This window comes from Lagopus muta, chromosome 9 (genome assembly GCF_023343835.1).
Source record: "Lagopus muta isolate bLagMut1 chromosome 9, bLagMut1 primary, whole genome shotgun sequence".
Taxonomy (NCBI): Eukaryota; Metazoa; Chordata; class Aves; order Galliformes; family Phasianidae; genus Lagopus; species Lagopus muta.
In genome coordinates, this window is record NC_064441.1 from 2,518,255 (window position 1) to 2,590,343 (window position 72,089).

Genomic DNA, 72,089 nt, shown 5'->3' on the forward strand with positions numbered 1-72,089 from the left:
TTCCATTCAGGACACCTGAAATACTTCTTTGGAAGGTTGGAAAGTTTAAATTTTCATTTCTGTTCTCTAAAATCCTGTTCAAGTTCTGTCATATAAGCTTGCTTATACGAGCTATAATATCTTGAAGGAAATAACGTCTTTTCATTGACATGGTAGACCTTTGAGTTTGGCTGGTAAAGAAGTTTTAAATTATACCACCTTTTCTTCTGAAGAATCCCAGAGTTTGATAAGCAGTAGTTAGGAAGAACCACTCCATTGTACCTGAAAGCTGAAGCCAATGATTTTTCTTTAGAAGAGGCTACTGAATGAAAAGAGAGGACTCAGGGCAAATGCCTGCTCCTCCCAAAAAGATGAGTGATCACATTAATATGAACCAGCTTATGACTTAATAACAGATGCAGCTTTTTATTTTTTTTTCCCTTAGTCTCCTAGAATATGTCCTCATCCAATACTTTCTCCAAAAATTCTTGGTAGAGTTTTGCTTCTCATTGCTGATTATGCTATTTTGGATTTGTCTTTTGCACCACAATGGTGTAGGCAGAGTACTTTGGGATTTAGATGAGCTGCCAAATAATATCAATGAACATTAAAAGCAAATTGCTGAGACACCATGGGGCACAGGCTGGAGGTGATCCCCATAAACAAGTCAGAAAATATTTTCAAAAAAGTAATGCATTTGGTTAACTGAGGTTCAGTTGATGGAAGTCTGAGTGATTTTAGAGAGAAACAACCATATCCATCAACTTGTTTTGAATGAGTGATTTATCTGTTTGGATTTGGAAGCACAGCCCTTTGCATGTGAGCAACTCGCTTCTTATGATGAAAACTGATTTAAAAAGGCAACCTTCAAAAAAACCATGGTATTAAAATGGTACGTGTTCAGTGCCTTCATCTCTTTGTGAGCTTTTAATCCAGCATGTCTGAGCAGTGCTCCCACCACTACCACATTGCATGCCTTTATTTTAAGGTGCTGCTCTGAGCTCCCCACTGACTACATGAAGCTCACACCTCAGCAGTCAGTCCCTTACAGCAACACCAGGTAATGTCTTTTAGTTTGACTTCTGGGAAACATCCTTGCCTGGTGATGTCATATTTAGGGGGAGAATCTCTGGGTTCAGAAATGATCTGCAATTGAGCACTGCTGGGTGAAAGTGGTTTCTAGATGAAATTAATCTCTTATTGAATGTGGGGAATATTCAAAACTATTATTGCTTAAATGGATTATTGCAGCATGATGCTGAACTTCAGTGGGGGGAAAGGCAGTAATGAGAACTATCTTAGGTTTCCCTGTGCCTGCCTTTGAGAGGGAGCAGCTATCTAGGGCACCTTGGAAAGCAATAAAAGCAAATTAGTTGATGAAATTGTTCTCTGCTGTGTGCAATACAATTTTTTCTTCAGTAGTGAGTCTATATATGGGAGGAACAAATGCCTGAAAATAATGTTAGTCCCTCTCATATCAGCATAGGAGAGGTTTTTCCAGGCGATGTTTTTAAGGCTGTCTTCTGGAAGAGATCTTCATCTGGCGGGTTGCAGCATGCACTGATGAGTGCAACAGGGCTAGCTGAGGGCTGAACTTTTGTTCTACAGGAATTGCCAAGACCTGGGGCTAAAGCCTTTGCAGCAGCAGAGATCAATTAGAGGCAATGATCTCTTCTAAACCCTCTTTAAAATCAGTAGTCTGGAGGAGGACAAGAGGTTAATTGCTGCAAACAAGCAATAACAGAGTAATAAATGCTGACAGTGAGTAAGTGTGTACTTCCCCACCCGTGCTTAACTTAGTGTAGTCCCTGCAGACAATGTCACATTGTCTTTTGGTACTTTTGGTACTGCATCTGTCCTACAAAGCCCTCCACTGGCATGGTTAAAATGCTTGATCGTAACTTGGAGGCGGGTGATGATGGGTAAGGAAGATGGGAGGAGCTCAGTTCTTCACTGAAAGAAGAGATTATGTAGAAAGAAAGGCCCTGGTTTTGTGGACAGCCAACCTGAGACCAGTTGAGTGTTGTTATAAAGCTGGTTGATCTCACCTAGAATTGGATTTAGAAGGCTATCAATGTCAAATGTGGTGTGTAACATCTAGTGAATTAGAGATTAAGACTGTTCTGATGCACATATTTCTTCCAGTGCATAAGAAATCAAAGTAAAGTTGGCTGTTTTTTCTTGTTATTGTTCTATAATATAACTGTAAAGACATATTTCCATTACAAGTGTAGCTTTCTTCTGGGCTGGAAGGGAAATAAAGGATACGACTTGCAGAACTTTCCATTTTTTTCTTGAGGATACATAGAAAATTGAGCTACGCTGAAATGTGATGTAGTATTTTGTTTTACAATTTTTTACGTTGGTATGCTTGGATACTACAGGTGAAGATCATCAACTTTCATTAAATTGGACTTCTTCAAATTTTTACTCCTGAGAAACTACTTTTCATTAAAAAATATGGAATTGTCTCTGAAAAAAAATACAGAAGATATCAGTAACCCTCATTTATAGATCTAAAAGCTTTTTTCTTCAAAGAAAATATGCCTGTGTTAGTAGACTTCTGTTAATTTTAAGTATGAAGGAAGGGAGACAGGCTACAATGAATTTCAGAAAATTTGTTTCTGGTCATGTACCAAATACAGTCCTCAGAAGTCATTATTGCACAGCAAGGTCCTCTCACTTTACAAATTTTTAATATGAGAATCAGTTCAGAAATGTGAAATGAAACCTTTTCATTTTTTCCTACCATATTGTCAGTAGGGTGAGACTGAAACATTTGTGTGAGAGCCTCCTTTGAGGCAAAGAAAGTCAATATGAAGACTTCCCAGCCTTCAATGCATTGAAAGAGTTGAAGAGGCAGCACAAAATGTAAAAGTTTTCTTCCAGGCATGTCTGGCGGTAATGGCTGTGCAATACTTAACAATTTGATTATGCTTCTCACAAAACTCTGTTTTTAAGGAGTTTTCTGTAGTGGCTTTCAGAAGTCTGATCTGTGCATTGCCCTTATACTGAGAACGCTTTTCGTGGGTGTACTTACAGTTGATTTCCTGATACTATGGATTAAGAACAAACAAGATTTCTTGCTGCTAAACCATCTTTAATTACATGGAATGCTTTTCACAGCCATGCATAATTTTAAAAAACTGCTTCATTTTGGGAACTGGCATTTTACAGAAGCAAGCTTTCAGAGTGGATGGCAATTTAATACAAAGTATATAAGTATTTAAAAGAAAGTATAGGAATAGGAATTCTGGCACCTCAGCTATTTCTCTTATGCATCTCTTCAGAAAAATTCTTGTCTGTTGATGCCCAACTCCAGACACTTCATAGTTTCCATGTTTCATGCTCCATACAGAACAGTGAATTATGTCTATTTATTCCATGTTATTTATTTTGTGCTTTGGTAGGAAATGATTAAAAGAAATTTTGCCGCAGCCTTGTGAAGAAGCATAGAAATTGGATTATGACACAGAGGGATTTTTAGACATGTTTGGCACGTGCAGGAGACTTATTATTTAGATTTTCAGATATGAACAAAAAAGTCTGAAATTCTGGTCAGTGAAGTTCTTAAAGCCTAGGACAAGAGATATGGGAGTTTGTAGTGAGAAATGTCCCTGAGAGCTGTGTTCTGAACGGATTCTGAACTGATACCAAAATTAGACCTCTCCATTTTTGTGACAATCAAAAGACTATATGTATATACAAATATATATACATATAAAAATTCAGCTACGTAGATGAAGGAAGGGAAAATGTGTTACGTCTGTGGCTCAAAGGGAGAATGAACGTATGATGGAGTCATGGCCTGTTGAGCTTAACTTCTCCAGGTGACAGAGCACAGAACGACGAAATGTAATCACTGAGGAGTTGTGCGAGTCCTGATTTTCTCGTTCCTCTGTGGAGTTTTTGGATGAATATAACACTACTGTCCTTTCTGGAAGAATGCCTTGTTTCTAAAAGCACTGTAGGAAGGTTTTTGTGCTGATCAAATTGTTCACAAGGAAAGCCACCTCCTTTGCTATTAAGAAAAGTTATAATTGTGCACCTTTTGAAGATCTTCAAATTATTTTCTTCAGCAAATAAAAGCTACTTTTAATATTTTAATACATTACAAAAGAATACAAGGAGAGTAACTGAGAGTTGTACCTGTTGATGCTAATCAAGTTTTATTGCCTTTGTGATTTCAATACATTTAATGATCTAAAAACCAACACTGAAATTATTCTTGGGTGGCCAGATGGCCAGCTAGTGTGTGGCTGTGCTCTCTCCTACAGATCTTGTGTAGTTCTGTTTCTGTCTTGGTTGTGTTTGCTTCTGTTGCATGGAAGCCAAAGTTGTATGTAGAAAAACAAAGCAAACAAAGCTTTTTAATTTCTTACTCTATGAGGCCAGAAGCTCCCTCTTCCAGCAACTGCAGACTATGCCTCATCAGGTGTTTCATCATCTCTGCCTATTGCTTTCATTTGCTATCATCTGAAGAGAAAAAAAAAAAGATTGCATGTCTCTCTGTATAATACATATAAAATACAATTATCATGAAATATTCCATTCATTAGCAATGAGTATTTTAGTGTTGGCTTCCTATGCAGGGCTGCAGAATCTAGGTCTGGGCATGAGAGGTTTGCCCAGTGTGAAAAGTAAAGGAAAAGCTCTGTGAACTTGTGGCTTTACAGTCTTTTCCTTGCAGCATAAGTTTACAAATGCTACCATCAGGAAACCAGCTCCAGCTTCAGCTAAACCAATTAGGCCAGTAAAGCAGGCCAGTTTGTAACAGGCAGTCCCAGAGTAAACTGGAATTAGGATTAAAAAAGGATATCCCAAAGAGGATTAGACCTAAGTGAATATGGCTTTCACATTCTTAGGGTGGCTTAGGGTGTTACAGTGTAACAGTGTCGTTTAAGTCCAAATTGCCAGGTTTCATTTTGTGGTGCAAAGTAATGTAAGTCCCAAGGAGAAAACTGGGCAAAACGAGGTTCTTCTGGAGCAGGAGGGATTGTCTTATTTCATGTCTCTTCCCATTCTAGCCAGCGGACCAATACCTTGGTATGCTATTTTTAGGGACTTTCCCTTCTTATTGTGATGTAGCGAAATAATTACACCATATTCTTTATTTTATTTCCCATTCTGTCAGCAACAAAAGATGCTGCAGAGCAGATTGTAAAATACGCCTTGAGGGGTCACTTCTTTAGCTTTGCCCTGCAGGGTGTGGAGCAATGTTACAGAGGAGGGCAAGGAGAAGGAAATAAATGTGCTCATCAATGGCTTAGATCTGCTATGTTCTGTATCAAACGTAGTTTTAATATATGAGAGCAATTCTGTCCTCTTTTGCAAACGCTCTGCAAAGTGTAGGGCTTTTAAAAATGTGAATATATGTCTAAAGGAAAGACCTGAAGTGGCAGTAAAGCTTGATGGCAATGTCTGAGATGATCACAGTAATGGCTCAATTTTTACCTCTGGTCACCACTCCAAATCCAATCCAGGTCGTTAATGATGCAAAGTCACTGCCATCTTGTCAGTGTCATCAACTGACACTCAAAATGTTAAGTATCCTGTTCTACAATCAATACATGAAAAATCTTTGCATCAATTTTCTCTATGATGAGTGAATAGCTCATTGTATCATTCCTCACTCATAACCTCTAATTTTATCACCTCTCATGAAAATCATCACCTGTCAAGGATATGTCAATATCTCATAGCTAACCAGTCTTCATCATTTGAAAGCTCATGGTCTGTAGGATGAGCCAAATAATTTATTTGTCTTGAGTCCTATATAAATATTACTTCTTGTTGTTGTCTTATGTTAACAGGAAATGCATTTTCCCTTACTTCAATGTAATCCCATAATTTCTTAATGGGATTATTCTCTCAACCCTTAGCTTTCCAGATTCTTTCCCTCTTGGCACCATTTCTCCAAAGACTTGTGGTTAGAGTGATTGCCTTTACAGAACTCGAGCTTTTCCCATCCGAAGTGCAAGCCAGGCTGAAAATGGAGAGCTCATAAAAACATTGTTCCAAATTCAGGTTGTGAACTGGATGTCAGCTGTTGGAACTAAAGGGCATTTGAGGTGAGTACTTCCATTGTCATATAGAACAAAGCCATTTTTAAAGTAGAGGGCAAGATCTCTGTGCAAAGTAGTGCTTGGGAAATCGTTTATGAGTTCAGTTGTGCATGCAAAACAAGGTTAATATCTGTGCACTTTGATAACTAGGCCTCTAGGTAACAATTCCCATGCATGCATGATGTACAGCTTCTGTAGGACTTGCACAGATATAAAATAATGAGAGCTCAAATGCCCTTTTGCGTGTGCATATGCTACAAAGAGAAAAGATGATGGGTAGATGGATCCATACAACTGCTCTTGTTCAGAATACTGTAGTAAAAAGGAAGTCTACCTGGCCCAGAGTAATTGAAATAACTTTCCAGTCTTAATAACTATTGGATGGATGCCTTCAAGTACAGAAAAAATAGTAAAACCTGAAAGTTACAGATTTTCTGCCTAACAGTGACAATCAGTACAGCAGGAGGGACTCTGTCAGAGGTACAGTTCTTGTCTGGACACATTTCCATTGAAGCTTCTTTAGTAAAAAGGAAATAAACACATCTGTTACAATTTGCTGATATTTTCATGGTTGCCTTAGTTTCTCCTTCCAGGTTGTTCAGAAATGTTAAAAAACTGCCAGATGAGCTTTTCTGCAGAATGAATGACTTCCTTCTTGTCTCCTGTGCTATCAGGCCTGTGCTGATCTAAGCATGAGCTATGTGTTCCTTGTACCCCAGGCTCCCTTTCGCCCAGACCAGCAACCCTTAAATCAGCTCAGTGCAATGAAAATAGTGTTGGGCAGGGGGAGCCATCCTTTCTGCAATGTGAAACAGCCTTTTTTAAATAGTGTTGCTGCCACCAGCCTATCCAAACCAACCTTGCAGCTTCCTTCGGAGAAACAAATACACGAAGGTTGAGATTATCTTGAAGAATGCTGGCAGTGGGTGGGGGATAAATGTTGAGTGCCACATGCAAATATCCCAGAGGTTCTTCTATTATTTAATGTTTGCAAATGAACAGCTTGGATTGTTATTTTCTGTTGTTGTTGTTTTAGCACGTATACTTTCTTCTGATTCTTTTGTATTTTATATATAAATGAATGGATATAATGGCAGCAGCTGAGGCAATTTCCAAGAAAAAGCAAGAGGAAGATGATTTACTCTGAGCTGTAATGAGGGATAGACTGCTGCTTCCATAAATTCAGAGTAAGTACTGTTGTAGCTACCCTAATCAACATCCTCCAGGGCAGCCTGCACTGGGGCTGCCCTGTAAAATGGCAGAGTGCAGCCAGGAGGAAAAATCACTGCTGCTCACTGAGCGGCTGCTACAGGATCACATGCTTCAGACCTGAGGTCCCGCTACCAGTGGCAGAAGTCTTGCCATCTATGCAGCTTCACTGGGCTGATAATCATTCCTGTGCAGTGCTTCTGATTGGGTCCCAGGCAGTACATGTGCAGCACTGTGCAAAATACTGATTGAGAAATATGAGAGCAGGGTTGCAGGAGGAGAGCAGGAGTGCTAAGGCAGAGCTATGAGAAAGTCTACTTGAACCTGGAATTTCCATTGTCAAGTAAGTCGAGTGTCTTCGAAGCATCAAAGTAAAGACTGCTGAAGATGTTTGATTCTGTATTGTGGATCAGAGGAAATGTGACAGTTTGTCTTGGTAATGCTCACCAGAATGTTTTTTGTGATATTGAGAACTGTTTGCCTGAAGGCATGAATTTCAGATGAGCTGTATTCGAATAATATTGAGATGTGGGGCTGAATCTCAGGGAAAAAAAAAAAAAAAGGGAGAAGAAAAGGCAGAGAAATTTTGTAATGTAGATAAATAGAACAAAATGGGATCTACATGAGAAGTTTTATTAAATTTGGAATTGGCTGTTGGACCAGAAAGATAGAGCTAAGTAAAAGTATGAAGTTAACTAAGGGAAAAATGAGTTTGAAGCAGGAACAGAACTCATATTCATCTTTGCTAGAGCAGCAGGAGGCTGACTGTGACCTTGAGCTGCTGGATGTGCCATTTGCATGCACGCCTCGCATTGGCCTGGGAGAAACTTGTGCAAATGCAGAGATTGCCTTTATGTAAGAGCGCCTAACCCAGAACTGCCATGGATCATGTGCTGCCATTTACACTGTTATTCATTCTGCTGAGAAACTGGGCAAGTGAGCTGCCATGGATCCCAGGCTCCTGAGGCTGATGTTTCTAATATCTTGAGCTGTGGTCTCTCCATGCCTAGCAGAGGGCAACTGGACACATCATTGGGATGTTACCCCCTTTGGGCTGACTTGGGGAGGGTCTTTCTTCAGCTCAGACCAACCCAGCTGAGGAAAGTGGCACTGCTGATCTGTGCAGAGTCATAAAATAATTGGGGGTGGAGGAAACTTCTGGAGGTCATTCAGCACAGCCTGCTGCTCCATGCTACGTGCTCTTCATTGCTGATGGTCAAGCAGTTATCCTTCACTGCTAAGTGCTAAGGGAGATAAACAATGCGGTAAATGTGTGCAGAGCAGTCTAGTGACACTTTAAGGGAAGAAAAAAAAACACAAACAAACGTAAACCTCTTGTTTAGGCACACTTTCCACCAATAAGATATTCTGCAGCACTTTCTTGCTGGTATACTTCATTCTGATGATTCTCTATGGGCTCATTTTTTCTGCTCCCACAAAGTATTTTTTCCTTCCTGCTCATTTGCAGGCCTGGTATCTTGTCTCTTACTGTTTTTCTTGTACAACATCCTGTTCCTTATGTCCAGACTCTCCCTCTTTTTTTATTTTTTTCCTTCCCCACTCGTTAACTGTAATTATAAGATTTTTTAATGAGTTTTAATTTGGTTTAGCGTGTATTTTTATGTGACTAACTGCAATCCCTCTGCTGGTCTAATTTCATACAACATACTTAATTGAGTCCCTTTCTTCAAGTACACAGTTTGCAAAAATGTGTGTCAAACCTCGTCCTTAACTATAAATTGTGCTTTATTCCCAGTCTTCTGATTAGATTCTTATTTGCATTAATTTTTTTCTCTACTAAAATCCTGGCACGTACAGTTTAACCACTCCAGCAAATTAATTCCTGCTATACTTAATGCCACATGCAGAAAAGCCTTCATGGGTCTCCAAACTGTTCATTTCAGCCATTCTAAAATTAGTTCCCTCTTATTAATTGGGAAGTCATTGCATTCTTGAGAAGACAGAAAGCTCTTCTGCAAGCCACATTAACTGGACAGATGTTCTGAAATAGGTTAAATATTACCCAGTAAGCGCCGATACAGCTCATCAGTCATGTCACTGCAACAATCACTCTTTCCATAATCTAATACAAGCTAAGAAATGAGAAAGGCAGTCTAGGAAGTGATGAACTGATGTTGTAGACAATAGTTTTCTATTTAGAGTAGATTCATGTCTTAAAATACCTGGAACGATTTCATCATCCATGCTCAGAGGATGACCTCCCTGCCCCTACCTTGTAACTATCAGCATTGCCATGCAAAAGGAGGGGACTTGGTGTGTAAATTATTGCTGTTTTGCAATAGAGCTGTGCAAAGAAAATCATTACCTGTTTACAGATGGAGAAAGAAAAGGAAGAAGCTATCTGGGCAAAATCATCCTGTGGACACTGGGTACATGGCCAAAGAGTAGATTAAATCTTTCTTTCAGGACTTTGGATCTCCCCAGCGTAACTGCATCCTGCAAATAGTCAGCTCATTAACTTGTCCACCTCTGTCCCTCTCTTCAAATATTTCTTGTTCACAGCCTCTCAGATGGGACAAGAAGGTCTCAGGACATATATTTAGATTGTCAAAATGAAGAGACTTATAAAAGCCTAGGAGCAGGCAAGACGCATCTCACAGACAATTGCTAGTGTTTCCTTGTTAAATTCTTCATTATAGTTTATGCCATGTCAGTAGCTACACGGTGATAAAGCAAATGACACAGGTATCCTGACAGCCAATTTCAATGACCAGAAGGCAAAAAATGCCAAATTCTCTTTCTTTAACAGCTAGATGAATGATGTTTGATCAAAGAACAGAATCATGGTACTTACCTAGCCCATCATGAATAGCCTCAGGAAATAACTGGAGCTCTCAGTTTTATAGAGATGTTCAAGACCATTTAATCTTTTTCATTCCACTTGAATTCTTAAGCCTTCCAAGACCAATCACAGCATGTGCAGTCAAAATCCCAACCATTTAAAATCATGTACATAGAAATAGAACTCGAGCAATGCATTTTCAGTCTTTAATTCTTGGGTCCCTTTGAAAAGGCAACTTGCTGAGTCAGTAACTGTATTTTCTTAGCCTCTCTGGTAGAGGCTTCTGGTACCCGTATGCGGCCAAAACAAACTGTGACAGCAGGCTTAAAGACAAAGCAGTTAAGTTTAGGACATCCGTGGGCATCTCAACATATTTTCACATTTGCTTCCAGAACTAAGTGGCCCAAATACTTGGCTGGATTTGGGGATGGGATGGTATTGCCTGGGAAAGTTGGCTTCTAGGACATTACTTGTACTGTTAATGAAAAGTGCCACTTTCTTAAGGATCACTCTAACTTCATCCCAGGGAATCATTTTGTTGCCTTGGGAAGTTCACTGTGACAGAGATAATGGGCAAATGTTAGAGGTTTCCATATGAAGAATGCCATGGCAGAGCTCCAATGAGCCCAAGCAGATAAAAGAAACATTTGAGATTTCACACTTGCAGCTTTTTAAAAAGCCATTGATTCTGATTGCTCTTAAATGACAACAAATGCTTGAAAGGTAAATGTTGCAAAAAATGGCTTTGTTTTTATTGATAAAGTTTCTTGTATGCTTTGCAGTTCCTGTTAAGAAGTCAGACTTTTCACTGACAGCAGTGAGATCAGGAGGGTCAGTTTGATGGGAACTGCAATTTGCTTCAAACTGATGAGCAATTCTAGCAAAAACTGAAAAAGACATTTTTGAAAGCAACATAAGTTCTAAGAAAAAATGCATGATACTATCAAAATATAGCAGTCAGATGCTATATTTGATGCTATAATGGACAATGAAGGCATCGTTGCAGGAATTGCTTCCCTTTATTAACAACAGCACTAAGATTATTACACTTCTCTTTCGAAACTAAATGCATATTCATGAAGTTCTACAGAGAAGTTCAAAAGCTGTTTAAGCAGTTTTCACAGCTCAGAATTTCTGTAATCAGATTAATCTTATCAATCATGAGTTGATTTAGAAGTTTCCTATTCTGGGTTAAAAAAAAAAAAGATAATAACCTTGTTTATCTGACAGAAATAATGCTGTTGAATTAGTCTCATTGAACTTTTCTGCAGCTGAGTGCAATGGCGTTCACTTCAGTGAGATTTCATTGTCTTTCTTTTATTGCTTCTTTCTCAGCAGCCAAGTCATGAATTCTTTAGCCACTCAAGTCAAGCTCACTTAATGTGGAAAAATCTGTATGTGTTTTGTTTAAAACAAAGCTGAGCAATAAACTAGTTAAATCATAGTGTTGAAAATAAGAAGCTTTTGGTAGTGTTAGCATATTTTGATTAGCTGCAAGATCAATAAAGAGAAAAATAAAAAAAACAAAATCTGTTGAGGTTAATTTTTTCTACGAACAGTTCAATTTTCATGAAAGTTGCAAGCAAACAAAACTTTTGAACCACTTCAGTCTACTTTAAATCAGAAACTACAGTCTCCATTGGGATTTCTTTATTTTATTGTTCTGTCAAAAATTAGGTGAGAAGAATTGCAATAGAATGAGAGACCTGAATTAACAAAAACTTGTGTGTCTTGTGTGTTACAGAAATAAATTTCCCTGGCTCTAAACAAGCATTTTAGAACCCCCAGCAGGATTTTGATGTTAGCTTATGGAAAAGTAAATGTTTGCTCAGCTCCATCTTCAAACACTTTCAGCATTTTGACCGCTGTGTGTGGCACTCCTCTGATATCTTTCCATGCTACTTTTAACTACTCTGCTTCCGTGGCACATTGAAACGAATTGTACAGGTATGTGTGATTCCTTTTGGCCATTTTTTCTGCTATCCCATCTGAGAGCTGTGGGATTCCTAACAGGTGAAAAAGGATTTGGGACTAGAAGAGACCAATTTGCACATCAAGTTATGGTGTGCTCTGTAGTTGCAGCAACTGGGTAATATATGCTTGGATCATTAAAGGTCTGCAGCATAACCACTATTTACAGTTCAAGATCACACAGGTCAGGAAATGTTCTCAAAAGCTCTGCTGCAACTGTGGTACAAAAGGCCAACAACCACAGGAGAAGATCAGGGGAGATGAAGGGGCTCGTCCTCACACTGTGCCATTGTATTGGCAGGGAATATTCAGGTGTCCAAATGATCTGAGAAAGGTCACAGAGGGTAGAGAAATACTTATATGATATTTTCATTCCATGCATTACAGCAGGATTTGGGATGTCACTTCTTAGAGGAAATCACATTAGGACATAGAGTTCTCTATTGAAAATCAGAACACTTGGATCATGCCTGTAGCTAATTGATGTGCCCAGAATATTTTCCACTATTCCTGTTTTACTTGCCTGCACTTAAACCAATTTTATGTGCCCACCACACCGACATCTTCCAGTGTGTAATGCGAATATTAATTCAGCAGGGTGAGACTGATAGCTTTTATAATGACAAAATTATTAATGCAAGTATTATAGAAATGAATATAGTTACTGTATTTCTTTGGAACAGAATTATTTTAGCATTAACCCTATGATGACGAGGTGCAGTAGATCACAATATCTGTGATATTATTTTGAATTTCAATTTAAAATATGATTCATTATAGGTGAACTACCATTCCTTAAGGGTTAGCTGCCACGATTTCCTTATTCAAATCACTCTGCGCTTCCCTGATTAGTTGTTTGACCTCCTCTGTACTTACAATTGAAACCAGAATCTAAATTTAAGAAAAAAAGCTTTCTGTAATCCATTTGGAAATCCATGGCTTCTTGGGTCTGCCCATTATGCAGTGCACTACATACTCTGCACAAACATTATATGCAGTTGTGAGAAATATGAGGAGCTGTGTTCTCCAGAACTGCTTGGTTACCTTGCAGGGGAATGGGGTTACTTACAGCATAAGCCACTGCTCAGTGGTTACAGCCTGGCCCTCAGATGGTAAGTCACAGAATCACCCGGGTTGGAAGGGACCCCAAGGATCATGTAGTTCCAACCCCCCTGCCTAGCAGGGCCACCAAACATACACATTCAATCAATCAAGTCAATCCCTGCTGATTTCCTTCACCTGAGCATCATCAAAAGCTGAGAAGGAAGTGAGACAGGAGGGCATATAAGAACGTTGCTCAGTGCATGGGTTTTATTTATTTATTTCTTTACTTATTTGAAAACAGATAACTGTGTTTATGCCTCAAACTCCCCCACGCACATGGGGTGTAGGTATTTGATGAGTCCTGTTCAGAGCACGGCTCCATTTGGGGGCCAGGGAGAAAGATATGGCTACAGCAGAAGTAAATTGATTGAATGCCATTTGGACAACATATCTTGTACATTCTTCAGTCAAAAGCCTAAATTAGGTAAGGTTATTTGTTTGCTAATCGTGTCCTAAAACATGCTTGCAAGCTTTTACTTTTAATTGAATTCATTATTATATTGCAAGATAGCCAGTTTTAAAATAAGGTGCTTATTAAATCTGGTAAACATTGCATTGTTGGGAGAAATAGTTGTGTAAGCAAGACGTGTTTAGCAGCACTTTTAGAGATATGGATAGGATTTTCTGTTAGAGAGTTGGTGTGACTTAAACACAGAGTGGTGGATGCAGAGAAAACCACCACCAGGAGCCTTTCCACTGCACCTTTCTTTCTTCTTGATTTTTCTTGATACGAAGCAGGAAACTTTCAACTGAAATCTCCATGTCTGAGTGTCTAAATCTAGGTGTTAGAATATCCTGATGTCTCAAGGAGAATGCCATTGTGTAAGATTGCCTTTGTCCTGATAGACTGGATCATGAGGAGGATTTCAGGTAAGAAAATGTGATGTAATGATATTTGACAAGGGACCATCTTTCACAGGCTCACAAGAAAATCAACTGAATTCTAAACTGGGAAATTACTATCCATATTTTATTAGCTGAAGTAATGATGGAAGAGAGAGATTTAGATGGTATTGCCTAAATCCCAAGGAAATTTATCCACTGGTTAACAATGTTCAGTAGAAGGTACCTCTAGTAAGTATGTAAATCAAAAGAGAGCTAAGAGAGAAAAGCTGAATATCTTACATAATAAGATTGCTGAATGGGAGTTACAGATGTTTTAGCATAAGTATGAAATTATTGGAATAAGTAAGACATGGCTGAATGAGAAAAATGATTGGGGATTTAAAACATCAAGAAATTACTGAAAAGATGTACAAAATGAACAAAGAGACATGGGAGTGCTATTGGTAAGGGCTTATGGAGGCTTGCATAGAAATTATATATATATTCAATACACACACACATATATATATATATTTAGGTGATATGGCAGAGACTCTGCATTGAGGTTGATGTTAATGGAAGTAGACAGATAGTTTTGGCCTTTTTCTCACTAGTTTCCAGCAAATGAAAGTCAGGAAAAGGTTTTATAAATATGATTAAAAGGTTAATGCATTAAATACAAACTGATACAGTGCATGCTTATGAAGAACAGAGATCTTACACAGTTGTGTCCCTGGAATTGTCAATTCAGTGGGAGTAGCTGCAGAATCAAATAACACAGAAGAAGCAAAATCGATAAAAAGATGCCCCAATTTCTCTGATGCAAATTTGGTATTATCCTTATCTGCTTGCTTATGAAAGTGTCAATACACTGTATTAAAACAGTTAGCTCCAAACCAGTAGCAAGCCATTGCCTGGCTTAGAGTAGGAAAAAGGCATCCAAATAATGAAAGTTCCTAAGTTTCTGGCCATTCTTGCTAATATTTGTGGACATGTTTTTCCCAGCAAGGAGCTAGTCATGAGCTCTTGCTTCAAATCTCTTAGTTTTCAAGTCTGGCATAATAATGTTAATGCCAATAATGGTGGCCTGTCTTCATGTTATTTAGTCTGTCACTTTGCCACTTGCTAGAGAAGTCATCCATTTGATTCACCTCAGTGAGAAACTTAATTGGCTTCTGTTTTGTAGACCATTTTCTTCATATTTTTAAAATTATTATTTATGTTAGGGTACACTTTCATTAGGTTCAGTTGTTAGAAACAGGATTATAATGTATGTGCATGTAAGTGCATATATACATGTGTATGTATATACATACACAACCACATCACTTGTCTGTTATGGGTATGTATAAACCCAAATGTTTCAGTATAAACTCTTTGGAAGTGGTAATTTAAGCCATAAAGAGGTCTGGCCCAGTTGTAATCATTCAAAAAACAAGCTCAGTTTGCAATGAAAGGTGTATCTGTAGGTTTCTACTGTAGGAGGGGTAACAGCTGGTGATACTTGCATCCCAGTGCATAAAGTTCTAAACAAATTCAGATGTTTTTTCCAGCTGATCTCTGTAATTATAAGTGGTGGTATGACGGAGGGGGTGAAGGGACAAAAACTCTTTCAGTAATGGATCAGCAGCTAAAATAAATGTCCTTCCCTATGAGTAGTAGTCAATGAAGGAGATTAAGGTTGGTAAATTACAGGAAGATCTTGGTAAAACCTTCTTACTCTCTCAGCTTTCTATCTTTTCCAGGGACACTAATGGTCCATTTGGATCACAGCATTACAAACAAGCTTTCTAACAGTTAAATACTGCATTCTCAGGCAGTGAAGTTGCAGCCCACACGTTTTTATGGTTGAGTTTGGGTTTTAAATACGTGTAGGCGTGTATACATGTTTGCTTACTGGACCAAAAAAGTAATTGCTAGCAGAATCTTTCCTTGAATCACTGTGTTTTTTCTTCCTGTTTTTACAATATGACATGCATTCTGTACATATGATCTAAGAGAAAACTTAAAGGTAGACAACTATCTCCTTGCCATTTGTATAAGAATTATGATGAAACTGACAGCAGTACTAAAAATTTCCAATTTTTGTTCTCAAAGCATACAATAACCAATTTGCAAAATATAAACTGTCCCTTCATAGGGCTTATTGGGCATACAGGCACAGCTTCCTGCCCAGCCACCTTACAGCCTGGTGCAAAGAGGTGGTCGTGATGCAGAACCCCTTACTGCACACTGCTTGTGTTTTCCTGTCTCAGATTGGTTTTCCAAAATCATAACTGTTCCCCAACTCATGAATAAATGTTTCCAGTTGGCACGACGATAACATTAAGCTTCCTGGAGTGTCAGTTGTCCAATATTAGTGTATTTTCATGTGCTTAAAGTTCTTGTTTGTGCTTCCAAATGTTATTTAATAAGAGACAATAAAAACAACAGCAGATTTGTTGAATTGATTCGGTTCCCATGTGTGCGAAAAAGCTGTTAAATACAGCCATTGTCAGCTAGCAGGTATAAAACTACTATTTTGTTCAATTAAGTAATATTACAAAAATTTGGACTTATTCTATGGGATATTGAAAAGGTAAAATTGCAAGGCAGGCATGCCAGCTAGATTGTGGAGTATTCCAGAGGATTTCAGCTTTGGGAGTTTTCTTTTGTGAAAGTCACTTTACAGTTCCAGATTCCCAGCTGATACAAAGCAGTGTGAAGTGATAGATATTTGAACGAATTGCAGCTGCACCCCTAGGTAATTTATACAACATATGGCAAAGCTGTAGTATGTACAGGCTGCCATTAATTGCAGGTAAGCTCTATCAACTTGGTTTGTCTTGAAATGAAGTCTGTCACTTTATTTCTCATTTTTCTTTTCATCCCCCTTTGATTTTTCCTGCTTGTGCATCAGCTCTTTCCCCATTTGCTCTCCTTTGCATCTTGGTTTGCTTTTAAACAGTTTCACCTGTGCAGACATCTCTTGCACTTTCTGATTTTGATCTCTTATTTCTTCTGTTCTGCCAGTTCAACCGTGGCACTCTTGTACCAGTTTGATAGCAGTTGTTTTAGTAAAATCAGTTGGTAACTTCATGTTCCTAAACCTGCTTTTTTTCCAGACATGAAACATCTTTCCCTTTCTCTTTTTCTGTTTTGTCTTTGTTATAAACTGATTCATATCAAATGATTGCCCAATCCATCTGTCCACTAGACTCTTTTATAATCTCAGAGAGATTTGCCACCAGGTTAGCTCCATGTTCCAGCTGTTTCATTGTCTGGCTTTGACAATTAATCTCTCTAAGCACTTTAACTTCTTTTTTTTTATTGCTTTTCTCTGTGGCTCATTATTTTCTCTAACACGCATCAAATTGTTGCATTTTTTTTCATTTTTTCAGAATAAAAACCTGGCAGTGGCCTTTCAAGAACTGTAAATATTGACGCTCTCTCGTTTCCTTCCCTTACCCGTTGACTTATATGATAGCTCATACCAAAGTCTGTGTGCAAATATTCATTCTGGCATCAAAGAATTTTTAAAGTTGGTGACAAAGGAACTTGCAAGGTAATGGCAAGTCTGAGAAAATGGTGAACTTTTCAGTAAAACTTGAGCTTCTTTCAGTGTTCCAATCATCTCTGTCTGCCGGATGGGATAATTTTGTCAATTAATATGAGAAGTCACATAAGCTGTTTTCTGAAAGAACAGAAAACATTGTAGGCTAGCGTGATATGAAGAGATTAGGATGAGATGGCTCAAAGAGTGTTTAAAATCTTGTGAGGCGACTTCATAACCCTCTTTCTGTGCTGGGATTCCATCAACATTTTGGGTGATCACAAGGTAAACTGGCCAGTGCAGGGATTTCTGAAACAATGTGTTTTGTTCAGAGTGGAAAATTATTCAATTGAAAAGAAATGGGATTTTAGGTCTGTCTTTCTGGCAAGCTAGCTTGTATTTCTTCTGAGGTCTTTTTAACAGACACTTAAGGAAAAAGCTGAATTGTGAGTGCGTAACTATTTACAGAAGCATTCCCTGGACATAATATAAATTAAAAAAATAAAAACTCATGGCCAGAGAGCAGGGAAAATATTGAGCGTATGGCAGATTGAATGGGCAGCAATTCAGACATGAGGTCCATGCCTGCAGCCTGTATTTGGAAACGTGAAATGTAATTCAAGCACTTTGAAAATCTTCTCACTTCCTTATACCATTGGTGTTGGAGAGAGATGACCTCAAAATCCATCTTTGGCTTGCAAGTAGCCCTGTGGTCTCTGAATGGCTGACTAAAGCTTGTCATGTTTTCACAGGATCCCATCAACTAAAGAAAAACCCTAAAATATGTTTTCTGTAGCAATGGTAAGTGCACTGTGTTATTTTTCTGCATTTTGCTATATGGAAATCTTTGACCTGTACTGTAAAATCAATAATTAGCTCTTCCCAGTTTGATCAGCATGTGTGTTTGATCACTAGCATCCAAATATCTTTGGCTTTTACCAGGTGTTACTGTAGCTCAGCCTCAGTTTAGCTAGCTGCAGAATTTTATTGTTTAGGAAATATTTTATAGATTTCCCACTCAGCTGTGTATTTTTAACGTGATAGGAAAAACTGGTAACTGTTTCCCTGTTCAGAAAACTGGTGTTATTTCTTGGGACTCTATGTCTGATCTCTAATGCCATTATATCAGGCTTATACCTCTGCATGGATAGCTTTTGTATGTCTGTTTTCATAAAAATAAGAAGAAAACCGGCTGAAGGGTTACCATGGTGAAACAGGAACGAAATAAAACAGGTCAACAGGGCAAAGTACCAAATGGATGTGATTTTTGTTTCTTTCTTTATTTACTATATGACCTGAGAGCTTCTTAGGTACTCAGTAAATGAACTGAGATTTAAGTTGGTGAAAAAAAGTTTGAGGTGGGATTACTATTCTAGTTCTGCTGGGAGAACATGAGTGGGATGGCGAGAATTCCCACATGACTTTCAATGGCACTTTGAGTTCAGAGATTTTTAAGACGAGTGTGAAATGACCAAATTTCAGAGTATAGTGCCCAAATACTTATTAACATAATTCATTGCCTCAGAGCATTGAAAGGATGTAATTAACCGGCTTGATGGCTTCCAACTGGAAAAATGTGGTATACATGGTAGAAAACATTCTATTACTATTGATAACCAAGAGGCAAGTGCACATGGTTATGTTGATCATTTATCAGTGACAGATTGATGACTATAATAGGCTAATAATACTGTAAGGAATGTAGTTTAATTCTATATACGGTGAGGTTATGTTATTGTTATTTAAAATGCAGAGTAATTTCAGAAGTTGGGAAACCACTCTGAAAACAAGGCAAGTGTATTTCAGCTGTCTTCTCTAATGCGGCTTCCTGACAGCATGATTTTCTGTAGCATATTAAACTTGGTTTTGGTGAGTCATGTGTGCAACACATGCTGTAAAGAACAGTTTTAATGGCCTTTTTGGCAACCCTTGATTTTTCTTTTTTCTCCTTGTACTGTATATGTGAAAATAACTTGATTGACAGTACAATCTTTGGATTGAAAACTCTGGTAGCATTTCTTTTCTATAATACTGAAACTGGAAGGAATATTCATAGGCACGTTTAAAAGCCAGAAGCTAAGCTCAAGTTCAACTCCTACCATCCTTTGGAACTGTAACTCTCCATACGTTTTAGGTAGATTAAAGTAGAATGCCACAGACTGATACTTTTATAATGTGGAATGTTTGGTGGAATGATTTTGTTAAGTCATTGAGTATCTACAGTGTAAGCATCATGGAAACCAAAGCTTACTTCTATGGGGCACTTCTGAGAAGACATTTAGGCTGTGTGGCTTCTTTGACTTTATATTTTGTTGCACGCTTTCACTGGTGCATGCCAAATAAAGTTTTGCAGTTAAAATTATGTATGGAGCAAGCATAGCAAATATAAAATCCTTAAAAACGAATGATGAAACGTAAGACTTGAGGTGGATAAGGGTGGGATGCTGGACCTCACAGATATTTCAGTTCTTGAGCAGAGCAAACAGTGCTGTATGGTTTCTTGACTCCCTTGTATTCCAAACTTTCTTCTAGTTCTTCCTTACTATTGAATACTGGCACATATTCATAGAGGCATATTTCAATTTTTCCCCATTAAAGCATTCAGACTTGAAAATAAAAATAAAAAAGCATGGAGTGAGTAGGTGGAAGTCCTTTGTTGCTGAGCCAAGTTGAAAGATGGGCATTCTGTAATTTTCTGACACAGTGGGAGCTCTGCATAGTGGGAAAAATAGCTCTTGAAGCTACATTTCCCTTCATCAGCTTGTGTGCCGTGAGTATGCTTCCTAGTTAAAACTTTTAAGTGACTTTAATTATGGAAACTAAGAAGGACTGCTGCAGAAATTATTCCCATGCAAAGTAAAAGGTCATTAAAAGTTTGGACTATCAAGCTAATTTGTGAACAAGGCTGTGCATGAGGTACTCTAAGAGCAGTAATTACAGTGCAAGATCTCCTTGTTGCTGCAATACTTTCTTACCCTTTTGTCCAGCTCCTGGCAGAGCACTTCAAACTCTTCTGCAATATGAATAACAAGTGGTCATTGCTGAAGTTTATTAACTGCAAGCCTGCCATAAAACCCACAGATGTGTGGCTCTGTAATAAAAACACAGCTAGATATGGCAGATCAGATTCCTACTGGACTTGTCTTAAATCTTGATTGAGCTGTAAATGGCTGCAAATTAACACTGATTTGCTTCTGAGCAGAAAGATGCGATGGAAGCATTGTTTTCTAAACAGGACTCTGTTCAGTGTTGAAAAAGTGTGCAGTCTTTACTGTATTAAGGAAAGAAATCCATACAGGGACATGAAAACAGATCATGATGTGAATTCACTGATTTATTCACATTCAATGATTTATTCACATTCACTGATGTGAATAAATGTATTTTCAGGTTAGGACAGCTAAACAGGGACAGTGTCTCCACCACCAGCCTGGGGAGCCCTTCCCACTGCTTTACACAGAAGTTTTTCCGAATATCCAACTCAAAGTGAATGAGAAGTATTGCAGCTGCAATGCAATGAGACATTTTCGTGAATAAACTTTTGTGAAACAGCATCCAAAGATTTCTAGCAATGTGAGTGCTTACTTTAAAAGTAAATAAATAGTAAAAACGGGAAACTTTGTCTAGATTCTATCAATATCCATGGAAACTAATAGTAGAACTTTTTGATAATTTAGAAAATAATATTCTAGTTATTGGATAGTGATGTTAATTTTAAAATACAATGAAATAGAATTAGTACAAACCAACTGTGTTTTCCAGAGCTGGGTTTCATCTTCTTGAGCACCTTCCCCTATCCCAGAGCAAGAAAGGGGAACGAGGGAGCTCTCCATGCTCCTTCATACTGCTGCTTGAAATTCGGGTTGGTTTGTAGGCAGGCTTTCATCTTTCTTTCAGCATGTACAGGTTTGTAAGTTTATCTCATTTCATGCAGAGTTCAATGTTATCGCTCACGCAGCAGCTTGTAAACTAAGTGTGAGAGCTGATAGTGCTGTAGCTGGCTGCAGCTTCTGCTCATTACAGCACGAGCTGTGTCTCTGTGCCTGTGTGAGCAGCACTTGTAGGAACCAGAGATGGGGTTTGAAGGTGACATATTTTGACATGAAAGGAACAGAGTGCAGCGAAAGGCTTGGAAATGTATGATAGCGAAAGTCAATGAGGTACTGAACCACATTTGAGAGCTTAATTTTTTCCACAAAAGTGTGTGGCTAAGGGTGATGCTTGTTAGATTAGCTAAAACGTCCTGGTTTTAATTTATTTGTAAGCCTGTCTGTGTACAAGTGTTGAATATGCGTCCTGATGATACAGGAGGTGATGTGCTCTGTTGATACCTCCCTCTTTGTACAATGTTTTCCAATATTTTTTGTGGGGGGGAAAAAAGAAGAAAAATTTCATCTTCAGCATGAAGCTATTGCCTTACCTTAAGATATTATATTTTGTGTTCTTTTATTTTGTTTGCTTGCTTTGTTTTTGTTTCTTTGTTTTTTTTTTTTTTTTAATTAAAAAGTCTTAGGGAAGTAAAGAGGTAGGTCTCAGAGGTGCCCCATAGATAGATATCTATATTTTCTTAAAGGATTTAGCCATATATATATGTATATATATATATGTATATATATATATATATATATATTTTTTTTGTGGTGTTAAATACTGGGATCCCCTTTTACCAACGTATTTTGTATGTATATATATATATTTATATATACATGTGTATGTATATTGAAGTAGTATAATAAATTCCAACTTAGAGTACTTAATGTGCTGTTGGAAACAAGGGGATTTCAATGACAGTTTGTGGTTAACATGAGCAAAGACCTCGTGTATAACTGGAGAAAACAAGGTTGAAAAACTTATTTTTCCATCTTGTAGGAAAATACTTTATCCATTGAATTTAAGATTTCATGGCTTGTTTTCAAGGCATAAACTCTTATGTTCCTCATAATACCACAAGGTATCACTGTGCCTTCTGTGCCTAGACCAAAGACATGGGTGTTCTTCTAAAACCCATGTTCTTGTACAGGAGTTCTTTTGCTCAGGATAAAACACATATTGTTTTCCTGCTCTGTTTCAATTTGGTTCTATTTTGCCTACATCCTGGTCTGAACCTTATTCAAAGACACAGTGAAACTTTCAGAGATCATCTTAAGTTTCAAATTCTTATTTGTTTCCTCAAATCCCTAAGCAAACCAATATTGTTGTTGGATATGGCATCTTTCTTTGTATTTCTTTTAAGTATAGGATGGTGTCCATGTTTTATTATTTATTTAGAGTAATAAAACAAAGCCTTTAGGAGTAATTGAGGATGAATACAAAAGCAATTGCAAAAAAAGCACAACAATATAAATGTAAATCAGCCACATTTTTAGTTTTCAGAGCAGTGTTAGGCCTCCATTAGCTGGTCCATTGTGGTAATCCTTCTCAAATTGTTTAATTTTCTTTTCTCGATCCATGCTTTCATTGATCTATATCTTTACTCTCCACAAAGTTTCTTTAATGATATTCCTGTGAATAAAAGCTAATATCTGAGAGATTTCTGTCTGCATTGCAGAGTAAGCATTGAAACAGGGATGGAGGAGAAGTTGGTTTTGAGTTATGTTTTTGAGTTTCTTACTTTTAACTGTTTACATATATATATGTCTGTGTGTGTGTATGTATGTATGTATGTATGTATATACATACATGTGATGCTCATGCTGTCTAATACAAAATATAACAGCTAGCCAAACTTGATCCTGATGGATTCTTTACTAGTTGTGGCAAGCTAGTAGCAGATTGCAATTCCTTCAAATCAATAAAGGAAAAACTGAAGTTAATTTGGGCTTAAGAAACAAAAAGCACATATATGTGAATTTTTGGTTTCTTTGATGCCCTGCATTCATCACATGAATGATGTGGTACTGCAGAGTCACTGCACTGAGGTGTCAGAAGCGAGCTGGGATAACGGAGGGATGAAAGCTCTGGGCAGAAAGCCTTCGATCAGTAAACGCAAGGCAAAACCTGACCTCGTCCTGCCTTCCAAAATGAGCAACCAGTGCAAAGAGCCCAGAATATGTCATATGAATAAAATATCCAGTTCAGCATTTGAGTTGATTAACAAAAGCATCCGTCTCTGTGGCGCAATCGGTTAGCGCGTTCGGCTGTTAACTGAAAGGCTGGTGGTTCGAGCCCACCCAGGGACGGGGGTTGTCATCTCTTGATCTTTTAAGGGAGTCTTGTAGCTGCTGGAGAGAATCCAGAGATGCAGCCCACCAAGAGATGACGTCAGGGGGGTCTGGAGCATCTCTGCTGTGAAGAGAGCACAAGAGCTTGGGACCACTCAACCTGAGGAGGCTCAGGGAGGGGATGGATCAGCATCAGTCCCTGGAGCCCAGGAGCTCTCCCTGCCCATCAGGAAGCGATGCTGTAATTGTTGAAAGCTTAATTAAATATCTTAGCCGTATATTAGGAAAAAATCTACCTGGTCAGATGTATCAGTGAAACCTTCATCTAAGGAAAGTTGTGAAAAACTACATGGATCAAACTTCTTTAATCTACTTCAAGCTGAACGAGGGGCAACGTAAGGAGTGAAGAAGTCTATTTCATGAACTGAGTCAAACTTTTTAATACATTTTTCAGTCTCGGTCCCTTTCAGATGAACGTTACTTCTTTGTTAAGTAAATCCCAGCCTCTCTTTTGTGTCTGGGGAAAATTTTAATTAAAGCTGACCAAGGAAAGGAACGTTATTCTAGGGTTTCCTGGAAGCAAAACTTCTTTGTTCGTGAAGCTCTGTTCTGTAGCTGCTCTTTGAACAAACCAAAGAAATAGAAGAGGCAACGTTGGCACATCTCTGTGAATTGACCCACAAGGTTGCTTGTAAAGCAGTTAATGGAACATTCAAGTATGGGCAAGATTTCTCATTCCTGGTGTATCTCATCATGCTCTGCACTTCTTAAACTTTCACCTTTATTAATGCTATGACACTAAATCTGTCATTAAAAAGATGGGTCTGTATGCATTTTAAGATATTCCTTTATTCTGTGTAAGGTGTGGCCCACATCTTCAGCTCCAGGGGGGTAATTTGTTCCCTCAATTCCATTTCCTCATTCTATTATATAAATGTTTTTAGATAAATAGGAGGTTGGGGGAGGTGGGAATATATATATATTCCTATATATATATATTCCTATATATATATATAGGAGGTGGCAGGAGGAACAAGCAATGCATTCTGGCTGATGTTCGGCATCATTTTAAAGACAAAGCCATGAGCTATAAATGACACAAAGACTGAGTTGAAATCTCAACTACTTGCAGAGATGCTGGCATTTTAGAAGATGTCAGCACTTTTTGAAGAAAGGGAAACTGATTTGCAGGTGGAATATATGGAAATATCATAAGCAAGGAGTGAGCGAGAATACAGAGAATTTATGCAAGAAAATTGAAAGCTCTGAAATCTGTAGAAATTCCAACATTGCCTTTGCTCTGGAGATAATGTTGTAGCTTGGTTGGGATAGATTGGAACTGTAGGTAAAATACAACATGTGGCTCTGAATGCAGAAGGAGGATTTGCTGAGCACCCGTGGGAAATGTGAACTGCAGTGATGTGATTTTAGGAGGTTGAAATAGTTATTTGCAGGTGTTTCCATCTTAAATGTTCCCCCCTTCATTTTAGGTATGAACCGTCTAGATTAGGAAATATGCTCTCAGTCTGGCTTTAGTACAAGTGCTATCACCTCTTTGCACAGACCAGTCCTGTACCATTAGTAAGGTTAGTAGTCCAACATGCTTCCTCCCCCCCATATATTTTTTGGCTCTTTGTATTAAGAAAAAGGAAATATCTGACTGATATGTTCTATCTGTGTGTGAATTCTAACCCTGTGTGTGAATTCTAACTGTGTGTTTCCAGGTGAAGACAGCAATAAATCCTCACTGACTGGGTCTTCAGTTTGACTTTTTGTCTTACTGAGGAAGGTACACATAGTCAATGGCTTTGTTTGTCTTTTCCACATACCCGGCTTTGGGCAATATTCTCCATGACTTGTGAACTTCTCTTATTTCTTACTAATTTTCCTAATTCTGGACAGTGGAATGCCTGAAATTATTGGAGAAATTATTGAGCTAACTTCAAAGCTTTCAGTTTCTGAAATCTGTCTCCCAAAATCTGAAAACTTTGGTCCAAGCCAGGGCTTGGCAATTTCCAGTATGCAGCTTCAGAGCAAGGTGGCTGCAATTCCGGGTATACTGAATTGCATTAAATATGTCTGAGCAGTTATAGTCTTGCTGCTTGGCACTAAATTCTTTCACTGTAGCTTGTTTTGAGACAAATAGTTTATTCTAAACTGTATTAGATGCAAATTGTCGATCTATGTATAAACACTCATATATTAATCAAATTTGCTGTCCATAGTAATCAAACAGTTTTCCAATATGCTTATACACAGAGAGTTTGCCTCCAGCTGGGAGCATTGTCATACTTAAAATTATTTTTCCTTGCTGCATTCTAAATTGCAAATCAAAGGCATTGATTCAACAGATTTAAAGACATTAAAGACATCTCTTCTTTCTAGTGCCTTTAACCAGGCGCTGCACATGAACTCACGCTTGGTTCAATCAACCAGATGTAAGACTGTGAAAATGATTTTATCCAAATGCAGCCAAGGGTGAAGTACAGCAAATTGAGTCCAAACTTTTCTACATAATGTTTCACTCCTGAGTGCAATCTGCAGAAAAATATAATGAGGTGTCAGTTTTACTCACTCTGTGCTAACCAATGAAGGATGTTAAAAATGTAGCATGGTTAATACAATGATTTCACTTTTAAATTTCCCTAAATCCCTGTTCATTTTGCTGATTTGCTTTCCAGCTAAATACTGTAAATGAAAGCAATAATGAGTGATGAGAATAAACACACTTTGCAATATACAAAGCAAACATTAATAAACCAGAGCAGCGGAGCAGCAATAAAGGTCACTCGCTCTCCAGAGACCATAAAAAAGAAAGTTACCTTTAGTGAAACCAAGAACCTCTTATATTCTGATAGTCATTAACAAATTTCTCATGTTCCTCAATTTCTCATGTTCCAGGGGAATATAATCAGGGAAACATGAAGTCAGAATTAGGTCTTTTGAATTTGAACGTTCATTACACTTCAAATGAAAGCCTAAAGTACAAAGCTCAGAAGAATTTTAACATATACATACCTTTGTTGCTTAAATATTTCTCCTTCTTTACTGTGAACATGACTGTTCTGCACTTAATCCAAGCACATGTAATCAGGAAATTTTTATAACTTATCCTTCTTCCAGTTAATTGATTTGTCGTGTAATTGATTGAGAAGTAGCAGAAATCTCTGCTGTGGAGATTGCTGTGTAGGATATTAACTGGTGTTAATCAGGTATTTCAAACCAATTCTGATAATAAATTCCTTGTTAATATAGCACAGGACTATTATCAGTTATGTAGTAAAAAAAAGAATTTAGAGATCATACACAGAGTAATACATATCTATAATTTATTTGTTTTAAATTATATTCAGAACAGGAATCCGTAATCCTTAATCTGAATCATTTAATTCTAGCTATTTAATTGCACTGAAAATTCTCAATTGTCTTGATTCTACTTGCTATTTTTTTCCCCACTGCTCTATGTGCATTTACTATATAGGACTTCAGGTAGAACATCTACCCTCTTTTGAGGCATGTCAAGTGATATCTAAGTATGCATAAAATGGCAGGACATGACCAGCAATATGCTGCTGTACTGGGCAAGTTGTAAACGGATTAATTATAAGTAGCAATATGATTTGCTGTAAAAGCCATGAAATAGTTAAAAATCCCAAAATCTATAAAATCTATAGATGTGCAGAAAACTCAAGTTTTCATGTAATATATGTGAATATATGAATGTGTGTAAATGCATATAAATACACAGATACATTTTCTTAAATGGGGCGTATTTTAGAGTCCAGTGGTTAGAAAAGAAAAGCAAATTGGAAAAGCTTCCTTTTTTTTTTTTTTGATCTGGTGGCTTTTTCCTTTTTTTTTTTTTTTTTTTTTAAATGTTATTTTAAGTAATGGGAATGAGTGAGAGCAGGAACACTTTAAGTTTCCTATCTGTTGATAATTATGTTCTGATGTTCATGACCTATAATGATATTTTGTGGAAAAAGATGAATGAGGTGATTTTTTTTTTTTTTTCTTTAGATGGGCTTTAAACATTACATTGTACTGCAGTATTTCAAGGGAGTTCAAGTGGGCAAAATATTTGACAAAACCAGAAATTAATGGGAGATTCCAAAGTTAGTTGAGCTTATTTCTTTGAGCGCTTCAAAACAGTTCTACATTCTTCAGTCAGGAATAAGACTGGTCCTGTTCTTAAGCACACAGTTGAAGTGTTTCCAGGTAGATCTTGCTTTCTTTTTTACACCTATTCTGCCCAGAATGCTACGGCTAGAAGTTGTCCTTTGCACTTCATCCCTGCTACGCTTGAAAAAGAGAAATGGCCTCATAAGAGCAGGCAATGAGAAATGGATCAAAGGAATGTTATGGCAGCAGTGGTTTTGGTGCAGTGTGCCATTCTTTCTGTACCTTCAGACCATGTCAAAACAACCCATCTGTTTATTTTATTTTAGTCATGTTGAAACTAAAGGCAAGCTTATTGGTATGGATGTAAGGACGGACTTAGAGGAGGCGATAATCAAGTAAGAGAATTCTTGGGAAATATTTCCTAGATAAATTGACACTTCTCTGCTCTTAAGTTGGTGGTTTTGTATTGTTGGTTGTTTTTTGTTGTTGTTGTTGTTTGTTTTTTTTTTAATGAAAACCATTTTTCAAGCTTTAGTGCACAAATGTATAAATATTTTAGTGCTTTCTAGGAAAGTAGTTCTAATGTAATTCAATATTTACACCTGCAAAAGGCTCAAATGTAATTTCTCATGACAGTGCCATTGTTATAGTCTAGGAACAAATGCAGGCAGATAACAGGCAGCATTATCTGAAAGGTCAGGAACAAATTAAATAAAAGATTGGACCCATCACTATTGTAGGCTGTTTTATGCAAGAGGCAGGGGTATGTAAAAATATCGATATAAGGTCATTATTGCCAATGATTGTAGCAATGATTTACATGCTGATGGTAATATCTGCAGTAAATGGTTTTCTAAATAAATCTGTTCAGTGAGTAAACACCTTTCTTCAATGTATTTCAGCATACATGACCCCCCCAAATGCAGCTGTATCACTCCTGAAAGCAGCATACTGTACCACTGCGGCCCAGGAGAGTGTGAGGGAGGCAGGGGAAAAGAAAACCATGGCAATTTCCTGAAAAAAATTCTTCTTTTCCTATTGCCATTGGTTTGTTTGTATCCACTATTACATGTGAAACCATGCTGTATATATTGTATGCTCTGGAGTCATTTACTGCAGTTTTCAGTGTTTGTTTTCAAAGGATTTGCTATTCCAGTGCAGAAAAGCAAAAAATACTTTTCCCTCAGGAGAAAATAAAAGTAGTTTTTATCACTATAATCTTCTAAATATAATGAAATATTTTATAAAACACAACTGAGAAATGGATTAGTAACCATACTTAAGTACGAATTGTTTAATGTGCAGTGAAGAGTTCTGGTTTCCACTTAGATAAATTGAACAGAAAAAAGGAACAAAAGGAGTCACTTCTGCAATTGGAGGGAAGCTGCCATTTTGCACCAAACATTTCAAACATAACCATAGTAATTCCAAACAAAGCCACTGTAATTTCAAACATACCTTAGACATTCAAGGAAGACATTTTTCTTTAGACTAGATAATTGTGCTGCTTAAGGAGGAATATAGATTTGTCCCTAAAGCAGAAAAACGGCAGGCCTGAAACAAATCCATTATTAGAATGATGCTTTTTTTTTCCTTTTCACTGTGATTTTTTTTTTTTAAGACCTTACCATACAATTTTATCTTGATTGAAGCTGACAGTTTGCATTGGTGAATTACTTCTTAGTGTTCTTCAAGTTCATCGTCTTGAAAACTGCTGGTCAAAAGTCATTAAAAGTTGCATACAAATATTATTACTTTCAATCTGGTAATTTTAAGGTAGAAATAACCTTCATAGTCCTATTTTCTGTATATACTTCTTGTTTTCCATTTTTCTTCCTCATTTTTTGCTGTTTATTTCTAATTTTCTATTTCATATTTTTCTTTTGGCAATCTGCAGTAAGTTAATAATCAGCTAATTTGCTGTTAGTAGATGGAGAGACAGTGAAGAGATCGTACTTCTTGATGGTCAACAAGACACAGATCACGAGTAACAGACCAAAACTTAGTTACTCTCAACAACTGCTCTTTGGTTTTGTACTTTCTTTGTTTTATAGTGCATTTATAAAGGAAAAATGTGTGGAATTTCAGAGCTTTCACTGTCACTGGGATGTGATCTTGTTGAGGTTAGAGCTACTCAGTGCGTGGTCATACAGGGAAATGTGGTGCTCTGTAAACTAGTCAGGCTGGTGTGCTTATTACCCCTTCCAGATCAAGCATGATCTCATCTTGTTAGTTCAAGGCTGCCCACATACTGTTAGATGTGAATGCAGATATGATGGAAATGAGGAGTGAAGGAACCACGCTCATTAGATGGTGAAACAAGTATCTCTGCCCTTGAGAAGATTAATGAGATTTGCTCTGCTAAAGAGCCTGCAATATTGTCATCTGAACTGTGGAAATTTGGATATCCATTTTCTCTGTTGCAAATCGATGACATTTTATGTGAGAAATGTGACTGAATATGTGTGTGTATATATACGCGTGATTATGTGAAGGAAAACTAAATTACAGCTTCACAAACTGCTATGATGTAAGGTTCAAATGGCTGTGATATGGTTTCAGAAAGTACATGCTGTAATAAAATATGAATAGGAAAATCAATATGCAATATGCAGTTTTTATGGGAATTGGTTTTGCAATGAGTTTAGAGAGATTAGTGCAATCTGGACAGTGTTGACTGTGGAGTCTGTTTTGTGATTTGGGGAAGGGCATTTACTGGCTTGTCTACACGCAGAGATTCTGTCATAGTTATAGTGCTGGAACTGAAACACTCGTGGTGTCTGTGGGGATGTTCCATGCACACCCCAAGCAATGGAGTAGCATGGATATCCCACAGCTAGCACTGCTCAAATCCTGCAGGCACTTCAGCTTGTGTAATCAAGCAGAACAGTCTGCAGGGCGAGCTTCACTTCTCTGAATAGCCAAAGAACTCGGTTAGTCAGTCTTCTGTTACTTTTCTAGTTACCCACTCTCACTGTATCCATTTTGGTTTATTTGCTGGAGCACTTTTGTTGCATCTGTACTCTTGATAGTTATGGAGAATGCAAAGAGAGGGACAGCATGTGAAGTATTAACATTAAAGAGCGTTTACATCCTTTAATTTATTATAACAAAAAGCTTTAATAACAGTGTAGATATCCCATGCTGAACTGAAGCCTTCCTAAGAAGTACAAAGAGATGCAATGTAATAGGCCATATACATAGTTGAAATATCATTGCTGCTTGAAGTGCAGCACTTTTACTGAGAGTGCTCTCTAATCCACTTTAAATTGAATATGAATAGTACCATGATAGCACCATCTTTTTTCATCACTGTGTTGTTTTCCTGAAACTCAATCATTGATCGTAAAAGCCCCACATTTCTGTTTGAGTCTGTTCCCAGAGGTGGTTTTGTATTTGTTGTGTGAATATATTTTTAGTTTTATAAAGCTTCTTAAAGTCAGAAGGAGTTTACTGAAGGCAAAATGGAGGTAATGTATGGTTATTAACACCAGAATCTCATAGCATTGTATTTTTAATGATTACTAGAGGTGTTGGCTTTCATTTTGCCAGAAGAGGCAAAAAAAAAAAGAGCTTATAAAACACTTTTCTTTCCGCAATGCAACTACTTTTGATTAAAACAAACAAACAAACAAACAAGCTAATCAATGAAAACAAAAATTCTGCTCCTGGAGTTCCTCAGCAAGCACTGCCCCATCCTTGTCATTTTTTGGAAGAGGGGCTTTATCCAACCCCATGAACTGCCCAGGGTCACTGAGATTTATTAGCAAGGCGAGTTAGCTCCTGTCACGTGAAAAGTTATTAATGGCTTTGTGACAATTCACATTAATTGCATCGTGTGAACTTCCATTATCACTCTCATCTGTAACCTCCTAAAAATATTAAGGTTATCAGTTATTTATATTCTTCCACTTGTTTCAGTGACCTCAAATTATATCACTGTTTTTCATTCCACAACAGTTTTTATTGTTTTATATGTCATGGGAGTCAAGCAGATTAGTAAAGCAATATTCTCAGCCAGCCCTAAAACCTGGTCGGGTTTCAACTGCTTGTCTCTCTACAACCCAGTTGTACATTTAAAACCATGCCTGTAAAGCAGCTTATGTACCTGTGTCTACAGCTTTTGGACAGCTTAGCCCAGCAAAACTTATTTCATACCCTTGACATTGAACAGATTGACAGCCTGCATGGAATGGGGCCTAAAAGCTCTCGGTGAGCAACCTGAACGTGGAAGATGCTCAGTTCCTCTAAAACTAGATAACCTTAAGAGCAGAATAAACAAAATACCTATATGAGTCAAAGAAAGTGTAATAATGCCTAACTATTTGCAGTCCTTGGCCATGTGCACTGTGGTAATAGGTTGTCCATTAGGAAATATTTCTTCTTTGAAAGAGATGTGATGCACAGGCTGACCAGGGAGTGGTGAGATCATCATCCCTCAAGGTGCTCCAGCACTGTGGAGATATGGCACTGAGGAATGTGGACAGTGGGCATGGTATGGTGTGGTGGGTTGGGCATCTTAGAGGTCTTTTGAAATGTTAATGGCTCTGTGATTATATGAATAAGTTAATGAGAGTCCTCTGCAATGGCAGTATGATGTATATAAGTGTCTGTGGTACTGGGGGATTGTTCTTAATGTTTTACCAATAGAGGCTGGAAGGTAAAAATTCCACCTGATTCTTAGACAGCATTCCTTTAAGGAAAATTTTGAATGGAAGATGAGATAGTTGGGTGTCTCATAGAATCATAGAACAGCTTGGGTTGGAGGAGACCTCAAGAATCATCAAGTTCTGAACCCCCTGCTACATACTGGGCCATCAGCCTCCAGATCTGGTACTGAACCAGGCTGCTTGGGGCCCCACCCAACCTGGTCTCAGAACCATTCACCAGGTAATTATTCAGCAGTGTTGAGCTGTGCAAAGTGAGCCCAGCTAGAGTAGCTGCTTACACATGTTTCTATAAGTATTTCTGCTGTAAGACTTGTCTCTGTTACTGGCACTATCAAGAGCATGTTTACATTCAGTATGGTATGATTTGCTGCATTTGGTTGTGGTTTTGACTCTGGTACCCCAAGGGCTTAGAGTGGAAAAACATTTTGAAATGAGGGAAATGTCAACAAGTGATGCCAACTGAACGAGCAGATGCAGCACCTGCAGTTACCCCAGCATGGCACAGGGATGGCACATGGCACATCATTTACATAGTCTCCTAAAGGTGACCAGCAAGATGTCCCCAGCAGAATCAGGTTTCTTTTATGGCTGGCACTGCATAAACATCAAATGAGAAGCAGCACCTTCTCTGCAGCCAAAATAGAGCTGGTAACAAATAAGAATGAGGGAAGAGACAGAGGTGAAATGGGTTGGCAAAGCAAAATGCAGATCTTGAGGTCTTATGCTATGACCATATTGTTTTCCTTGTTGATGACACTAATAAATACTTAGGAAAAACAGTTACATTACTTACAGTTTGAAAAATGAAAGCTTTATTTGCCTTTAGTCACAAAACATGAAATTGAGGGGTGGTTCTAATGCTATTAAAAATGCTAATATTTTTGTTCTGTTTTATATTAATTATTTTGAAAAATATAAGATTGAAAATTGAGGTTTATTTAATAAAATGATTTATGCTACTGTGGGATATCTGTGTTAAATCCAAAGAATTCAATGAAATAGGTGTAAAAATAGAGAATGAATTCTGAGATAATTTCCTAAATGCAGATGATATAGTCACTTAAGTCAAAACAGCTTTTAAGGTGGGTCTGTAAAGAGCAGGGAATTTGATTTTTTTAACATCTGACATTTCAAGATATGCAGAAGGGCAAAACCAAGCACACTGGCAAAGCTGTACCAGCTTTGGGCTCCTTGAACCAAGATAGGCTCTCCAACCCTCCCAGGGAAAGGCTGATGTTTGTGCTTCTTGTCTGAGGTTAATTCCAATTCTCTCTTTGTGTAGGGGCTGCAGCATGATATATAGAGCAAGAGGCAATAGTTCTGCTTCAGAGCAGCTGAAAAGTGATTTATTTTCATCAGAAAGACACTTCCAACATCTAGACAGCAAACTGAAGTTTGTGGTTGGAGCACTACAGTCTGAAATCAGTCGGAATGGCTTTATTCAGGTAATGTAATTGTTGGAATAGCCTGGAGTGCTTCCGTTTTCCTTTATGAAAGCTGGTATACAAGAATCCAAACAGTGGCTATTGCATTGCCTGTGCTCAACTTTTAGCTCTCATATTTGATTTTGAGGTCTGTCACGCACTGTTATTTCATGTCTTCTCCCTAAACTTTTCACTTAAATTAAAAAAAAGAAAGAAAAAAAAAAAAAGGAAGAAACAATATTTTGACTGAGTTTTCAAGCAAGTTTTCAAGCTTGCTGTATTGCAGTTCTCTTATATAACAGTGCATTTTCACTGGAAAATCCAAATGCAAATTTTGCTGGTGGGCATGGTCCTGAGCTAAGCGCTTGAATGGGAGATGGCAGAAGCATTCCCTGCCTTCCTGTTCAGTGACTCACTTGCACCGAAAGGAAGAATAGACTGAGCTAGTGTTCCAAAAAAACATCTTCCAAAAAACCACGGCTTCCACCAGCTCCCAGGTGCAGGTCTGCCTCTAGATTTTTGTTCTAAGATGTATTTTCTCACGTGCCTGCATTTCTGAAGGCGGTATACATTCTTTTATTAAAATGAATGTCTTGGCTCTGTACTTGGTTATTCCAAATACATATTCCAAGAATATGAAGGATGGCAGGATGGAATGATTAATTAATAAGGTTTTGTGGGAGCCTATTGCCCTATGCCAAGTTTTCCTTAAAAAATACAACATAATTTTCTTTTTTTGAAAGAGGCTTGGGAAGCCAATTAATTTTTTACCTATTTATTATTGTTTCACCTTGAGACATGAACTGCAAGTACTTTGATAAATGGGATCAGAAGTCTGTCTACCTTCCAAACTGCTTCTTGTACCTCTCTGTGCTGTTGGGTGTTTGGGATCTTTCACTGTACTTCTCACTGGCTGTACCACATTGATTCTTATGTAATTACTATACAGAAGGGGCCTGTGTCTCTCCTTTCTCAATTCACTACTTTAATGCTGTGATAGATCAGGTGCTCTTGCAAAATGGTATCACTTGCCCTTTACTTTTAATACAGAATCATAGAATGGTTTCATAGAATCATAGAATGGCCTGGGTTGAAAAGGATCACAATGATCATTTAGTTTCAACCCCCTGCTATGTGCAGGGTTGCCAACCACCAGACCAGGCTGCCAGATACAGGTTTGCCATCGCTCTGTTTTGGGAGGACTGTAGATATATTCCTAAAGAGACATAAGATTGTTTTGTTGTGTTTTTTCTCCAAATCAATTATGTCTTGTGGAATACACACAGCACCTATTGGCAGGACTAGAATGCAAATATTTATAAAAAATTATACCAAAGAGATTTTTTGTTTAGTATTTCTAAATACTAAGCTTTTCAGCGCTACCAACAGCTCTGAAAAGTATTTCCTTTCATTCTCATTTTTTCTTTAATTGTCCTGATTTTCTCTTCTGAGAGCACAAAACTGTGGTCAAGTTGGTGGACATGTTTTACCACAGAAGAAGTTGCTTCTCCACGGCATCAAGTAATGCTTATTTTCTGTTGTTATTCATGAAATAAGACTAGTATTGATTAGCCCAGGTTTCATGCAATTTGTGGAACGAGGTTGTGTGGGCACAACGAAGGAATTTCTCATCTTCTAATTGCAGTCTGACAGGGGCTGCAATCCTGTTTAAATACATATATATTTATTAACTACAGAGGAAGCATTGCAAACATGATCTGCAACTGAGATGTGACTTTTCCCTAGCCTCTAGTTGTGGCAGGATTCTAATAAACTACATGCAGGGAGCAATTTTTCATTTTGAACTAAAAAATAAAATGATATCTCAACAGCAGTATCACCTCCGGTGACCTCAGGATTGCCCGTCACAGCCCATCAGTCCTTGAGCACCTGTCACATGTTGGGATTTTGTTTAGAAAAAAAAAAAAGGCATTGTGTTAACACATTTACCATATGAAACATTTCTGTTAGTGTCTTCTCTTGTTTTATATCCCCATCGTTCAAATCGAAAGCGTTAAAAATCCTGCAACTGCCTTAGAAGTAGAGCAGCAACGTTTGGTAACAGAATGCTCATTTCCTTTAAATACTTCTATCCAGCCCTGCAGAAGTAATCACTTTACAGAGGCTAATAAAGAATGGATTAAGCTCCAGCTTTGAAGAACTCATCTAAAAAGGACCCTAAAACCAGTCTAAAAGCAATATTATCAGCATTAGAAGCTGAAAAAATTACACCAACAGATCTAGGTCAGTGCATTATAAGGAGAAACAATAGAACTGATGTCAGAAATATTACAAAAAGTCTTCCTCTAGTAGTCTGGGGGCATTGAAGTCATCAACTTGTTTTCATCTGAAGGGTTTGCAGCATGACTCTATGTAAATCTGTGTCCCTGTGTTTGAGATTTGGCTCACAAGGCTCTGTTTTGGTATTTTATTTTAATGGCCAGCCAACCACTGTAGAAGTCTTCATGAGAGTATGTTGTTGGATGTAGACTACTGAATATAGGTGTTCACATACCCATGGGTATAAATATATATTCTCACTTCTCTAATTAATCTTAAAACGGCAAGATGTGCCACACTGCAAAGGCAAGTATTTGGTCCAGAATGCTCTTCTTGCCAACTCCATCTAGAAGGTGTTAGTGGTGCTGCTGCCCCGTACAATTCATCTAGTCTCTGAAGATTTGTAGTCAAGACACTTCTATGATCAAAAGTGTCATCTTGGTAATCTCTGAGAGATTATTTTTTTTTCTTTGAATTTTTCCATTTGCTTCTTGAACCCCATAAACTTATGAGAACTGCAGCACTGCACAACAAGTGCTTCTGCAACTTTTGCTTGCTTAAAGGGAGGAACTCCAAGTGATGCTGTAAGCTGTGAATATGCTGTTTTCATTAAAGCCCATGAAAGGTGTCTCCATGAATGCATGCATGTATGTGTGTATATGTATGTATACATGATCTGAAGTCCCAAGGGCATCCTTCCTAGAATATTATGTACATTATAACACTAAGTCATTCAATGTACCTAACCACAAAAGGATGTTAATACAGACTTTTTTCTTTTCTTCTGTGAGTGATGAAACTAAGATTTCAACTTTTGTATTACCTCTTCTGAAAACACAGTTTTAGTAGTATGATTGAAGTGGGGGTAGGGAGGGTAACTGGAAGGTATATGACAAAATTATAAAAGCATTTTTTTCCTCTGTGAATTCTAGTGGATACTGGGAAATGACTTGTCTGGCAGCTGTATAGTTTGATTCTGTATTGCAAAAGGTGATTAAGCATCTGAGGGGAGAAAATGTAAAGAGCCAGAATAAAATAAGTACTGTAGATACTAGAAAGCTCTTTTAAAGAATCAATTATTCTTTGAAACATGAGAAGCTCCATTACAATGGAAGGAGCTGCTGGTAGCCACCCCACTATATATCCATTTCTCGAAATAGAACAAGCACTTCAAGAGAGAAAGCCAAGTCATTCATTATAGAATACTCACAGGATGTATATTTTTTCCAAGAGAACTTTGCATTCTCCTTTTGCAGGGGAAAGCAAATCTGAAATAAAGAGAAACGCTTAGCAGGGAAACTGTGGTGGCCTTAGAAGCTGCTATGAAGCATAGTATTTATGGGAAATGCAGTAATTTTTGTGTTCTGTTCTGATTATTCATATCATTTAAGTATTTAGAAATTTAAAAATCCTTGGTTTTGTACCAAAGCAAAACAAAAACAAAAACACCACTGACTCTGCAGGTGTAGCTGCATAGTGTGATACATCCCTTCCTTTAAACAGTTAGCCTTTAGTACACTTAACTTGCAGTTAAGTAGTGTTAAAGGACTGGAGAGGAAGAGATCTATCGGTAGAGACTGTTACTCGTGTCAAATGGCAGTATGGTATGCAAAACTCTGGGTATAATTCATGGAAAAGCAGCCAATACATACAGTAATATGCTTGCAATATAACGGATTTCCCACAAGGGAAATCACAGTTGTGCAAAATTGGCAAGCTAGATGCAGAAAAGAGCCCTTTCAAAACTGATTTTTTTTCCTGCTATTATTTTTTGCTAATAAGACAATAGAGAGACTGTGTTATGCTAATTTTTATTCTTGCTTCTAAAGATTTAACTGTAGTAAGGGATTAGCAAAGCTGATGCAAAGCAGACAGCAAGGTAAAAAGACTTTGCTTCTGTTTTCCAAGGGATTTGATGTCTGACGTCTCTGTAGAACTTCACCCTGTAATGGCTGTCTTAGCGTGTTGGAAATCTGGCCCTTTGCAAGATGGATTAACTCTGGACCTTTGCTTGGCAGATTAGTTTAACATATGAGAGAACTTTGATCAGTTTATGTACAACAAGGTGGTCTCTAATGAGTTCATTTTTAAGTACTTCTGCAGCATAAGCAGGGAAATAACCTCATTTTCTGCAGTGCTCTTCCCTATTTCTTCCTGACATAAAATGTTACCCCTCACTGAGACATATTTTTTTCCAGAAGATCAGTTAATTGGAGCTAAGCCAATCTCCCTACAAGCTCATTGCCCTCCCTCCGAGCTTCTGCTTCTTCAAGATCTCAGAAGAGTGCTGGACAACATTTCCTAGTAATGTGGTGAAGCAATGCACTTTTGGTAATAATACCAAGCGCATGGGATGAGTAACATACCAAAACCATAGCTTTTGCTGTTGTGACTTCATATAAAACAATCATGTAAAAACACATCATCGTGCCTTTGAGCAACTTTTTCAGCAACTTCAGCCAGGCTCACAAACTGGAATTTCTGACCCCCCCCAAAAAACCCTCAACTGTCTACATTTTTATCTAACTGAACTTTTATGGTGTAAATCATCCATGGGGGGGGGGAGGAGGGGAAGAACAGAGTGATGAATCTAAGTTAACCTACTACTTTTTGTAGGACAAAATGACTGATGTTGAACCAGGGCCCCCAGTTTTAGGATTAAGAGGTGTAGCAGTTCACTTGGACTGTTGAGCTGGCTATTCCTATTCAGAATAACTGATTTTGGGATATCTGGAGATGCATGGGAAGTTGGTTTACTTGTGAAAAGCTGTTGGTTAACAAAGATGATGTTTTGCTGAAGCAGAAACAGATGGAGACTGGGGGAAATTATATCACAGTGAATTCAGCATGGCAAAATAGTGGTTCTCTGAATTTTATTCATTTATTTATTGCTGGCTTGCTAATGAGAGGTTGCTAAATGAGAGACTAGAAAGAGTAGAGAGGAAGTTTGGAGCGCCCATTGTAATGAAAGACATTCATTGCAATGAAAGAGGGCATTTCTGACATTAGTTGGACTCTGAACTGGTCTCTTTCTTTCTAGGCCAAAAGTAATGAAGTATGTTATGAAATTAAGGCCCCATATTATGTGTATTGCTGTTTTGCTCAGTGTAAGTCATCTCTCATGAGCCACTTAGATTCATTTTGAGGTTGTTACAAATCTGCAGGAGTGATTGTGGGAATGTTGCTGGGTAAGCTGAGAGGTTTTCTTTAAGAAAGGACATGGTCCTATTCCAAACGTTGCTGGTGAAGGTGGCCTCAGAGACATTACCCCATATTGAAGGCTGGTAGCAGCTCCTTTACAGTGAGCCCACACAAATCCTATTTTTATGTCTATCAGAAGACAGATGTCAAATGTATGCATCAGCAGACTCATCCAGACATCTGTCATCCTGAGTGGGATGACTGGTGGTGACCTGAGGCCTGACATCTGCCTGCTGCAGTGCACTGAAAGACATCAACTTTCTTTGAGAATATGGGGACCACCTGAGCAGACCTGAAATTACGAAGAAAGGTGTCTGGGGCTTAACAGATGAAAACCGCTTGCTGAAAATAAAGGTCATATCATGGTAGAAAAGAGGTGACCTCTTTTCCAGCTCAGTTCACCAACAATATCTATGGAAAACACCTGGGGCAGCTTCGTTCAGCACAATATCCACAGATCCAAGCTGTTAAAACTGTAGTTAGTCTTCTTGGGTTACTGCTATCTGCAGCACTCCTCAAAGAAGTAAGCATTCTGCTTGAGATTGAGCCACGATTGCAGTAACTTCAGACAAATGCTGCAAAACTCAGAAGCAGGTAGGTAAGAAATTTTCATTTTTGTCTTCTTTTTCCTGTAAAGATTAATGGATGTGTGCATTTTTATTGTTTTCGGAAAGAGTCATTATATATATAATTGAAGTTTAAATCTTCCTTAAATTGAATCTTAATTGTGTTTGAGACAATGGGCTTTAAGCATTGCTCAGCAATCACCTCTCATTTAAGTAAATTGAAAAAGGTCATGATTCATTTGTGTTGAGGAATTAAGAGTGATGTTAATTATTAAGTAATTGTAGTTATGGAAATCAGGCTATTCTCTGTATCAAACAAGACTTTTTCATTCTAGCCAAAGAGCTAGATCTTTAAATTGTTGTCAAATCAAAAAATCTCTCTTAGGAACAGAGATCTTATCTGGACGGCATCAGATTGAAACAACATAGCTACTTTCTCCAGTTGACAAATGCAAGGTTATTCACAGCTGATTCTTGATTGAACTCATGAGTTGAATATCTGCTCTCTGTACATAATAAGATATTTGGATAATCAAAGCAATTGCAGTTTCTCTTTTATCATTTCATTAATTGAATGTTATTATTTGAATGTTGTTTTTATTTCCTGTTAATTAATGATTTGAGGTTTACATGTAGTTATATGTTCATTTGAACTTAATCAGGTTAGTAAATGCGGTGGCAAAATCTGTTTTTCCTTTTCCCAGCTCAAAATCATGAGAAAGATATGAACAATCTGTACTACTTGAAAGGTGATTCAGCCTCTGGGTAAGCAAAACTGTTATCGGGCCCTTCTGATCTGCCTTACTTTTCTTGCTTTGCTACAGAAGCAGAAGTCAGATGGGGAAAGCTGAATGTGCGTGAGTCTCACTTTTGCCATTAATTCTTGGGAAGACTTGCATGTTTTAGCTGTTCTTTGTGCCTTTGAAAGTATCATTCAAACAGCTTCTTAATTAAAATGGAGAACCGGACAATAAAACATTGTAATCAGTGCCTCTGTTCGTGATGCGTCTGAGGTGATACGTGCTTTGTGTTCATACACAATAGAACTTTGAAAGCCAGCAAAACAGCAGAAAATGTTATTTATTTTTCTGTCCTGCTCAGTGACCTTTGCTATTGGTGGAGCCTCTGAAGTCTGGCAGAGAAAATGAAATCCAGGTCTAGTGTGGCTAATATTCAACTCAGCAGCAAAAAGATTTTTCATTCTTCTTTTTTTTTATGCAAAGGCTCTTTGTTGAGTTGACATTGTGAAATCAGTCTGGCTAGTTGTGAATGATGTATGAAAAAGGAAAAATCCCTGCCTAGAGCAGATGCTGCACTAAAATCAAGGTGGTTGTGCTACGTTACTCTATTTGCTGTATCTGAGGCTGGAGGCATTTCTGGAGGTCACCTGGCCAACCCCTGTCCCAGTAGGAGCATACAGTTTATGTATCACATGTTTATGTGTCCAAGAGTCTATAAGTTTAGATTTTTTGAATTACATACATAAGTAACACTGGCACCATCAGAAGTAACTGCTGCTGAAGTTTGAGTCACTGCCTATCAATAAAGATTTTTTGAATTTTTTTTTCGTATGCTTCAAAAAGATTCAGATAAGTGGAATTTTCTAAACAAGATCAAATTAGTATTGCAGCTGTTTTAGGCATTCTTGCACGTAGGTTCACAAACATGAAATATCATTTTTGCTCTAGAAAATCATGTCTCTAACTCATTTGTTTTTTAAAAAGCTCAGAATGAAATTTCCTTATAAAAAATAATAAAAAAAAAAAACGGGAAATTCTGAGAAATTGAGAAATTTAAACTCTGCCTCAGTAAACTGCTGTATTACTGTAATGGTAGTATATAGTATTATTTACTATAACATCTTTATCTAGCATTTCCATAATTGCCCAAGTTGTTGCCTCCCAAGAAAAAAAGGAGGAATGAAGTGTTAAGACATCTTGACAAGAGCAGAATACAGATTTCATGAGATGAGGAAAAGTAAACACAGTTATACTGCTCTTTCCTGTGTTACTGCAGACATTGCATGTTTAGTCGGTTGTGTCCCTGCCTTGAAAGCTGAAGTGTGGGTGTGGATCCTACTGCTGGGGTGATTTCCAAATGGTGAATGATGATTTTGCTCAAAGAACAAGTAGGTAACGTAGATGTGACTAAAATTCAAAATTCCACCAGTTTGTTTCTTCTCCCTTAGAATTTTTCTCTAAATATGGGAATATTTAAATAATTACATTATTTATTTTAGCTGTGATTTTAATCATAGCCTTAATCTTCTTGAGGAGAAATAACTAGGAGGTAGATCAAATTATTATTTAAAATTGAACATACTGAACTTTGTAGTCAATGCAGAATTTTTCTCCTTTCAGATGTGAATTTGACTTAAAATCACCTTAAATAAACATAATAAATATTCACTCTTTATATCTTGTTATGTACATTAGCTTTCAACATTTTTCTATCCCTGGAGGTGTTCAAGGGCCAGGTTGGATGGGGGCCCTGGGCAACCTGGTTCTAGTATTAGATGTGGAGGTTGGTGACCCTGCCTGTGGCAGGGGGATTGGGAGCTTGATGATCCTTGGGGTCCCTTTCAACCCAAGCCATTCTATGGTTCTATAATTCTATGATTTTTAGGATTCAAAACTTGATTACTTGACCCTCAGCAGGTCATCAAAAAGGAATAATCAAGGCAAATGTAAGATATTTCACGCCAGAGTAACACTGCTTAAAATGATGCTCCATTCTTTTCGCTGAAGTACAGTGAAGGTAAAACAGTGAATCATTCAAGTTCAGGACAGGTGAATTGCAACTTTGTATTCTGAACAACCTAATCTTAATGTCATTCATCAATCACGATAAGTGATATCTCCGTACTGTATACATCAGCAAAATTTGTAGATTACTACTTATTACAGACACTGAAATGCCCATTTTGATATATTTTTCATAGGTATATACATGCCTCTTGTGGATTTTATTTATTCACACCTTCTGTCAGTGTAATTGTGCCGTAGTTAAAGTACTTGTTTTTCCTTCATTCTTATCCAGCTCAATGGGTCATGAAGGTTAAAGTAACCTTAAGCTACATTTTACATTCTTTCTAGTACGTAATTAAACATTAAAAAAAAATCGACATTTAAAAAGGTAGCAACATTCATTTTACTACTGGAACAGACACAACATGAATTTATTTAGTTCTAAAGACTGCTCTTATTGATGCCTAATTCATTTCTTCGCAGTGCAGAAAGATAGAGAAGTACGCTTTCCTCAAGGTTACAACCACCCTAATTCGTTCCAGGTTTCTGACTTGCAAGAAGTTACTCTTGCACATTCAGTGATTGATCACAATTTGCTGGAAGAAGATAAAGTTCTCCATCCAGTCCTCAATTATGACTTTTAAATGGATTGCATAATGTAATCTGATATGTACATACTACTCTTACATTTCAAGAGAATTCAATCTTACATGTACTTACATGTTCTTTAAAGGCATTAAAGTCTGCATCTTGGCTTATGTAAATAATTTCTTCAAATATCACACTCCTCATGCATTAGAAGTCAATTTTCTTCAATTTATTGTACCCGTAATTGTCTCTAGAAGTTAACTGAACTCCAAATTGAAAGCTCATGATGCAATGTTGTATGTTGTCATTGTTTGTCAGTATCTATTTCAGGGCCCTCACTGCCTCTGCTTTTATGATGCCAAACTTCAGCTTAACTTTTGTCTCACGTGTTTTTGGTATTTCTGGAAAATATTGCCAGAATGGAAAACTGAGGTCAGTCACAGTGAGTTTACACACGAGAGGATAGTCAGGGATTTGTACTTACGTTCCTTTTTTTACCAATGCATGTTTTACATTTGTATGTATTTCGTGGTGCAGTGCTCTGTACTTCAATCTGGGACTATATGTGCTGGTTGGGATCACACCACTGAATAACACTGGGTAAGGGCTCCCCAGAGAGTACAAGAATTGTCAGAAGAAGGATGGTTTGATGGATAGAGTATCAAATCTAGATGAGAGCAGAACTGGGAAGCATGGGAAAAGAAATCTTATAGCAAGTGTTCAGGAAAGAACATTATTTATCACAATGAAAAGGAAAATAGCTATGAAAAATGAGATCAAATTAGGAAAGAAAAATGTTACTCTCTGCAACCATCCTTGCTGTAGCTAAAGATGCTTCATTTTTCCCATTATCAGCCAGGAACAGTTTATGTTCATTTTAAATGTATAATTATTTTTGTTATAATAGTTTTGTATTTTATTGCATCATCTCCTTTACAGAACATGAAATATCACAAAAGGACTCTTTTCAGTGCCCTGGATGAACAATATATTTACAGTATGGGAAAGTATAGATGTCTGCCTTTCCTCCTTTGAATGGCACTACTGCCTGTGTACTGAATAAGCAGGGCTGACAGAGTTCACATTAATAGACCTTCCTTTTAGAGAGAGTGGTTGTGTGTATTTCTGATAAACAATTAAAGAAGCTTTTTTCTAAGTATTTCATTGTGCAGTAACAGACTGTGAAGGTGGAAGGACTGGAAAATGACAAAGCATTTATCATGTAGTGAGAATGCCTATGTGGTTCAGGAGGAGGAAATAACTGCTCCTTTTCTTTCAGAGATTATTCAAGTCAAATGCATCAATGGATGTTGCTGTAAAAGAAAGGTGTCAGCTTTGTTTAGGTGGAACACAGAAACCCAACAGTACTGTGGAGCAAAGTGAGAAATATTAAATAAGAATACACTAATGAGCTCTGGGTAGTGAATTGTGTGCAGAACTGTATTTAGTGTTCAACAGGTTTTTGTGTTGATTATGTTGACTGCTTGTCCATATCTAGAACATAACGTTTTCCATATGGTACTTAATATATCCTTACTTGTTGCTCCTCATCCAGCATTTTGATTTGACATGGAAAAACAAGCCTGATGATCTCCAAGCTGAAGGTGTGATGGGCCACTATACTGCCTTGGCTGACATTCCTGTTATTTTGAATCTTTTTGTGGCTTTTGAAAATCCAGAATGTAAGTACACACTTTCCAACTTTTCCTCACTATCATGAAAATGAGAAAGATATGTTTTTGTTTTTTTTTTGGTGTTTTAAAACCAAATCTCTAAAAAATTTTTTAAAGCAAGAGTTGTGATGGATTTCTGTAACTTCAGGAAATGAGAGAGGACAGCTGTATTTGAAATGTCTCCTATGGAAAAAAAAAAAAAAAGAGCTCTGCTTAAATATTTTGGTGCAATGTAATTTCTTATGGCATGAGTTTAAGCAGTCAGGGTTACACGTTGATTCACTTCTGAGACAGAGGGATGTGAACATTTTGTGGATTTAGCCCAAACACGGAAAAAAGTGCCCCAGGTATCATGGCTTTAGCATGAGATCTTTGAAAGTCTTCATCCAGAAGCATGCACAAAGGCAGATTGAGGATATTTCTTCATCCAGTGAATTAATCAGAGGAAAAATAGCAGAATGCAGAGATCGGACAAGAATAAAACATATAAGAAAGCAAATCTAATGATGTGCTAGCACAGCTTTTTTTTTTGTTTACAGCATTTGTTATTAATGGTTTGGGGAGCATATTTAACAAATAAATTGAAATATTTCAGTTTGTTTATACTATTATTCCTTTCAGTGTGTTTACTAAATAGGCGCACACGCAAATGAAAGCTCAAGTTCTCTGACAGCTATATAAGAAAGACCTTTTCTATCCCCAAATGTCCTTTAATTTGATAAAACTAAAATAATAATAATAATAAATCTCTATTACTATCACCAGTCACGCCTAAATCACTGGGAGTACTTTATTAAAAGGAAAGACTGCAACAAAGTAAATTTAAGGCAGCAGAATTTAAGTCAGTTCTTGTGGGAATGGACTCCTGTTCCTTCCTTCAGACTGTGATTAATCTCTAAATAAATGAAACTACACAGGCATGAGACTTCAGAGGCTTCTGATTTTACAGTCTCTGAAGTGATCAGGTTAAATGGTGAGACAGAAGGTTTCCCAGGATCCACTTTTGCAGACTGCTGTGAATATTGCATTTTCTTTGCCACCAGAAACACTGTACAAACATTGCAATGTGTATTTTATTCCTTATGATTCCTTACGATTGTCAGCGCCAATGTTACAGTTGATCTGAATCAGGGAGCACCCTGTAAGTGCACACTGTGGAGGGAACTCAAGGTATGGTAATGGTGTTATAATGATGCTTGTGATAGCCATATACTCAGCAACTGTATAACTGCATAAGCACATTTCTTGCTCCTCTGCTGATGAGAGGACAGCTCATCAACACGTTTGGCCCAAATTCAGAATAACCTTTGTTTTTCTACTGCTTTATGGCATATGGCACACAAAAGAGAACTTGAAGCTGGCTAATGCTGCCTTTCTGCTCAGCATCTCACTGCTGTGTGGGTTAGCAGGAGGTATTCGGCCTGGGCAAACAGACAATGGTAGTGCTCATGGGGGTGGCTTTATGTATTCATATTCAAGGGGCAGTTAAAGCTGTGGTTTAAGCTCAATGTCAGGTCTTGGTGACTCAAAATTGCTTCCCAAGCACTATACATTTAGAAAACAGTCTATAATCCTCAAACCAGCAGATCTATGACACAGACTGAAACAGAATAAATGAAATATCTTAAGGTAGGTAGGTAATTGTGCCAAATCTCATCTGATTAATATAGTTAATCTCACCACTTCCTGGCTTACAATTTTGACCCATTCTCAAAAACAAAAGTCTTAATAGAAACTAGTGTACATGCAACATCTCCTGACAGTGGGTACGTAATAGCCTGCTGAGGCTTAATTTACATTCCTGTCTTAATGTGCTTATGAAATCTGAAGACCCAAAGTAGTCATAGCAAATTCTTCCCAGAAAACAATTATTGTACATCACTAATTCAATCATATTAAAAAAAAAATCCAGTGAAAATATGTAAAGCAAAATTGAGCAAAGCTTTTTGATTTATTGCAGTTGCCAACTGTCTGAGATATTTTTCATCCTTAATCATCGCTGCATGAAATCAGGAATAGCATGTAACTGATCTGCTAAATGAGTCAAAGTGGTGTGGTGCTCCTGGACACTGGATGAAAGCAGTGTTATGTGACAGAGCTGATCTATTTTAGCAGATTTTCTGTGTGGATTAAGACTATAAATCTGTTATATGGTATGTTTTGTTCCGTTCAATATGCTTTGCTTCCAGACTGTATTTTTCAGCAGGCTTCCTATCACAGATGGTATCTGATTCATTTAGCCTAATGTGGTTTGTAGCCATTTGGCTATCTACTGAGCATAGATTTCTTAAAAAAAGTGTATTACAATTTGTCATTTTATGGGATTAATTAGCCTCAGACAATTTTTCTATTGAATTATGTGATGGCTTTGTGTAACTGTGATAAGGGCTGAGCTGGCTCTATATTAAGAAAATTTAAATATCTTCCCCTTAGGCGGTAGAAACAATACAAACTTCTAAGGGCTCCCCACATGGATTTAGTGCTTTAGACATCTGCTCCGATAGCAGCAAAGCCTGGATAAGTGACTAATACTGTGTCAAGGATTTGGAAACTTTTTGCTTAAAGTTAGAGCACTTCCAATAATGAGCCCTCTAATCTGGTTGCTGTGTTGGAGGTGCTAGAACAATCTGAAGAAGAACCATTCTCAAACTCGCAACAGAATTGTACTACTTGAGAAATTACTTACAAAAACTTATTATTTGTCCTAGGATGATTGTGATGAGAAAATATGTAATGCAGATGGACAATAGTTCCGCCATGTGCAGACTGTGTGCATTGCTGGTGTCTCTCACAAGAAAAATGGTTTCTAGATTTCTTATCTTTACGATATACATTTTTTTCCAGATAAAACTCACTGTGCGTTAGTTATTTTACTAACAGATCACTTAAGATGTTGATAGATGGGCTGGTCCGTGTTGAGAACTAGAGGCACTGACCAATATATCACATGGGATCTCAGCAACATCTCTGGTAGTTGCTTGCATAACTCAGGAAAATGGGGCAGTCAAACTGCAGTCTGTTGATAACGTTACAACAAGTTGCGCATAAAAGCATAATAAAAACAAAAAATTGAATTGAAAAAGGTGCATCCTGAGACAGTGTGTGAAATAAGAAATGGTGGTATCAAAATGGATATGACTGTATTGCTCTCCCAGGTAGCACCTAAAAACTTATGCAAAGGAGGTACCACCTGTCAGAGCATCGTCTGAGTTTTCAGGCCATGGGTGTGACTCCAAACACTGGAGAGTCAATAGGGAAAGCACGTCTTGGAGGGCAGGCTGGATGGTGGGAGCAGTCAGGAGAGGGGGTACTTGTATGCAGCCAGCAGCGATGCTGCAAGCAGATTGTGGCAGCAAAATCAAAGTAGTAAAGTCATTGGTGACTGTAATATTTGTGATTAAACAACAACAACAAAACATGATCTACATGATGTAAGCCATTATTATGTTTATTGATAGCTTTTAAACAAATGGTATCAGAAAACGTTCAAACTTTACAGGCTATTCACTGGGGCATAAAAGGTTTTTTTTTATATATTTTGCCACCCTTCAACAAGTGACAAATCAAATCCAAGAATCTCCAACTGAGGAAATAATATGACACCTGCTCATCATTCATTTCTGAAGCGTTTTCATAGTGGGAATGGCAGAAATGTGATTCAAATTATTATTATGCTGTGGACAGAGAAATAGTCATGTATTCTTTGAGGAAATCACATGAAAAGCTGATGCTTTGAAATTCGTATAAATGTTCAGGTTTTAGATTCTGGAATAGCAATTGAGGTGGTGGATCTTGAAAGGCAAAAAAGGCCGTTGTCTTTCTTGCAAAGCCTCCTAAATTAATCAGCTAGATCCCTCTAATGAATCTTGAAGTATTTGCCATTGACCAGCAGTATGCTGGCACTGACAATAGCAAATGACTGCCTGAAAGAGAAGCAAGCAGATGAGTCAAAAGAATTAGATTAAATGTAGACTGCTAATGAAATGGACTGACGCCTTCCTCCTCCTCATGGCTCTTCCTTGCAACACTTCTAGAGATGGCTTCTAGAGCAACAAAAATCGAGCCAACATAATAGTTTTGTAGAAAACATTAATATGCACAAGGAAATACAACAAAATGCCTATTGTAAGGCTGTTAAATCTAGGGCAGTAAATTACAGTTGTGAAAATTAATGCATTTGCCTTAGTTCAAGCTTGGTAAATACTGTGAAGCATTAGCAATAATTCCATGGTTGTTACACTTGAAATTGCATTATAGTTCTGATTTTGCTCCCTTCTATACCATGTCCAAAACCAAAACAGATACCAGATTTTGGCATTAGCTTTGAGATTAGGCATTATTCCAATCAGCTTTAAAATAAAATAGCTAAAATGTTTCTGAACTCCTGATAAATCTCAGTATAAATAAATATTTATATACTTTAAGCCTAGTGTGACAGACTTGTATATGACCATATCGCTATAGTTTACTGTTCCCTATGATTGCAATTAAAGGCGTAATTACAATCAAAATGGATCTGAGGTAGTAACATTTCCAAGAAGCAGTGACTCTGATGAGTGTTGTTATGCTATGGAAAACCTTGTTGGCAGGTGATTGCAGAGTTTTGTCTATCTAACTTCTGACATTGGGTTTGGCTAAATTTGAAGACACAAGACAGGTTGAAATAATACCCTTACTTTTCAGAAAGTTAAGTAAGCAAGGGACTTGACAGCACACATCAGGCCTGCCAACTCCAGCAGTGAACCAGATTTAGAAGCTGTTTATATGAAGAATCTACAGGACATGAAATTTAAATAGTTTCTCTGAATAAATACCTTCTAAACTAGGTATGTATGTAATTTGTTGAATTGTTCTTTTTGTTGGTTTTTTTTGTTTGTTTGTTTTATGCATTTGCAGTGACTTTCTTCTGTTCCAAAGAAATAGTCTTTTAAGGAAGGTTTCTGTTCAGTGATTACTACAGCTCCTGCCTCCGAAGAGCCCAAATTGCTAGGTCCAAGTGTGTCGGTGGAAATCATGATTGATAGACAAGGGAATAAACTCAAGTCTCCACCCTCAGTTAGGGATAACAGCTAGTCTTGAAAAGTGAATTGTTTGTTTTCAGAGACAGGAAGGAAGCAATGTGCCAAGAGAAACAGCTAGCTTGTTTTTCCTAATGTTTTCTGAATATTTGCAGTGCCTACGTGTTTGAGTATTGCTGGATTTTGGTAATTCTTTGATTTCTTACTTAAATACTGAATTCAAAATGAAAGGTTATTAATGTTAGTAAGGAATTACAATACAAAAAATATATACGTACATGACTGGAAAAGTCAGCAGTAATGGAAAATTTCTTCTTTAGGCAGAAGACTGTGATCAGGAGGTAGAGAACTAGATTAAGTCTTCAGCAAAACAGCACCTCTAGCAACAAATAAATAAATAAATAAATAAATAAATAAAAGTAGTAATAATAATGGAAAAAATATATTGGCTGTCAGAAGAGGGCGATAACATGGAGCAACATTTTCTTGCTCCTATTAGTCATGGTTCAACTGGATATCTTTCCAAACTTACATTGATATTATTTTCAGAAAATTATGAGGTACTGGAGATGTTAATTGCTGGTCAGTTTGCTACAATATATGAAATGAAAGCTCATTCTCAAGCCCTCTTCGTAGCCTGCATCTCTCTCAAATAGGCACACTTTCTTCAATGTAGATTTATGAATTGATCACACACTAGTAAATGTTTTGCTGGATAATTTATTTAGTATATAGTTTTTTGGAAGTGTTTTTCCTGCTGAACAGCCAGTTGAATAGCACGTAAGGGCAAGATCTGTCTTACTATCAATCTTCATTCAATGATGTGACATTTGCTTATTGAAGTAAGTAAGATTGTTACGTGTGAAAGCAAATATGAATAAAATTGGTTACCTATTTGTTCCCATGCACTTCTGCCAGGGCAGTAGCTCTATTTGCTAGACACAAGGTCTATCTGCAGGGCTCAGTATGAAAAATATCTGCTGCACAGTTGTCTGTAAAATAACTTCAGGCAGGAGCCGTTGTGCAGAAGGACATTACGTTGCAAGGGGGAAATCACAGTGGACAGATGCAGTGAATTAAACCCCTCCAAGAACCTAAAAAGCCATTTAACGTTGTCAAAATACTCAGTAAGAGCACTGTCCAAAAATATCAGAAGAAGTTAGGTGCCACGTAATATTTTGTGCTCTTGAACAAGGCAAGAATACACCAAAAATATTATTTTTGCCATTCTGTAGGCACAGAAAGATCCACACTCTCAGCAGTGTGCAAAATCTGATTTAGTTGCACTTGGTATTTCAATTGTGACACTCTTAGATAAGTTTCTATATAAATTACAGTTCTTTTGTTCTGCTGTATGCATATTTTACATAGGACCAGTGATGCAACTCAAGTCTAAACCAAAAGACATAAAGTGAAACAACCATCTTTGGTCAATTACTGGTAATTATTTTAAAATTATTGCACAAACCGCAGCACTGTGTTGCACATCATTTCAAAACTTATGCCTTCAAATAATATTCAATTCATCAGAAAATTATTTTGTGTTAACATAGGCATGCCATGCTGATACAGAAGTACCTGGGCTTTGCAAAGTGCTGACTGGCAAATCAGGGATAATGCAAAGTACATCCTCATTTTCATAGATTTCATTGGCTTTGTTGCTAGAAAACTAATGTTAAATCTAATGCTGGCACTGTGGCAACACCTGGAAAAGAAAAAAAGAAAAAAAAATTGTCATTGTAAGACAAATTCTGATAAATTCTTTTTGACAGTGCAATATGAAATAGGAAGGGGACCAGTCTCACTTCCTCTGGCAACAATCACCAAGCATGGCACCTGCTATAGTGTTGTGGCACTATTAAAAGAGAAGGGAGTATAGGATGAAATAGGTTCTCTGAATGAAAGGTTATATTTGAATTCTTCACTGCAGTGCTGTGTTCAGATTGGTCTCATTCCAGATTTTCATTAGAGCTTAATGTTCAGGGCTTGGAGGGAAGTCAGAATAAAGCAGGGCTTGCTGGTCACAGGTAGAAGTCTCTTCTGGGAGCTAAGGTATTGCCAACGCTGCTGGGAAGAAGTGGGCTGGGAAAGAAAGGGATGAATGACAGCTGGGGCCATTTGAGAGTGGGAATTAACAGAAAGCACTGGAAAGAAATTCTGTGTTGAGGAGGAAAATAAGAGTGAGTGTCTGTGAAAGCTTTGACTAAGTAGCTTCAGAAGGAAGACAAAGCCAACTAAGAGTTCTGGGCAGGCAGCAGCACAAGACCATACCAATGGATGGGCAGAACATCCCAATGGATTCACTCTCTTAAGCTTAAAATACCAGCACAAAGCACTAGAAGAAATAGAAGTATTAGTTTTATAATTTATTTGAACCCTTTAAAAAAAATTAAATGTATGTATCAATAAGGATAGTTAAGCTATAATTATGAGGAAAATGTCTTTCTAGAAAATTAGGGCTCAGATCTAACATTCACCTCCAGATGTTAAGTGTATCTTCTGTGCTGCCAAACAAAACATCAGGGCAATTTTATGGCTTAAAATGATCCAACGCAGATTGGGCTTTTGGCATTTGGGGAGGATGTCACTTGGAAACCTCTCCTGAAAGTGGCATGGGAGCCCTGTAAATGAATCTCTTATGGGCAGGGAAGGTGCTGCCTCCTAAGATATTTAGCAGTAAGCAGAATGTCAGAGTTATGCAAAGAGAAGGGAGCAGACAGCCAGTCTGTGGAGTTCAAACCATGTTTATAGAGACCTGGCAGGCATAAACAGCAGGATAGGAATGTGCTGACAACCTTGAAAGAAAAAGTCTTGCTTTTCTGAGGTCGGATGAAGCCATGCTGCTCTTTATGGCTTTTAATGATCTAAGAGAGGGTTTTTGATAGAGCAGTGGTGTTCATTACCTCTTGATCTGAACAAAATATTCCTGTTTGTATCCGAGATGGTTTCTTTGGCATGTTCCTCACTCAGCACCAGTGAGCCCCGTGCCCAATGGTGTCCTGTGTGAATGAGCTTCCACCAGTGGGCACTGGGAACTGCCCAAGTTCAAACAGACTAAAAATTTTGTATGGATAGTATTGTTATGAGTGGCGCTAGAGACATGGGTGGTCCTCACAAGTCTCTCAATTCTATTTCATGGTACTGTTTTCTAAATGATAATTAACCTGAGAAGTTCTTTATCCATGCTGGTAACAAAGCATTGACACTGTGCACTCTGCCCTACTCTACTTGCCTGGGGAGATCAGGCTCCGAGTTTCCTGGAGAAACCATGGAGACAATTTATAGTTTCCAAATCTATGTGGGAAGCTTTTTTCCCTCCAGAGCAGTGCTTTCATTAATGGCAAGGGTTTTGCTTGCATGGAACCATTACTTTTGGTCACAAATAAAATCTAATTCCCAAATATAATTGTTGTTGTGCTTTAGGATAATCTGGGAGATAAATTGGTGTCTTATGCAGTCAGAAGAGCAAACTTGCTGTCTTTTCTACTCTTTAAAATTTGACAGAAGTTCTCTTATTATAAATGTCCTTTTCCAATACTAGGCAACTTAAAAAATATTGTATTGTATTATGTAGAATCTCATTCTTGATTTTAATTAAAAAATGAACTTTGGGGAAAGGTTTACATATTTGGCTCAGACATGTCTTTATTATCTTCAGAATATGGAATATACATCCCATTTTATATTTGAGATAAGTTATTTTAGGGGCCCAGATAACTCGAAAAATGAGGGATTTTAAAACTATCTAGGTTGTACTATATTTAGACCATTTTCTTCCTGCAGGTGAATGACTCTGTGACAGATTTCAAACTAAAAATACTTGCACAATACCTATCATAATAAAAAAATTATCACAGGACCATGACACGGATCTTCATGAGCCCTGACAGTGCCAGGTGTCTGTAAGGGCAGTGGTGGATGTCCCAAAGGAACAGTGTCAAGTTCTACTGGTATTAAACTCCGTAGGCATAGAATGTCCTCGCTGTGGTAAAAGGGCAGTAAATTGTGTGCAGGTGATCTCTGCTGTTGTGTACCTTGATGACCCTCACCAACAGCAGCTTTTCCTGCAGAATCAGGGAGATTGGGTGACAGCAGCGATATGTCAGATGGTTTCAGCATGCTCCCCAGCTGAATGCTTTCCTGCTTCACCTGAGTTATTGCTTCGTACTTTGAGATGGTGCTTAGCCTAAATTCTATCCTGATTATTGTTTTTCAGACCTTTTTCAAAAAAAAAGAAGAAAGTCAAAAAAAGAATTGAATAGAGAAGTATCTTCTTCTCAGGAAGAGTGATCAGACATCGGGGTAGGCTGCCTAGGGAGGTGGTAGAGTCATTGCCCCTGGAGGTGTTTATAAAATGTGCAGGTGTTGTACTTAGGAACACAGTTTGGTGGGCAATATTGGTGGTAGTTGGACGATTGGACTTGGTTATCTAGGAGGTCTTTTCCAATGCTTATGAGTCTATGAAATAACCCACATGGATTAAAAGCCTTGTAAACAAAAATAAATTTTTTTTGTCTTATAACCAGTGAAATCTGCCCATTGATGTTAGGTGCAGCTTGTTCAGGAATCTGACCCACAAGCTCTGCTGGAGGCTGGGAGATTATTACCTGAAAGTTTAATGAGGAGGCTATCTAACTTTTTTTTTTGTTGGCATCTATTGGCCACTTGACTAGTTGGCTTATTCTGCCTGAGTCATTACAACATTACAACCTTTGTATTAGAAAAGCTTCCCTTTTGTATCCTTAATATTGTTGTGGTTTTCTTTGTTGTTGATGGTGGTGTTGTTTTTAATGAATATCCATTAAGGTGATTTTTGTATAATTTTAGCACATTTAAATGCATGCAAATACGTACACATAGTTGAAATTTTTACTGTAAGACAAATGAAATGTGAAATTGCATTGTACAGAGAAACATGGCTCATTTTTGTGGGGAAGGGATTGCTTTACACTGTGAAGAGCATTTGTTTTTCAAAATACAGTGAATTCTTCTCTCATTTCCAAGAGAAGGATAAGGTAAGTGGGCAGAATATGACGGGACCTTCCAGTAATGAGATTGTTTTCCTCTTCCACTCAGACCTATTAGCATTAAACCCTACACTGCACCTTTCCAATTGCCAGACTGATTGAATAATGCAAACCTTGATACAAGCATTCTACATTGCTTAATCTCCTTGTTTCTTTTCTAATTCCTGAAGATGAGAGATACTGTGTTTATTGCCAAGCTTATTGACAATTTAACCCTGTGAAGAACAAGTGGATGAGATGTCTGCAGTGTGTGCAGACATGTGGGAATTACAATATTTTCATGTGCAAAGTTTTCTATAAAAATCTGCTGGTGTACCTTGCAATATATCTCCTGCACCCAGATGGCAGTAACATGCTCTTTATAATTGAGGACAGTGCTTTGGCTCATAGGTTCAGAATTCTAAGTTTATGCAAGCTACTGAAACACAAACATCACCCACAAAGTAATAATTTTTAGGCAGCTTAATGATCTTGTAAGGGCTCAGTTAAATACAGCTGTGTATTTTCATCCCACAGAAGTGGGGTAGTTTTGTGAGTCTAGTTTATTATTTTATGATTTTTTAAGAGGAAGGACTTTCTAATGTTTGGGGTAGTAATCTATCCTTGTGGGATTTAAGTTTAATTATCTGCTTTTCAACAGGATTTCTTTTATCATCTCAAGTAATTTAGCTCATATCCACGTTAAGCTTGTGTCTATTTGGTTTGGGAGATCTAAATTTTAATGGGTGGCATAGGTCCCAAGGTAGGGAAGAAAATATTTTCAAGCATTTGAAGTGCTGAATACCTATGAAATATCACTTGTGTCATCAGCATCCTGACATTTGGGAGATGTCTAGATAGTTTCTAATGGATATTTGAAGTTGTTAACTGTATTATTTAACATCTGGGAGAAGGAACCTGGTAATGACAAAAAAAGGCTGTATTTTATTTCTTGCCCATATTTTTAAATTAAGAAGTAGCAGGGTGATGGCTGTAGCCTTGCTTGACCATAGGCAATGATTAATCCTTCAGCTGTACTGAGATCTTGCGCCCAGACACTGCAAGAAAGCTTGGGACCTGTCAGGGGAGTGCCAGGAGCTGCAGTGATGCACAGCCATCTGGGTTTGCTTTGGCTAATTGTAACACTCCTGATCAGATTGCAAGAAAATTCCTTGCTGTTGGCTTCTCGTAATGGGAATCTAGGTAATGCATTGTTTGGCTTGTGCAAAACATTTAGAAATACTCAAGTGCACTATGCTGGTAATGAGAGTATTCTGTATTTCCAAGGGACTGGATGTTAGAGATAGGATCAACTACTAGTATTACACGCGTATAGATTCTCTGAAAATAAAAAGACCCTGAGCTGACTGCTTTGGCAGCCACTTTGCCTCTGAGTCCAATATTGCGTTGAACAACCCTTTAAAATTCTGTTGTGTTTGTATATTTTAATCTATTTTCAGAACATAAACCAATGATCGTGTTCTCTGCTGGGGACTTGGACTTGCAATGGTCATTTTAGGTAACCATATGCTATAGGTGCTTAAAAAAATTAATACATTGTGCCAGTTCAGTCAGATACTTCCAAAATTAAATATAGGATCTTTTTCTTAGATTTGGCACCAAAATCACCAAAATTACTTTTTTAAAAATCCAAATACTATTGCTTGAATATGCATTTTCCCACCTGGAGCATAATGAAGATTCAAGAATTTGGACAGGGTAATAAGTAGCTCAAAAACTGTGTAAGATGGGCAAACGGACTGTTTCTTCTTGACCATTACAGACAATCAGTAATAAAAACACAGCACTATATTCCTAGCAAGAAATAATGTAACACTGGTGTTTTATGCATAGGCTGGGAAACTCACCACTTGCTACCGTGATGTGACTCATGGCTGAGTCCATCAGTGCCAAGTGTCATGGATAAAGGGATAAATGGTTTTTTCCTCTTACAGCGTCCTTGAGGGCACAAAGAGACCCTGTATGACAGGGTGGGATTGTTTTTTTTCTTCTCATCACCATTGCAGGCAGACAGCTGGGAAGACCAAGGAAGAGCTCTCATTCTTTTGCCTGCTTGGAGGAGAAAGTCATGAAGTGGATTATCTCACCTGATTGATAAAGGTTCACAAGTTTCAAGGCCATCATAAAAAAAAAAAAAATTAAAAAATAGCCAGAGGCATAAGTAATAGAGGCACATTTGGAGAGCAGCAGTGAGATGATCAATCATTGATGACAAATTCAAATTTTCATGTTAAGATGTGCAAAAGCACATTGTAGACATCTGTGTGCAAAATGAACAGCAGACACTTCATTTCTCAGCTCTTTTCAAATGAGTAATCTGCTGGAAATTGAGCAGAATTACATGGAATATAGTTGTTTTAGTATACATAATATAGAAAGGAATAGATCTCTAAACAGATGAACTCATAAATTATGTATTTTTGACATTTAAATACATCACAGGGGCCCTGTAAATCAAGCTCTCTTGGTAGTTACCATTTGTAGTTACTGGTAGTTACACTTTGGGACCTTGATGATATCAGTAGGCCAGCATCTCTTGTTCTGCAGCACTGAAAACTGCATTGCAAAACTTCCACCTGCCACCTTCCTTTAGCATCATTTAACTTCTAGCAGTGTTTCAAGCTTGTGCCCCTCTATCCAACCTGCTGCTATACTGTTAAACCGTTTCACTGGTGAATTTTACTTTTCTAAACCGACTTTTCTTGTTAGGTGTCCTTTATTTAGACGTTTAATCTCAGTGTGTGTGCTCAGAGTAGTTAGAACCATTCTCTCTCTATATATGTACTATATTTACATGTATATGTGTGTTTATACTATAATCTATTTTGCAAGTGTTGTAAATATAAATTTAGGTATCGATGAAGAGATAAGAAACTTTTATATAGATGCTGCTGTTACATGCAGGTATGGAGGTAAGAGGAAGAATGGTCAGAAGACCTCCCACTGCTGTGGTCCTTCTGGTGATGCCCTCAGCCATAGCATGCAGGATCCACACAAAAGGCAAGTTGGTCCTGGAGATTATTTCAACTGGCTCAGGATTTTCTACAGTTTTCATTAAAGGTCTGAGTGCAGCGGGATTTTGATTTCCTTTTCTGCAGCCATCTGTAAGACTTGTGAGAACAGCTGCTCCTAATGCGGGTGCCAGCTCCTAGATTTCCTGGGAGAAAACCTAACAAGGTTTATGGAGGTCTGTCTTTTAGATCAACCAAAGATTGTCACTGGTTATTGCCTTATTAAACGGGTACTACATTTATTAAAAATTAGTAGATAAACACTTGGAACAGAGTTCCAAACATTGCTCGAAACATTGCTATGTAGAGGCTGAAAATTGCCACAGGGAAGAACATGTATTGGAAGAATATGTGATGAAGAGAATTTCTGATCATATTTTTTTATAATTTATTTGTGTATTTGGTTTTTTGTTTTTGTTTTTGATGGAAGAGAGAGCAGAGGCAAACTGAATACACAAGAACACCTAAATACCAATAAGCAAGGCTATTCAAAACTGGTCTAAAATGAATGAAAAGGATGATTATGTTACGTTCAGTGATAAAAACCCAATATAGTTGTTCAGATAATGGCAAATACATATTTGGAGTTAACTCAGACAAGATCTAATGGACTTGTGTACTTGAACAATTTAACAAATGTTAAAGTTAAATTTTAAGTGTTGACTCACTGCCTAAGAACAGAGCATCCTCATTGTGTGAGAATGGCTTGGTTCATCACCTGATGTTCCTTACAATCTTTTCAGATCTCTATCTATAAAGTGATGCTGATTCTTTTGTCCTGGTTTCGATTTGTTTTCAAAGACATTTTCAGGCAAAGTGCTTTGCTTTTTAATGCTTCTATTTATTCACTTGTTTATTCATTGTTCTATTTATGCCCATTTTCTTTTATTGAGGCAAGCTTTTTAATGGCTCTCTCCAATTTAGGTGTTATTCCAGTTTTCTTCCTGGTTCCAGTGATCATTGTTGTTAGTGTTTCAGATCATCAGATGGTATGTTGAGGTTATAAACTTATGTTAGTATGATGCTTCAAACTACAAATTTTAAAGATGAAACCAAAAAGAAAAGGTACTTGATCTTCATAGCTTGTCCATGCTCAAATGATATAAGATAATAGTTTACACAGCAAGCCTCTAGGCTGATTGTCCCTCAGTTAAGAGTTCCACTTGCTTTCACCATCATCAGATCCAGTTATTGAAATCTCATTAACTCTGATGGCAGCTCAAGTTTTCACTGTTGCATGTTTAAGTAGTAATGATGACATTTGTCAATGCACTATCAGAATAATACTCTGAATTGTTATATAATTGTATTCGTTTGAATCAAATGTAACGTACTGTAAAAAATTTGTATGTACTAAAATTTGACATTTAATTTCTGTTGGTCTTAAGAGAAATATATAGACGAAGAACACCCATGAACATTCTGTCTATTTTAATCAAAATTCTTGTCCAGAGTAGACAAATATATTTTCATGACACTATAGCTGAAATACAAATCATAGAAAAGAAAGTAATAATCTTTCTGGGAGTTCATAACCCAATTACTTATGTCTTGGATCTCTCTAGACCTCCCTATTGAACTGCTTCAGTTTCCATAGCAGAAATCATGCAAAGGTGAATGTCTGTATCAAAAAAACTTATATTTGGATTATAAAATAGATATTGCAGGAACAATTTTTATATATATATATATATATATATATATATATATATATATATAACCATTGTCTTTAGACGTTAAGGCTAATTTTCTCTCATCATTCACTCATGAAATTATCTTAGAAATAGTAGTAACAAATCTGTATTTGATATTGAAGTTGCCCAGAGGCTTGGAAATGATGCAGTGGAGGCAGTTTCCCAAAAGAAAAGAAGCCTTTTTTAAATAGAATTTAAAGGTCAGACTGTTTCAGACATATTTTAGCTATTAGTGGAGATGCTTAAAAGCTTGAAAAAAATCTGAACTGACATCCCCAGTTTGCAGCTGTACTGCAGTCCGTTTTAAGACGGTCTCAGTTTCATTAATGTGTTGGATTGGAGGCATGAAGAAATGATGCAGCCAAATAATTAATCTACTTATAATCTTGAATTTGAGAAATTGAATTTTTGGGAAAAATAGTTTCTGTGCCTATGTAGGAAACCATCAATACAGTATCTTGTGCCATATCAGATCATTGATTTTCATAATTTGTAAGGAATTGAGCAGAGCGCTAATTACATAGGTGTGAAGTGCCCAAAAGTCTACCTTTCCACAGCTGGTGTTCTGTAACACCATTTTCTCCAGAGACACGTGAAATTATGCTGTTCTTGAGGTTGAATTAGAAGTTCTCCAGGGATTAGACACATAGTCTGAGAGTAAATGAGAAGATAGCATGGGTTTTCTTCTCCAAGAGCAATAGTCTAAGGCAAATAGGCTGTCAAAGTTTGCTGGCTCGTGATTAAGAAGAATTAATGTTTTAAGAAAGAATAACTGAAAAACAATGCAAATTAACAACTTCTTGAAAAAATCCTTTACCTGTGACTAAAATTAGGTCTACTTCAATGAGCCTGAACAGTTTCTTCTGTTGTTAATGCCTACCAACTAATTTAGTTGCTAGTTGATTCCGTTTTTATCGGCACTGAAGTAAACCCCAAGCCCATCACAAAAACACTGCCCATTGCCACATAAATTCCTTTATTATCCATTTCAAACTGGTTACATAAAACCTCAAGGACAATGTATATTAGTATGAAATAAGAAACCTATGTGACAGTCCAGAAGGATTTCAACTTCCAGCTGCTCTCATACAAATGTTATGGACTTCAAAAACAAACACTGGAGATGGAAATGGAACGGCAATGGAAATCTCTAGCAGTCAGGAATGATTGGTTAAATCTCTGACTGCAAAGGAAAGCCATCAGCGTGGAAGTACCTGCACAGCTTGGGCTTGCTCTTTAGTACTAAGTACTCAGTGCCCTAATGGCAAAGTAAATGGAGGATATTATTTGCAGTGGGCTGCTGATGTGTAGCCAGGTGATGGGATGCTTGCATGCTGGTGGCTTGGATTAAGTTAATTGGGCAAAAAAAAATTATTTAGCTCATGAAGGCAATAGAGAACTCTATACCCAGATCACGTTCTGCAATTACAGAACTATTTTTCTGCCTTTTCAAAGTCACTATGGAGCCAAGCCTACTATGTCAGCAGCTAATTCTTCAGTTTCCTTCCATTTCTCAAAATAAGGCATCCTCCTAATATGAATCTTGGAAAGAAGTGAATAGATCATAGAACTCCCATAATTTCATCACATTCCAATAGTTTTTTTTTTAATTCGAGAAAAACATATAGCCTTTATGTTGACAAGATGTGGAAAGGTTCCTCTGAACACGATTTTGCTGACTTTCTTATGAATAGCTGAGAAACAGATTTGTTTCACACTTTCTATATTTGTTTTGTCGATTTTCTTTATCATGTAGCAAGAAAATGCAATCACCTGCCAAAAGCATGCATCTGGGAGTGTTTTCAGATGATTTAATGTTATCCTTTTTTCTATTATTGTTTGCTACTGCCAGGCATTAAAAGCAAAATTGTCTCTATTCACAGGTACTGACAATATTCTCTATCCACATGCACTCAGTTTTAGGATTTTGAAGGCATGGTATTATGACATCCTAGATTTAGCTGTGTTTCACAGTCCTTGCATAAATTTCTTTGGCATTTCCAAAGCTGGGCAAGCTCCACTCTTCTCAAAGTAAGGTGAAACAGGACGTTGGCCAGGTTTGAGCTTCTTGAGCTCTTCTTGCAGCAAAACACCAAATGTACTCTTGCAAAGGTGGTTAGGTGAAAAGAATAATTTCCAAAATACACTGTGATTTTTGTACGAGAAGACTTCAGATCCGTTCAACCGCTCAGCTACTGAGATTAACAGGGCTGTGGATATAAACCTGCACATTCATGGCAGGAAAACAGCGGTATTTTGGTTGAAATTATTTTTCTCAATTTTTTTTTCTTCTGTACATGATTCCACAGTAATATATTCTGTGCTAGTTGCTGCCAGGAAGCAATAGATGCAACATGGGAGCTTAAGGAAGAGAGATGTTGGGAAGCCATCATACCTTTCCTGGCTGTTCCATATCATGTCACTCTGTTTGGAGAGACTGTGGTCCATCTCCTACACAGTAAGTTTCTCAAAAGTCAGATTGGGCAGCTCTGTTCATAATCTGGAACTTCTTCAGATTCCAGAAATCTGAATGGAATTGTGGGTTATTCATAGGAGTTGTGCAACAGGGTATTAGTAATGAGTGTTATTATGCAGAGAACATTACTGACCCAAACCTTCAGCTAGATCTTAATGTACTTATGAAAATTTCTCTTTACAGTCATGTAAAAGTCATGGCTAAGGGAGAATGGTTTTAAACTGAGACAAGAGATTTAGGTTAGATATTGGGAGGAAGTTTTTCCACACAGAGGGTGGTGAGGCACTGGAACAGGTTGCCCAAGGAGGCTGTTGATGCCCCATCCCTGGAGGCATTCAAGCCCAGGCTGGATGTGGCTCTGGGCAGCCTGGGCTGCTGGTTGGTGACCCTGCCTATTGCAGAGGAATTTAAACTCTATGATCTTTGAGGTCTTTTTCAACCCAGGCCATTCTATGATTGGTATCAGATTATTATAATTTGATTTCCTATCCAGCTGGCAGACTATGGACCTTAGAAAAGATATTTGCGACAATATACACAACACATTACACATGTAACATAAATTTAAAATATATCTCATTAATCCTAGAATTCATGAGTACAGATTTTTTAATGAAATATATGTAATTTCTCTCATCTGACTACAAGATAAGAAATGGGAGTGGGACTGAACTTTATTTACAGTTGTGTGCACTCAGCAAATTATCACATTTTTTCCATTCCACATAATCAGAAATGAAAGCGTATGCAGTTTGCTAACAGTTAAGTAGAGAAGGTTATAATAATTTCTTTGAAAGTTTTACTTGTAACAAGAGGACTTAGTGTCAGATAAACATTCTGTCATGAGACAAATAAAACCTTTTTTTTTGCTGAATACCAAAGCTGAGGAAGCAAAATTGCACAATAAAACTCCCACAGTCAATAAGCAATAAGTAACCTGTCAAACATAAGGAAAAGAGGAAAAAAATAAGCAATGTTGGCATCTACAAACATCTACTGGAGCAACAAGGCATAGCAGCAAGAAAATTAATGCCAACACCTCTTATAGAAATTACCAGCCTCTTCAGTTCAGTTTCTTGCAAGTAAATGTCAACTGAATCAAAGACAGCAAACACCTTTGTAGCTTGAATATTAAAATGACTTTGTGGGCAAATGCCTCGAGCATAGAAAGAAAGGTGCTAGACTTAAAAAGAAATATCAGTGAGGAAAGTATTAATGAATAGCAGCTGAAGGGCAGTATATATAAGTCTGGGATTTCTTTATGCATATGTGCAGGCACCCAGGTTATGTTATTCTCATTTTAGGTAAATTGCTGGCTGACAGCTGGAGCGACCTCTACTATAAATTATTGGACACACAAACAAATTGGATATCTACCATAGGATCACCAAATGCAGAGGAGTAAGTTTGTGTTTACTGTTGTAACCAAGATCTGGGGGCTGGTTTCCAGAATTACAGTCTTACATAAAGCAAAATTTTCCCTTTGTTAAGTTCCATATTGACTGTGACAAATCCTCCCTATGAAGCCTTTCTAATTCATATTTTGTGAGAGCGGGCTAGGACCCACAAAAAGCATTTACCCTAATTCATCTGCTGTATTGTAAGGCTTTTATTAGGCTTCCCAAAGTTATTGGAGTACTTTCATCTGTGTTGTCAAGCTTCATATCCCACTGGTACTTTTCCCTACAAAATGTTGGTGATGAATATTCACAAACCCTGGTGAGAGCTGTGCCAAAGACATAGTTCAAAACAATACAGTAGCCAGAAAGTGGTACAGTGGGTGAACTGTTCTCAATTCATATGCATCTCTTCCATCTCAAACCTTCATCCTATTTAAGTGCTTCAGCAAGAGATAGCAAAGAATGTTTCTTCTTTTTTCTTCCCCCCTCCCCCCCCCTCCCCCCCCACCCTGGAAATCAAATACAGAGGTTTTGAAAGAGGAAAAGTTAAGTATTGTAAGCAATCCAGAAGGAGCAAACCAGGACCCGCTTATGAATCTCCTCCCATAAGGATGGCTGAAAACCTCTAATTTGTGAGAAAACTGTGAATGTATGAAAAGTCTACTGATGTTGTGTCTAATGTAAGGTGTCTGGACAACGTGCTGCGTGATGTGGTTTTGTGCTTCTGGTGGCAATGGTGATGAGGAGACGGTTGGACTAGATGATCTTATAGGTTGTTTCCAACCTTGTGATTCTATCATAATCGATTCTATGATAATTTAGGTGCTTTCTTGATAGAGTTGGTGGAGTGTGAACAGAGAGGAAAGAGTAAGTGGATAACATTCCACTGCTGGAAGAGGCTGAGGCTGATCTTCTGCTTGAAGATTGATATGTGTAGGACCTATGTGGTCAAAACATGATTAAAATCTTAGTAAACAAATAATAATTTCATTTTTGGGTCCCTTACTTGCAACAAGATGAATCAGAGGATGAAATTTATGCTGATTCTTACAATGTTATGTCTTCAATTATTGTGAGCCAATTCATCCATAGTATAATCAAAATTGTGTTAGAAATTGCTTACCACTTTTCACTTCTCTGTATGTATGAGTCTATATAACAGAATCCTCATAATACCTTAGAAGAAAAAAACACCCATCAGACAAGACATAAACGTGTCTTCCTCTTTCATCTAAATTTAACTAGAAAAGCAGTCTCAAAAAAAATTAGACGTGCTGAACTATCCATAGGAGATTCCAATCCATTATTAGCCTACTCACCCTGTTACTTATCTTCAAACACACACACCACCAACAGAAAGGATTTAGGTTACATTTAAGTAATCCAAATCTTGTAGGTAGTGGGTTTTAGTGAAACTGGAGCACTTGTTACTATAATTTAACTACAAAGAAACAGCATTTAGTGAAGTAAGAGGTCTGACTTTAATGCACAAAAGCAGGGAGTTTTGTGGCAGTATCAGTAAGGCTGAAGCGTCAGTCTGGATTTTCAGCCTTAAGTCTGAATTTCCTTGGCTTTGTGGATTTGTCAGATGTTTAACAGCGCTTAAATGTAAACTTTCTTCTTGATGACATTCAAACCTCTCCAATGCAGTCCTTTCAAAGAGGAGAAAAAAAAACACACACACAGACCAGGAAGAATAAGTAAAATGATGGGATACGTGCGGAACAGTTCATTGCCTTTTGTGCTCCAAAGGCATTTCACTTCTCTGTGCCTCAGTTTCCCAAACAAGAACCTGAAGATCATATTTACAGATCTCAGAAATGTCCTCACTAATGAGTCAATTTAATATCTGTGAAGTGGTTTAGCATGCTTGAATGCAGGGTGCTACGGAACATTTCAGATGGGATTTTAATTGCCAGTGACCAGAGAGGACCTCGATACAGAGCATGTGTCAGCACAGTTCATCCCTTCAGAGCATCTTCAATTAAAGTGGCTCAAGGTAGAAGCTCTCAGATTATCATTCTTGCCAGACTGTTAAAGAGTGATAAAGGAAAAGGGGGACTGCGCTTCTGCAAAACGAATATTGGATTAGAAGGAACATGCCTTGTTTTGCATGTATTGCTCAAATTGCAATTTTCCAGATTTTCCAGATAGTCCAAATTGTTTGCAATACAATTTCATTTATAAAGTGCACTATCTGGAAGGAGGAAACATCACTACATGGAACAGAAATGCGTTCTGGAATGCCACAAAATCGCAGTGTGAGCTGAAAATGAATTCAATAATTACTGAGCTACAGCACACTTTTGCATTTATGACTTTGGATGGGAGCTCAGACATCATTTGTGCACGTTCTCTTGACAGCATGCCATGAGCAGCTCAGCCACTGATTAACAGAGGTTACTGTGAGGGTCCTACCAATTAATAAAAATCAAAATCAAAATTCAGTGGTCCAGCTGTCATAGATGGAGCTGCATTCCTGATGGCACATTCATTAGTGAAAGTGCTCAGTTACTACTTTCTATGTTACATCATGCTTGCTTGCTGAGGTAGATTATGAAGACAAAGTTCACTCGTTGGTGGAATAAGTTACTCTAATTTGAACTTGAAACAGATGACATCCCATTATTTAGCTTAATCTAAATTCAGAAAAACATGAAATTAAAAGTGCTACATTACCTATACAATTTAAATCCTGAACTGCCTCTAAATATCTAGCTCTGCGAGGTAATGTTTGGACCATGCATGAGAATATATAGGAAATAACCACTGAGGGCATCTAGACAGTAAATGATACAGAGGATATTAAAAAGAATGAGAAAGTCTTTTATTCTGGTGGAAATCTAATAAACAAGTACCAAGAAGAAGTGTGTCTAATGAGAACTGATGTAGGCACTGAAATACATCACCGATTCATTCACAGGCAAAACTTTACTTATTTATCATAGTTTATCAGAAAGGCCATAGAGAGGAAGTCTCAAAGCACTGGCAAGGTAATGATGCACTGTGAGATGTGGAACCCCTGCATGTTCTCATGAGCAGTGCTGCTGTATGCAGGTGTGCCAGCAGTGCCTGACCATCCAGGGCAAGACTATGACTTGTGTTATGAATATTTCTTTGGGAAGTTCTGTGCAGATTTATTTCCTACATCCAGACCTAGTCCTTCAGCCCAGGAGATTACTGCTTGCTCAAAGCTCAACAGTTACATTAATTATTCAGTGTTAACCATTTGTGGATAAAATCTTTACTTCCTTGTTCATATTTTTTATACCTAATGACAGAATAATGCTCTTTTGTGCTAATAAATGCATGGATTTTCTCCTGTATCATGATGAATGAAAGGCACTGTCATTCTTTATACTTTCACTTTCAGATAAAGCATATTTATGATCATCTTTGAGCAGATGGGAGCTTGTGTGCACATTCTGTGTACTGATACAACATAATGGTTAAATGCTTCATGGACCTTTAAAACCTGTTACTTGGTGCATAGCTGGATATGCAAGAGTTGGCTCAGTGGATGCTAATTTGAAATCACTGCTCTCAATTTTCTAACAGTAAGCAGTCAGCTAATCTCACAAATCTTCCATATATTTCCACTGCAAACTAGGAATTTAATAAGCAATTAGTTGCTGAAATGATGCATAGCTATCTGTGGTCACCATTTAAAGACACTGCAACAAAGTCAATTTGGAAGAAGAAAGTTGAGCTAGTGAATATTTCTAAGTGAAAAAAATACTCAAGCTATCTGTTGGGAAAGACAGCAACACAGCACTCTCCCACGATGTCCTTGAGGAGTAGTGATGGGGGACAATAAAAAGACAAACACCAGCAGCATTTTGGCCTGCAGGGGATGGTTTGAAGTAAATCAAAGCTTCCCAAAGACTTATGTCCAAGGTCTAGTAAATTCTCTTCTGTGCCACTTGTTTTTCTTCTGTAATCTCTTCTGCTACTCTATCTCAGCTTCATCGCTCTTCCTGTTGTGCCTTCTCCCACTGACTCTTTGCAGTCAAGGTGCCAGATCCCAAGATGCCAGAGATTGTGCAGAAATTCAGGGCCTGGGACTCTTCCCTTGCTGAGAAGATAGAGTGGCAACTCCTGTGAAATCCCACCCCTGCTTCACCAGCTGGTTATGTGTGACTGTGGTGTATTGTTGTGCTGTAAGAACACTGAAAAAGCTTTGCCAAATTGGTGATGTCCTTCTTTGTTCACTGCAGCTGGAAAGAGGACACATGATAATGTTTCCCCTTGCTGCTGTCTGGTTGCTGGTAGACATTTAGCCAAACGAAGAGTTAAAGGATCTTGCAAGAAGTGTTTGCTAGTTCAGGAGACAGAAGAATTGTTCTGGCTTCAGTTTAACCAGTAGAAACAAAACACATTTTTCTTCCTCTCCAACAGCAAAAGCTGAAGTCTAAGAAAGGTGTGCCTTTGCAATAAATCCACCAACTCATATATCTTTCCTGATCGTGCTTGGAAATGTTTAACAGCTTCGAAATACTTTTTTATGTTGTTTCAAAAAATGCCAGAGGTCTGCATTTTACTCTGCTTCTGCTCCATGAGACAGTGGCTTATACATAGCTCATTAATAAGCAAAGAGCCTTTGATTTGTTTCCCTTTGCCAAGGAGTAATGGAAACTCTCCATTGACCATTACAAAAGGATCATTAAAATGTAGCCTTCTGTATATTCGCATTCAAATCTCTAACTGCCCTCAATTAGGCTTATCAGCACTGACTAATCCTGCCCATTCTGCAATGTAAGTGTTCTGATTTTGAAAAAGTATTTAAAACAATCTGGCCAGAAATGTTTGGAATGTGTTTCTATAGAAAGAAGGGGAATGCTAAGTAGCTCTGACTGAAGACATCTTGCTAAAGGCACTATTGTCTATTAGACCCATTAGGTACTTGTTGATGCAAATTGCTATGGTCTTTAATGCCACTTGGATTTCCTGAAAGTTCATTAAAATTAAGGTACGAGCTTTATCTAATTAAGCAACCAATACCCATCTCTTTCTTTCAGTTTGTCTCGTGTTAGTCTGGTTTTAAAACCGAGATTTTCTTTGAAAGCTCTTGATGACATTTTTACATTTTTTCCTCACATCCCTAACTATATTTATCTGATCTTCCAGTAAATCCTTTAGGGCTGAATGTAGTGAATCCATTATCTAGTCTACACCACTAGAATACAATTCAATAATTCAATACCATTCAAAAAAAAAAAAAAAAAAAAAGATTAAAGCTATTATTTGGCACTCGGTTCTTCATTCAGCTTTTTCTGCATAGCAAGTGCAACTATCTGCTGCTCTGGGCAATTACTCATATTTTGACTGTCAGTGTTTTATTAGCTCTTTCAGATTGGGCTTTTAATTGAACTGAGTTAACTCTTACTAAAATAGTGCGAACAAAATATTAAGAATCACATCCAGAATTTTATAAATGTTACAAATGTCCATTGTAAGTGTCATTTTAAAGGGTGTAAACTCTCCTGGATACCATATTTGAGCTATGATCTAAAGAAAAAGGAAAATATATAGTTCAGAAGGATTCAAGTATGAGAAAATACACATTAATAATACAGTAATATAGCAGGGAAAATGATACCATACTTTGTTAGAAAGCATTTGTATGTGAAACACATTACGTCAGTTAACTTTATTGCCAAATTGGTACACAAAATTGTAAAATGGAAACCCCAAAGGAGAATGCAGCTCTCCTTTGAAAGAAAGAAGGAAAAATGCTACGACTGAAAATAATAGTTTCAGTGTTCACATAAAATTTATTGGTTTAGAAAGTGTAGAGCAAATTGTGCTACCCTTCTTGCTACTGAATACTAATTTAACATGTAAATACTTAATTAATCTGGGTGAAAATGTTTGGAATGGCACTGCCACTCAGCATGGCTCCCAAGGTCACAAGTATCTCACAGCCACTGTAAAACTAGAGCTTCCAAACTTATAATTCATTACAAAGTAGGCCTGAAAAGATGACAGATGTGATACTATAGATGAAACAATCTAATGATGAGCACAACGATGACTTTCGACATCCTTTGTTGCCCTTTGCTAGTGATTCTCGTTACCATGGCATTGCCTGCTCTTCCTATGATAGCTATGAATCTGTCCTGCAGTAAGGTCAATCTTTGGTGAACTGTGCCCATGTGGTACAATTGTATGAGTTCAGATGTTGATACAGGCTGGTTTGTTTAGCAGTAGCAATCAGTGTATTAGTTTAAGGGCCACTATATTAGTTTAGCAAAAGCGAGTGCTAATTCTGAAACTTTCCATTTCAACTTTGCTTGTGTGAGCAGCCTTGTTTTCCCTTAATTCTGCATCACAGGAAGCACTTGGAGTCATAATAGACTGCTCATCTTTGTATTTCATCAGGTGCAAGGATGTTTCCTAGAACACACACAGTGTTTTGGAAGTTATTTGTTATGGCCTATCAAGCAATGGAAGTTTGCCAAACTGGGGAAAAGCAGCTAAAGGTCAGTCAAAAGTCTCAGTGATGAAGCTGATGGTAGAAAAATGGGGATAATGCAAGTGGGCCAATGACCACCTTAAATGCAACTGCGCGTGCACAGAAGTACATTAGCACATATTAATGAGTTTTTGGAAAAGAATGAATATGTATGCTAATGTACTGTGTATGTGTGTCTGAACTTTTTAAATGTAGAGCCTAAACTCCGAGAGAGCATGCTTGTTTGCCAAATCACCTGGTATGTATCATGAGAAATAGAGGAATGCTGCTTCCTAACACCACATTGAAGTTAGAGTGTTTTCTTCCCAGATTTTGGATGACAATGTGATGTGCATCGATGCAAAAACAAAAATACCCACACAGTCTGTAAGATTTGAAAAGGAGATTGTCAGAACTGTGTTTATGAATAATGATGGTGGGTGTTTCCCAGGAAAAACATTACGGTGTTCTCTGGGAGCATACTGGGGTTTGTATTAAGGTTTCCCTTAAAATGTCACAAATAGATGCTGCTCTACACAAAGCCCGTTAAGTTCTGGGTCCAAAATTAAAAGAGAAAACATCAAGTCTTGTCACTCTCTGTGATGAGGCACGCATTTTCCTTGCAAACCTATATTATGCTTGGCAGTTTGCACCAGTAAACAAAGTTTGCTTTAGTTTTTTGTTATTTACATCTGCCTGCACCAGTAATGCTATATCACATGCCAGGGGTAGCCCTGGGCCATGAGCTGGCAAGAGCCTTGTTTTCTTGTCACAGAAGTTCTGTGATTTCCAGCCAAGGCTATGTGCTCACTGCATACATATCCTTGCCCAGCAGCAACAGCCATAGCAAACCCTGCAGCTTGTGCTTGCTTCAGGCTCAGACATGTGATGTAGGCTGGCAGAGAAAGAGTTTTACCACCATTACCCTGTGCAAATAGTGAGATCCTCACACAGATATTTCCTTATTATTTCAGATTGGTCCCCAAAGTCACCTTCCATTGGGTTCAGGCGTCTTTTGTTAGCTGGCTCTTTCTGGCCGTTAGATAATAAACCTCATAATTTTCAGTTTGTAATTTATGGCTGGTTTGATGTGGGTGCACACAAATCTGTACAGAGGGAATTGCATGCCAGCTGCTGGCAGTGCCCAGCACCCTGTTTGCACCATAAATCATAGGCAGTGGGGCTGCTCTGCAGGCAGAGGCATGTGGTGTGCCCCACAGCCACCTCTGCCAGCTCCACTTCCGTGCTTCACCTGAGCATCAGTCTGCCATGTGAAAAAGTGGTGTTTAGGATGGCTTAGGTTGAAAGGGGCATTAAAGATCATCCAGCTCCCCGTTTAAGGGATCGATGGGTGCTGGAAGACCTTGCTGAACACTTGGCCTTATTTTCAGATGAATTTAAAAGTCTTTTTCTAAGCTTTTTAAAGAATAATTTGGATCAATAACAGTTTCGGTTTCTCATGACTCCAAAGTCAGGGAAATGTTTGTAAGCAGCTGAAAACAAAAACAGACACTGCACATCCAAATAACCCCTGAACGTGAAGACGTGCCACAGAAAGTTCAGTCCTTGCAGTTTAAGGTCTAGTACGAAACCTCGTTTGATGGCTTATCGGGTCTCACAAGTTGAGCAAGTGAACATATTCAAGAGAGAGTCTGATAGGAGAAACAGCATATTTCGGGTTGTCATTAGGAGATGACATTTAGAAAAGAGAGTCAAAGACATTAAAATTTGATCTGTGCTTCAGGATCTTCTTTCAAGTGAATCCTTCATCCTTCCAGCAAGGCTTTGTGTGCGCTCCCAGGCTGGCGTGCGTATTCCCGCATCCTCAAAGCTTTATGAATTTACGATGATTATAGAACTTCAGGACTTCAAGCATCGAGCTTTCTGCAGAGCACGATGTGGAAGGTAACATTTTAAATCCCTGCCTGTACATTGTTCGGAGCCCACCAGCCTGCAGCAGACATGCTGATCTCTGGTGGAGCAGAAAGCAATTAGAGAAGTGGCTGCTGCTTGGAGATCTTGCCGTCACTGGACGTTGTGGTTGCAGGTCACAGACGTGCTGAGGGCTGTTTGTTTGGGAAGAGGCTTG

At 37.7% G+C, this 72,089-nt stretch overlaps 1 long non-coding RNA gene and 1 other non-coding gene across 2 annotated transcripts; both read left to right on the plus strand.

Annotated features, from left to right (window-relative positions):
- Positions 1-17,216: 17,216 nt before the first annotated feature.
- On the plus strand, positions 17,217-33,862 carry LOC125697811 (uncharacterized). The gene is made up of 3 exons (XR_007378945.1): positions 17,217-17,500; positions 18,241-18,289; positions 33,724-33,862. It is a non-coding gene; the product is annotated as an uncharacterized LOC125697811 (long non-coding RNA).
- On the plus strand, positions 23,594-23,667 carry TRNAN-GUU (transfer RNA asparagine (anticodon GUU)). Its single transcript has one exon. It is a non-coding gene; the product is annotated as a tRNA-Asn (tRNA).
- Positions 33,863-72,089: the final 38,227 nt, after the last annotated feature.